Source organism: Solanum lycopersicum, chromosome 3 (genome assembly GCF_036512215.1).
Source record: "Solanum lycopersicum chromosome 3, SLM_r2.1".
In the NCBI taxonomy this organism is placed as follows: Eukaryota; Viridiplantae; Streptophyta; class Magnoliopsida; order Solanales; family Solanaceae; genus Solanum; species Solanum lycopersicum.
In genome coordinates this window covers 53,075,221-53,147,309 of record NC_090802.1, presented here as the reverse complement: position 1 = coordinate 53,147,309, position 72,089 = coordinate 53,075,221, and the positions used below count along the sequence as shown (strand labels likewise).

Here is a 72,089-nt window from a genome sequence, read left to right as displayed (position 1 = left end):
TCATCGTCGGAATCATATATCCTTCTATTAATTAACGGATCCATTACTATGATGTAATAGAAAAATTAACCAAAACAAAAAAAGGAAGAAAAGAAGAACTGATGATGGAGTAATAAGAAAAAGAAGAAACCAATAACAAATGCTGGGTTAAGAAGAAGAAAGACGATGATGAAGCAAGAAGAACTGAAGACGTGATGGAGTAAGAAGAACAATGAGAACGGGAGAGAAATTGTCCAGTTTTTTTAAATTTCAAATTTTTTGAATTTTGAAATTCAAAATTTCAAAATTGGGTGTTTTAATTAAAATTAATAATTCAAAATCCAAAAACTAATTTAGAAGATTGAGTGTTTTAGTGGAGAAAAATAGGCATTATATTGAGGAATTGTGTATTATAGGAGAGAGAATGTTATGTATCTATACACTTCTACTAAAATTAAAAAAAAAAAGAAATTATGTAATATTTAAAAAAAGAAGGGAAAATTAGAGAATATAAAACTCATAGTTGTATATTTAAGTTATTTTTCCAAAATATTAACACCAATTAATTCAGATGATTTTGTAAAAATAAAAAAGTTCAATACATCAATTTTCTTAAATTATGCAATATCAAATGTAGAGCTGTCAATATGGGTTAACCCACCCCATTCGGCCTAACCCATATAGGCTTTGACATTTTATGGATCAGGCCGGGCTAGCCCATTTTTTGTATGGGCCAGAAAATGGTTGGCCCAACCCACAAGTACGAGCTACAGGCTTGCCGGGCCAACCCACTTTTTAAAAATTATATTTTTATATAATTATAAATTTAAATTATAAATTATAATTGAAAAATATCATCATAAATATAGACAAAACAATATTACACGATGTTAATGTTACTACTTGTTAATCAAATTCACAAATAAAATTGTTTTTATAAAATATTTATTAAGTTAAGTTACCATTTTCAAAAAATAAAAAAAATTATTAAGCTTTTTTTTTAAGTAAAGTATAAATATCTAAATAGAAATATTAACATAATTGTTTTGAGTTTGGACTCTCTTTAATTTTAAATTTTTTAATTAAATTTATTGGCCCACGGGCCGGCCCTACCGATATTTCTCAAGCACCTCAAATCGTCGGGCTTATTCAGGCTAGGCTAAAAAGCCCTTTTCTTAAATGGGCTCTAAAATCGTAACTCAACCATATTAAATCCCGAGTTAGGATAGGCCGGCCCAATGGACCTAGCCCATATTGACGACTCTAATCGAATACATCATTTGAAAAGTATAATCCATGTTATAAGTATTGTGAGTGGGTATCATTCTACCACTAGATCGTTAATATTTATTGGTATCACACTTTTGTTTTTTATTTCATACACTTTTATTGATAAAGATGATAAAAAAAATAATTTCTCAAGTCTTTGTGCTTTCTTTTGTTTGTGTGTCTATTGATTTGTGTTTGATAAACTGCATAGACTAAGTCGACCTATTTGATTTTGTCTATCAATATGTACATATATACTAGTAATTTCACATACGTACACAGATCAACTATATAAAGATAACATCGACTTACAAACTTAGACTTCTCAAAGTTACGAAATATTTCATGAATTTCTATTAAATTTTTTCATCAATATGAAATTGAAGTAAAAAATAAAAGAAATGAATCAACCAAGATTTCAAATATATTATGATGAAGTATTATAGTTATGGGTATTGATGTTTTTTTTCAAAAAAATTGATTTACTAATCAATTGAACTAATTATTCAAGTTTTTAATAAAATCAAAAGTTTAATTTTATATAAATTTATAATTGTACTGAACAATTTTTAAATTTATAAAAATAAGTAAACAAAATGACAGAATCATACTGCATGTGTTTAAATATTTTTTTAAAAAAATACAGTTTAATTAAAATATAATCTACATTTGAATAAATTGTGAGTAGTAAATTTCATGTATTTGTGTATGAGTATAAATAATCATATAATATATAATTTCTGTAAAATTTAAATTTAAAAGAAGTGAATAGAGTAAAAATAAAATAAAAATGAGAGACAAGAAAAAGTTGGTCAGATGGTAAGTACTCTTCACTTCCAAACTCAAGGTTATGAGTTCGATTCTCCAAGTAAGTACAGCGTGCAAGCTCTTGGGCAGAGATTTAAAAAATAGAGATGTGAGATACATGGATACATGAATATCGTAGGAAAATAATCATTTTTATAATGATAAATTTATCCCTCGTTAAGAATAAAATAGTTTTTTGTATATAAAATATAGTCATTAGTGACGAAATTAGATTTTGTTCAACTACGAAACACATATAACTTTAGAGACAATTGATTTCGTCACTGATTGAAGTAAACTAATTAGCGACGATATAATTTTATTGGTAGTTATAATATTTTTAGTGACAAAGCATACTATTAACTACAAAATGAAATACTTTTTTCGATAAATAAATTTGTCACAAATGTTTAATCATTTAGAGACGATTTTTTTTGTAGTTAAAATAATACTTTTAGTGGCGAAGTACTAAATCGTCTTTGTATACTTTTAGAGGCACACATTTAGTGACGGTTGAGTGACAAATTAATTTTCGTCTTACAAGATTTTTAGTAACGAAATATGTTTTATAAATGACGAAATAATTTGTCCCTGATAATCAAATTTGTTGTAGTGTCTTGAAGTTGATGAGATGTGATCTTCAGTATAAGAATCCTTAGAACTCCACAATAATTAACATTATCACAACATCATTACATTGAAAAGTTACTCTTGATGGAGAAGTAGGCTCTTGAATTTTTCAAACGGACATGCATCACTTGCTCCACAATAGAATACGAATTTATCGCACTAGATAAGAGCGATAAAGAAGTTGAATGACTTCAAAATTTCTTGAAAGATATTTCTTTTGGCTCAAACCTATGAGATCAGTATGTATACAGTACTATGATAGCCAAGTTGCAATAGATACGACAAGAATCATCATATATAACGAAAAGTCTTGTCGTATAGATATAATACTGTGAGATAACTACTCTATAGTGGTATTTATCACTATTGACTATGTAAAATTTAGAGATGATATGTTGAATCAACTTACAAAAGTCTTAGCCAGAGAGTCAATTGAATGATACTCTAAGGGATTGAAGTTAAGGCTTAAGACAAGTCATCATGACAGTGAGGATTCCAAGAGTCAGTTCAAAGAGATTAAATAAAGTCGTGAATGAAGATGTAATATTGTCAAATAACTCAATTCATTCTCGTGATAAAGATAATGTTCAGGAATAAGGATAAAATATTAAGACGTTTTAACGAATTGATAAAGTTTGATTTTTTTTATGATTTCTATGTTTGGCAAATTTGTCCAAATAATGTATCTAAGCGATAACACGATAAGAAATCACCTTAAATCTAATTCTCTTTAAAAAGGATGATTGCAAAAACTCATTCTCTATACACTTATGAAATCATGACGTGTTCATGGTTGAAACAGATACAATTGTGAAAATCATAGATGATAAATGATTGATTGTGGTATGTGGTTGTCTATATATACACAAAAGGTCGACGATTTAATAATATCAAATCTACTTATTGATTGAGTATATCCGACATATATTCACTCCGAAAAGTTCATAATTATATAAATTCTATTATAAATATGCAATTAATCTTTGCTTGTAAAGTACATACTTGTCCATTTTTTTCTTAAAGTCATTCACCATTTATGCGGGGGTTGTTTGCTTTTAAAGTTTGAATAGAAAAATGAAGAGTTGTGACTTTCCGAATAGATGTGATTTTTCAAAGGATTGCAACTTTTTTTTTGAATAATTGTGTATTTTTCAAAAGGTTATGATTTTTTCGGAGATTGTGACTTTTATCTGTAACGACCTGTCTAGTCGTTTTTTAGCAGCAGATTTTATTTCTGGAAAAACAGGCTGAGGCGACGGACCCCACGACGGACCGTCATGGGCATGACGGACCGTCGCAGGGTCTCGTTTCAAAACACTTAGAAAATCTAAAATTGGGTACTAAAAATTGACTCTCTGAACTTTGTGACGGAATGACAGGACGGACCGTCACAGGTGTGACGGACCGTCACAGACTCTTGGTGGAAATTTGGGCCTCTGAACTCTGCGACGACCCGTCACAGTTTGCATAATCCCAGTTGGAGTCGGATTTCTGGTTAAGTTTTAAGGGACGTTTTTGACTATTCTTGCGTTAATTATAAAGTTCGTGGGTTTATATTAATAACTCAAATTCTTGGGGGTTAAAAGAGGTAACCCTAAGTTAATTAGTGGGGTATTATTGCCATCTTTTATTCTTAATTATATACTAATTAGGGTAAAAGAAAGAGGGTTTGAATAAGAAAATAGAAAGAACAAGAAGGGAGAGAGAGAAACGATCGATAAAAGGAGGAAAACACCAAGCTTTGAGGATTAACTTGCTTGATTTCAATTCTTCGGTGGAGGTAGGTTATGATTTTCATGCTTTCATAAGTAAACTCTTAATAGTGAATGATATGTATTGATAGTATTGTAAACCCTACTATATGCTTAATGGTATGTTTGCATGAATATGATTATGTGATTGTGATAAGATAAGCATGATGAAAATATTGAATCCCAAATCTTGAAAAGAAACTTTAATATACATTATTAATGATGATGCCTTGGTATAGAAGAAGGCTTGATGAATAAAAGTAATGGGATTGATGATGCCTTGGTATAGAGAAGGCTTGATGATTTACAGAATGATATTAGTGGATCAGAGTGTCACATTCCGACACATAGTATTAGTGGATCGGAGTGTCACATTCCGACACATAGAATTAGGGGATCGGAGTGTCACGTACCGACACATATAGGGGATCGGAGTGTCACGTTCCGACACATATAGGGGATCGGAGTGTCACGTACCGACACATATAGGGGATCGGAGTGTCACGTTCCGACACATGTAGGGGATCGGAGTGTCACGTACCGACACATGTAGGGGATCGGAGTGTCACGTTTTGACACATGAAGGGGATCGGAGTGTCACGTTCCGACACATGTAGGGGATCGGAGTGTCACGTTCCAACACATAGAATTAGGGGATCGAAGTGTCACGTTCCGACACATAGAATTAGGGGATCAGAGTGTCACATACCGACACATAGTAGTAGGGGATCGGAGTGTCACGTACTGACACAAGAGGAGGAAAGATAATGAATCTTGAAAGATGATAATATACTCAACTTAATATACTTAATTCCCAAATGAGTATGGTGTTGAGGCTTGAGCCCTCATGGATGAACTTGATGGTACTTATTGATGATTATGTACTTGTTGTTGCTACATGTTGAGTTTTATAGTTGATTTACGATAATATTTGATATATACTGTTCCCTATTTTGAGTTGGTCGATGATATCTACTCAGTACCCGTGGTTTGTATTGACCCCTACTTTTATGTTTTTCTTCTAGTTATTTGTGGAGTGCAGCAAACGTGCCGTCATCTTCGACTCAACAGTAACTCAAGCCAGTCTTCGTCACACCGGATCTTCAGGGTGAGCTAACGCTTCTAGCTTGGACTGGATCTTCTCCTTCATGTCTTGATGCCTTGAACCTCCGGCATGGACTAGCTTCTTATGTATTTTTAGCTTTTAGGATACTCTTAGTTTAGTCATTTGATCGTAGATGTTCTTGTGATGATGACTTCCAGATTTTGGGGAATAATAGATGTTGAATTTTAGAAGTTAATGAATTGATTTTATTATGAGTTTAAGTCTTCCGCATTACTTTCTGTTGATATTATATTGAAATGTTAAGGTTAGATTGGTTGGTTCGCTCACATAGGAGGGAAAGTGTGGGTGCCAGTCGCAACCTGGTTTGGGTCGTGACAAACTTGGTATCAGAGCATTAGGTTCGTTGGTCTCATCACACAAGAACAGGTCTAGTGGAGTCTTAAGGAACGGTAGGGGGACACCTTTAATTTTCCTTGAGAGGCTATAAGACTTTAGGAAAATTTCACTCTTTCATTCTTTCTTTCGTGCCACTACTTGAGTCCAATTGGTATCTAGGCGATACGAATTGGTATCTGACCATCTTCACTCTATTTCGCGGATGGTTAGAACTAGAGCAACGACTGCGCCAACACCAACATCGGCAAGACAAGAAGCGTCTGAGCCAGCCACTGGTGCTGTAGCTCGAGGAAGAGTAGCGACAAGAGGCCGTGGGAGGACGTCCTCTAGAGGAAGAAGACGAGCACTTAGCCCGTCTGATACTAGGGCAGTGACTCCTCCACCGACTGAGGAAGTGGTAAGAGAGGGTGAGGAAGGGGAGAATGAACAAGTGCAAAATGAGGAATTTCCACCCCAACCTACCCCGGAGATGATCAATCAGGTTCTGGCTTATCTTAGCGGGTTATGTGATCAAGGTCAGGCACCTCCAGTGTTTTCTACACCAGTACCTCAGGCTCCGGAGGTACAACATGCGGCTACTATGGCTCCCCGCATGGATGTTCCATTGGAAATAGGCACGTTTCCACGTCTGACTACTGGGACTATAATGACAAATGATCAGCACGAACTTTTCAGTAAGTTCTTGAAATTGAAACCTCCAGTCTTCAAGGGTGCGGAATCTGAGGATGCTTACGATTTTCTGGTTGACTGTCATGAGCTACTACACAAGATGGGTATAGTAGAACGGTTTGGTGTTGAGTTCGTGAGTTATCAGTTTCAAGGGAATGCCAAAATTTGGAGGCGGTCACATGTTGAGTGTCAACCGACAGAGGCACCACCTATGACTTGGGCCTCATTCTCTAGCTTGTTTATGGAGAAGTATATCCCTCAGACTTTGAGGGATAGGAAAAGGGATGAGTTCTTGAGCCTAGAGCAAGGTAGGATGTCGGTCAATGCATATGAGGCTAAGTTTCGTGCACTATCCAGATATGCCACTCAACTTTGTTTCAGTCCACAAGAGTGGATTCGTCGTTTTGTGAAAAGGTATATAGGTCTTGTTTGGTGAAATTTGTGGGGAGCAACACTTATGTAGATTTGGTTATCTTAGAAATGGATGATTTTGATGTAATTTTGGGTATGACTTGGCTTTCTCCGCAATTTGCGATCTTGGATTGTAATGCTAAAACGGTGACGTTAGCCAAGCCTGGGACAGATCCGTTAGTGTGGGAGGGTGACTACACTTCCAATCCGGTGCGTATCATCTCCTTTCTTCGTGCTAAGAAAATGGTTAGTAAAGGGTTTTTAGCTTTCTTGGCACATCTCAAGGACGACACTACCCAAGTACCTTCGATTGAGTCGGTTTCGGTGGTTCATGAGTTTCTGGATGTGTTCCGTGCAGATCTTCCTGGTATGCCACCGGATAGGGATATTGACTTCTGTATTGATCTTGAACCGGGTACTCGCCCCATTTCTATACCCCCTTATAGAATGGCTCCCGCGGAGTTAAGAGAGTTAAAGGCACAACTTCAAGAGTTATTGAACAAAGGCTTTATTAGACCAAGTGCATCTCCTTGGGGTGCTCCAGTTTTGTTTGTAAAGAAGAAGGATGGGAGTTTTCGAATGTGTATAGACTACAGACAACTAAACAAGGTAACCATAAAAAACAAGTATCCTCTTCCCCGCATTGATGACTTGTTCGATCAGTTACAAGGTGCTTGTGTCTTCTCTAAGATTGACTTGAGATCCGGTTATCATCAATTGAAAATACGGACAACGGATGTGCCAAAGACTGCTTTTCGAACGAGGTATAGGCATTACGAATTTGTAGTGATATATTTTGGTCTTACAAATGCCCCTGCTGCGTTCATGAGCTTGATGAACGGAATTTTTAAGCCATATTTGGACCTCTTCGTGATCGTATTTATTGATGATATATTAGTATACTCAAAGAGCAAGAAGGAACATGAAGAGCATTTGAGAATGGTATTAGAAATGTTGAGGGAGAAAAAGCTTTATGCCAAGTTCTCTAAGTTTGAGTTTTGGCTAGATACAGTGTCCTTCTTGGGGCACGTGGTTTCTAAGGATGGAGTGATGGTGGATCCTTCTAAGATTGAGATAGTGAAGAATTGGGTAAGGCCTACTAATGTGTCAGAAATAAGGAGCTTTGTTGGGTTAGCTAGCTACTACCGTCGATTTGTCAAGGGATTCTTTTCTATTGCTTCCCAATTGACGAACTTGACTAAGCAAAATGTTCCATTTGTATGGTCGGACGAATGTGAGGAAAGCTTTCAGAAGCTCAAGACCTTGTTGACTACCGCACCTATCCTTACCTTGCCAGTAGAGGGTAAGAACTTCATTGTTTATTGTGATGCGTCCTATTCTGGTTTGGGTGCAGTACTAATGCAAGAGAAGAGTGTGATTGCATATGCTTCAAGGCAATTAAAGGCGCATGAGCGTAACTATCCGACCCACGATTTGGAATTGGCTGCAGTAGTGTTTGCATTAAAGCAATGGAGACACTACTTATATGGGGTTAAGTGTGAGGTCTACACGGATCATCGTAGCCTACAGTATGTCTTTACTCAGAAAGATTTTAACATGAGACAGAGGAGATGGATGGAACTACTGAAGGACTACGACATCACTATTTTGTATCATCCGGGGAAGGCGAATGTTGTAGCGAATGCTTTAAGTAGAAAGGTGGGAAGCATGGGAAGTCTAGCTCACTTGCAAGCTTCTAGACGCCCTTTGTCTAGAGAGGTTCAGACTCTAGCTAATGACTTGATGAGATTAGAAGTAAATGAGAAGGGAGGATTGTTGGCTAGTGTGGAGTCAAGATCTTCTTTTCTTGACAAAATTAAGGAAAAACAGTTTGATGATGAGAAACTAAGGCGAATCCAAGATAAAGTATTGCGAGGGGAGGCTAAGGAAGCACAAATCGATGAGGAAGGTGTTTTGAGAATCAAGGGAAGGGTATGTGTACCCTGCGTCGATGGTTTGATCAACACTATTCTGACAGAGAATGCCCATTCCGGAATGGAAGTGGGAAAGAATTGCAATGGATTTTGTGGTTGGTCTTCTAAGGACAATGGGTAAGTATGACTCCATTTGGGTGATTGTTGATAGGTTAACTAAATCTGCTCATTTCATTCCGGTAAAGGTGACTTACAATGCAGAGAAGTTAGCCAAGATCTATATCTCAGAAACCGTTCGATTACATGGGGTTCCACTATCCATCATATCAGATAGAGGTACGCAGTTTACTTCTAAGTTTTGGAAAACATTGCATGCGAAATTGGGTACTAGGTTGGACCTTAGTACTGCGTTCCATCCTCAGACCGATGGTCAGTCTGAGAGAACGATTCAAGTGTTGGAAGATATGCTTCGTGCATGTGTGATATAATTTGGTGGCCATTGGGATCGCTTCCTACCCTTAGCGGAGTTTTCATACAATAATAGCTATCACTCAAGCATTGATATGGCTCCATTTGAAGCATTGTATGGTAGGAGATGTAGGTCTCCCATTGGTTGGTTTGATGCATTTGAGGTTAGGCCTTGGGGTACTGACCTTTTGAGGGATTCGATAGAGAAAGTGAAGTCTATTCAAGAAAAGCTTCTAGCGGCGCAAAGTAGACAAAAAGAATATGCAGATCGAAAGGTTAGAGACTTAGAGTTCATGGAGGGTGAACAAGTCTTGTTGAAAGTTTCACCAATGAAAGGGGTGATGCGGTTTGGTAAAAGGGGTAAACTAAGTCCAAGGTACATTGGACCATTTGAAGTACTTAAGCGAGTAGGGGAGGTGGCTTATGAGTTAGTCTTGCCTCCAGGGCTGTCCGGAGTACATCCGGTATTTCATGTGTCGATGTTGAAAAGATACCATGGGGATGGAAACTACATTATCCGTTGGGATTCAGTTTTGCTTGATGAGAACTTGTCTTATGAGGAGGAGCCTGTTGCCATTCTAGATAAAGAAATTCGCAAGTTGAGATCAAGGGAGATTGCATGCATCAAAGTTCAATGGAAGAATCGACCCGTTGAAGAAGCCACTTGGGAGAAGGAGGCGGATATGCGAGAAAAATACCCAAATCTGTTTACAGATTCAGGTACTCCTTTTCGCCCTTGTTTTCCTTCTTGTGATCGTTCGGGGACGAACGATGGGTAAATTGGTATCTAATGTAACGACCTGTCTAGTCGTTTTTGAGTAGCAGATTTTATTTATGGAAAAACAGGCCGAGGCGACGGACCCCACGACGGACCGTCATGGGCACGACGGACCGTCGCAGGGTCTCGTTTCAAAACACTTAGAAAATCTGAAATTGGGTACTAAAAATCGACTCTCTGAACTTTGTGACGGAATGGCAGGACGGACCGTCACAGACCCTTGGTGGAAATTTGGGTCTCTGAACTCTGTGACGACCTGCAGGACGGACCCTCGCAGGCGCGACGACCCGTCACAGTTTGCATAATCCCAGTTGGAGTCGGATTTCTGGTTAAGTTTTAAGGGACGTTTTTGACTATTCTTGCCTTAATTTTAAAGTTCGTGGGTTTATATTAATAACTCAAATTCTTGGGGGTTAAAAGAGGTAACCCTAAGTTAATTAGTGGGTATTATTTCCATCTTTTATTCTTAATTATATACTAATTAGGGTAAAAGAAAGAGGGTTTGAATAAGAAAATAGAAAGAACAAGAAGGGAGAGAGAGAAACGATCGAGAAGAGGAGGAAAACACCAAGCTTTGAGGATTAACTTGCTTGATTTCAATTCTTCGGTGGAGGTAGGTTATGATTTTCATGCTTTCATAAGTAAACTCTTAATAGTGAATGATATGTATTGGTAGTATTGTAAACCCTACTATATGCTTAATGGTATGTTTGCATGAATATGATTATGTGATTGTGATAAGATAAGCATGATGAAAATATTGAATCCCAAATCTTGAAAAGAAACTTTAATATACATTATTAATGATGATGCCTTGGTATAGAAGAAGGCTTGATGAATTAAAGTAATGGGATTGATGATGCCTTGGTATAGAGAAGGCTTGATGATTTACAGAATGATATTAGTGGATCAGAGTGTCACATTCCGACACATAGTATTAGTGTATCGGAGTGTCACGTTCCGACACATAGAATTAGGGGATCGGAGTGTCACGTACCGACACATATAGGGGATCGGAGTGTCACGTTCCGACACATATAGGGGATCGGAGTGTCACGTACCGACACATATAGGGGATCGGAGTGTCACGTTCCGACACATGTAGGGGATCGGAGTGTCACGTACCGACACATGTAGGGGATCGGAGTGTCACGTTTCGACACATGTAGGGGATCGGAGTGTCACGTTCCGACACATGTAGGGGATCGGAGTGTCACATTCCGACACATAGAATTAGGGGATCGGAGTGTCACGTACCGACACATAGTAGTAGGGGATCGGAGTGTCACGTACTAACACAAGAGGAGGAAAGATAATGAATCTTGAAAGATGATAATATACTCAACTTAATATACTTAATTCCCAAATGAGTATGGTGTTGAGGCTTGAGCCCTCATGGATGAACTTGATGGTACTTATTGATGATTATAGTACTTGTTGTTGCTACATGTTGAGTTTTATAGTTGATTTACGATAATATTTGATATATACTGTTCCCTATTTTGAGTTGGTCGATGATATCTACTCAGTACCCGTGGTTTGTACTGACCCTACTTTTATGTTTTTCTTCTTGTTATTTGTGGAGTGCAGCAAACGTGCCGTCATCTTCGACTCAACAGTAACTTAAGTCAGTCTTCGTCACACCGGATCTTCAGGGTGAGCTAACGCTTCTAGCTTGGACTGGATCTTCTCCTTCATGTCTTGATGCCTTGAACCTCCGGCATGGACTAGCTTCTTATGTATTTTTAGCTTTTAGGATACTCTTAGTTTAGTCATTTGATCGTAGATGTTCTTATGATGATGACTTTCAGATTTTGGGGAATAATAGATGTTGAATTTTAGAAGTTAATGAATTGATTTTATTAATGAGTTTAAGTCTACCGCATTACTTTCTGTTGATATTATATTGAAATGTTAAGGTTAGATTGGTTGGTTCGCTCACATAGGAGGGAAAGTGTGAGTGCCAGTCGCAACCCGGTTTGGGTCGTGACATTATCAAGACTTGCAACATTTTCAAAAGGTTGTGACTTTTATAAAGAAGTGTGAATTCTTCGGAGGAGCGTGATTCTTTCAAAGGGTTGTGACATTTCTGATAAGATACAATAAGCACATGTTCATACTACCCTTTATTGTCTATAAATAGATGGTTTCCTCTCATTCTTCAACAATAATTTTTTTGAACTTCTAATTCTGCACAAACAAATTTTAGTATACTTTATTGCATTTGAGTGGTTCAATGGCACCATGACTTTAGGTACCAATATACCAGTGAGTAAAATCGTTCTATCCTGAAAGGATGTACTATATTAACCTCGTGTGCTTGAAGAGAATAAATTTTTTAAGGATACAATGTGCATTCAACGGGCTCAATTTATCCTTTTCAATATTGTTTTTGTTTTATCCCAAATTTTATTTCCATTCTATATTAGATGAGGTAACGTGATACCTCTCTATTAGGTAAGACAATGGAGCGGGTGGATGCAGGGTACAACATGTTTAAGGTTATGCAGGGAGGAGCGAGTGGGATGTGAGGCGGCCGGTTGGGTTTTTTAAAAGGAATTTTTTTGGATGAGTATATTTTGATAAACAATTACTTATTTTAGCGATATTATTTATTTATTACCATTTAAGACAATACTATGTTAAATGTGTAATATGTATTAAAAGTGAATTAAGTATGCAATATATATGTATTATAACTATTTTTAAAAATATATTTTGCTTGTTTGTTAAGAAGTTGTCACATTTTAGTATAAGTGTATTAAAATATGCGATTAATGTAATATTCCATCAGTAAAACGTGTATTATATGTGAGTAACAAATTGTTCTTTATAGTATGAATTAAAAGTGTATTACAAATGTATAAAAGTGATCAAGTGAAAAAAAATGTTATTGCAATAAATAGTAAATATTTTTTATTTATAGTATATTTATGTAAGTTTCACTTTTTAAAACTAACGCGGGGTGGGCAGGTTGCGGATATATGTGATTTTATATGGGTTCAAATTTAATTTTAAATTTTTACATGTTATAAGAGTGAAAAAACATTATTTATTAAGATAATTTCTTTAAAACTACTAAGGGAAAAGGCACAAGTACTCCCCTAAACTATGACCAAAACCCCAGAGACACGCCTTAACTAAACTAAGGTCCTATCATCCCCCTGAACTTATTTTTTTGTAATTTTATACACCTTTTGTCTTACGTGGCACACTCCGTGACTCCATACAATTGAGGCGCGTGAGAGATATTCGGATACCACGTAAGCCAAAAAGGTGCACAAAATTACAAAAAGAATAAGTTAAGGAGGGGTAATAGGACTTTAGAATAGTTAAGGTATGTTTTTCAGATTTCGATCATCGTCTAGGGGGATACTCGTGCATTTTCCTCAAACTACTAAAATATTCAAGACAGTAAATAAAAATGGTTCAATAAAAGATGATACAAGTTCTTACATGTTTTTCCAATTGACCTTAAAAAATGAAATTTTAAGTTAGAAAAAATCAATTTTTTTTTAAGTATCAAACTTAACTAAAAAATATTGGGATAATGCACAAGTACCCCCTCAACGTATGTCCGAAATCTCAGAAACACACTTATACTATACTAAGGTCCTATTACCCCCTGAACTTATTTTATTAATAATTTTGTATCCCTTTTCGGCCTACGTGACACTATCTTGTGGACCCAACGCTAGTTGACTTTTTTTTTCAAGTTAGTGCCACGTAGACCGAAAAGGGGTAGAAAATTACTTATAAAGTAAGTTCAGAGCGGTAATAGGACCTTAGTATAGTATAAGTGTGTCTCTGGAATTTGAGGCATAGATTGAGGGGGTGGGATACTTGTGCATTTTTTCAAAAATATTTAAAAAGATTATGCGGAGCGAGTCTATGCGGGGCAAGAAGAGTGGGTTGAAAATAATAAAAAAAAAATGTTATGCAAGGCGAATTAAAAATTTTACGAATTAAGCTCATCCAAAACCATCTCCACCCGGCACTGCTACATTGCCATTCCTATATATGACCTCCATTTATATTTATCTTTCTACTTTTAAAACCTTTTTTCCCTTTATTTGATTATTTATTTTATTTTTTAATATCTGATTTTTTTATCTTTATTATATATTTAATTACTCAATAATTTATTTAATAATTCAACTTTTCACCTCCCTCTACAATAATATGATCTTTATTGCATATAATTGTCATTTACATATTAATCGTCCTTAATTTAGTGGCCATTCATTATATAATAAGACGACATGAATTTATTTATGTAAAATTTGACATAAACAAAATAATGTAACATCTCCTTTTTACCACTAAAAGTATTAAAAAAATGTCTCACAAGTAGTACAAGAACAAAACTCACGTATAATAGTAGCAATTGAAATTGATGATAAACCGTCAGACTAATATTTAACTATTTTTCCACACACACAAAAAAAAAGTAAAAGAATATTTAATTATTTTAAACAAATATGATTTATACCCATTATCTCTTAAAGTTATTAAAGTTACTCATAAATTTATATTTTCAATTTTATAATGAATATTATGTTAAAATAACTTTATAGTATACTTGATAATAGTCAACTAAAATAAAATAACAATATAGGCAAGACAACATATTAATCACATATTTAAATTTGTACTAATTCGATTATAATTATAACTCATTAAACAAATATTGTTCTTTTTTTTCCAATTTTATCTCTCAAATTAGAATTCAAATTTTTCCGGAGGAGATAGTAACAAATATTAGTTGAAACTAATAAATAATGAATATTCTTTTTATAAAATATTAAAGTTTAGGATTATTCTTAATTTTTTTTAAAATTTTCAAATATTAGAACTTGACCCAAACACTAGCTTTTTCTACTATTTGGGAACTTGAGTTACTTAAGCAAATACAAGGTATACGACGAAACACCACTTTTCAAGTAATCTTGGAGCGGTACGAATTATATAAATTATTAATATTAGTTAAAGCTAAAGATTAAAGTATTACTATCTCTCCCCCCCCCCCCTTTTTCCCCTTCCCTCCCCGCCCCCTCCTAGTTTTTTAGCTTTTTTTAAAAAAAAATCTTTTATAACTCCGACATAACTCCAACCATCGTACATAATCCTTCGCCTCAATTTCTTTTCTCATTTTGTATTTCATATATATTGTATCTTTTTACTTGTTGCAAGACTTTTCTTATAATAAAAATTTTATTTATGTTATATTGGGTACATAGAAATTCTTTCTCCTAACTATATATGTATATATCTAACAGAAAAAGTGAGAAATATGTGAAAGAAAATAACATATATTATAAAATAACTAGCTAACAAACTAATATTAATAAATTAAACTAAAAATAAGAACAAAGAAAGAGGGAGTATAATAATATATTTCAAACTTTTCTTATATCTTTGTGAAGAACACAATGACTATTTATAGCCAATAGGAAAATATAAACTAAATAGTTGACTATTGATAATCTATCCATTTGGCCAAGTGATTACACCTCAAACATGGGTGACCCTACATGTCATTATATTAATAAAACAAACGATGACTCTTAAAGGATGACCCACATGACATCCATTTAGTTTTACAACACTCCCCCTTGGACGTCTATATAAATGAAAAGTTGAAACAAATCTACATAGACATTCACAATACGTTCTACTTGTTGCCTCATTAAAAACCTTTATAGAAAAACCCATAGGGACAAAACCTAGACTAAGGGGAAAAAAGTGCAACACGTATTTTACTCCCTCTGATAAAGACCACGATTCAGATGCTTAAGTCTTCGCATTCCAATCTTTTATACCATCTTTTCAAGAGTTGAGGTTGGTAAAGATTTGGTAAATAAATCTGTTGAATTATCACTTGAACGAATTTATTGTATATCAATATCACCGTTCTTCATGAGATCATGTATAAAGAATAATTTCGGTGAAATATACTTCGTTCTTTCTCTTTTTATGAAGTTTTCTCTTAATTGAGCTATGCATGCAACATTGTCTTCACAGAGCACTGTTGGTTCCTTGACATCACATTTCAAATCACATTTTTCTTTGATAAACTATTTCCTAATCTCAACTATACACATTCTCTACTTGCTTCATAATGTCTATTATCTTAGCATGATTTGAAGAAATAGAGACGATGGACTACTTCGTAGATCTCCATGATATAGCAGTACCTCTGTATGTAAACAAATAGCCTATTTGAGATCGAGCTTTATACGGGTCAGATAAATAACCTGCATCTGCATAATCAACATGATCTGCACTATCTTTGTTAGTATAAATAGACCCATAAACTAATCCCTTTTAGATATCGCAATATATGTTTAACTTCATTCCAATGTCTTCATGTAGGAGAAGAACTAAATCTTGCTAATAAATTAACAGAAAATATTATGTCAAGTCGTAGAATTAGCAAGATATATAAGTGTATCAATTTCACTAAGATAAGGTACTTCAGGACCAAGAGGTTCCTCATTCTCTTCTTGAGGTCGGAATGAATCTTTACTCACTTTAAATAATCGTACAAATGGATATGTTTTGTCCATGTAAAATCGTTTCAATATTTTTTCAGTATAGGTAGATTGATGGATGAAGACCCCACCTGCTAAATGTTCAATTTGCAGATCAAGACAAAGTTTTGTCTTTCCACTCAAATTCTTTCTTTAGATATTCAATTGTCTTTTGGACCTCTTCTGGAGTTCCAATGAAATTAATGTCATCAACTAAACTACAAGAATAACAAACCATGACGTTGTTTTCTTAATAAAAATGCAAGGACATATGACATCATTTATATAATATTGTTTTATTAAGTACTAACTGAGGCGATAATGACTTTGTAATCTTATTGAACACATTTCTCGAGATTTTGAACTATATGCTTCAGGCATCACTTCTATTAAATGTATTTCAAGATTTTCATGAACAACTAATTAACTGATGAGATATCGAAAATTTATTGCATTCATAACTGGTGAATATGTTTCTTCATAGTAGACACCAGGTCGTTAAGAGAATCCTTGCGCAACAAGGCGTGTCTTGTATCTTACAATTTCATTTTTCTCATTTTGCTTTCGCACAAAAATTCATTTATAGCCAACCGATTTTACACTTTTGGAGTTTGAACTACAAGTCCAAAAACTTCACGTTTAGCAAGTGAGTTCAATTCTGATTGAATTGCCTTTTGCCATTTTGGTCAATCACATCTTCGTCGACATTCTTCGACAAATAAGTGTTCAAGATCCTCACTGTCTTGCATAATGTTATGTGCAACATTATATGCGAAAAGATTATCAACTATAATTTTTGATCGATCTAAACGTATCTCATCACCCGTAGAACTTACTGAAAGTTCCTCATTCACTTGAGTCTCGAGTTCACTGATCTCTTCAGGAATATCAGGATTAATCAAATCTTGAATCACTTTGTGAGATTCTTTTGTATTATCATTTTCATACTTTTTTTCTAGAATTTTTATCCTTTGAACCCACTGGTCTTCCATGCTTCAAGAGTATTTATGATTTAGAAGCCACGACGTTTGTAGATGGTCCTTTTAGGATGTCAATCCGGATGGGCACATTTACTTCAAGAGTATGTGACTATGTTATCTTTTTCAAATCAGTATACATGTCTGACATTTGATTTTTTATATTTTGCAAATGGATGATCTTTTGGACCTCCTATTCACACATAGGAAAACGTGGATCGAAATGAGATAATGATGAAACTTTTCTTGCAATTTCACTTTTAAGTTTCGTTTTCTCTCCCCCTAATTGCGGAAGATTTGTTTCATCGAATTGACAATCTGCAAATCTTGTAGTAAATAAATCTCCCGTTAATGGATCAAGGTAATGAATTATGGAGGGTGAATCAAACCCAAACATATATACCTAAACTTCTTTGCAGGTCCATCTTAGTGCACTGCGGGGTGCTACTGGCACAATATAACAAATCCAAAATTTTTTAGATAAACAATATTTGGTTCATGACCAAATACTAATTGTGATGGAGAATATGTATTATAATTAGTCGATCTGAGACGAACAAGTGATGCGCAGGTAAGATAGCACGACCCCAACAGTAGTGGATAAGTAGAGGTCTTGCTATCAATTGTAAGCGCTTAATAAATGACTCAGTTAGGTCATTTTGAGTATGAACATGAGTTACATAATGTTCAACTTTTATCCCTATTGATAAGCAATAATCATTAAAAGCTTGGGATGTGAATTCTCTAGTATTATCAAGGCGAATTGCCTTAATGGGATAATCTGGAAATTGTGCATTTAATCGAATTGTTTGTGCCAATAATTTTGCAAATGGCAGGTTGGGAGATGATAAGAGACACATATGAGACCATATTAAAGATTCATTTATTAGGACCATAAAATATCTAAACAACTCACTACATGGGTGAATAGGTCCACAAATATCCCCATGTATACTTTTTAAAATTTGAGGGGATTCAATGTTAACCTTCATTGGTGATGACCTAGTAATCAATTTGCCTTGATAACAAGCAGCACATGAAAATTCATCATACATAAGAATCTTCAGGTTCTTTAATGAATGTCCATTTGAGTTTTCAATAATTCGTCTTATCATTATTGATTCAGGATGACCCATTTGGTCATGCCAAAACACAAAAGTTTTTAAGTCAGTAAACTTCTTGTTTACGATAAAATGTTCTTCAACTGGTTTGAGACAATTTTGGTAATGTCAAGATATTCAACATTCATTTCATTTATTGTCTCAACATGATATCCATTTCGGCGAATATCTTTAAAACTTAAACAAGTTTCTTGGGGATTTAGAAGAGAACAATGCATCTTCTATAACAAGTTTTGTCCCCTTAGGCGAGAATATGGTAACTCTTCTGGAGCCTTCTATTAAGTTCGGTTTACCATAAATTGTAGTAATATTTCATTTTCTTCTAAGCAAGTAAGAGAAGTATTTCTCATCTTTGAATAGGGCGTGCATTGTTCCACTATAAATTATACAAATATCTTTATGATTGATCATTGATCCACACGAAGTTTGGGCATGTCCATATTTTCTTCAAAACAGATATAAACAAAATAAAATATTACTATTAAATAGGGCTATTATATTTACAAGGTAGAAAAACACAAACATACCAACTAATACAAACAAACAGAAAAAGAAAATTATCTAGATCATTGCGGGATCGTCACTGATCGTTTTTCCTTCAAGGAATACAAAGAAATGAACTACATCCAGATGCATAGTTTAACATTTGCTTCTACATTATTATTTATCTTATGCATAGGCTCAACATTATCTTTAGAGATAAAGTTTGTTTCTGGATTATTATCACCCTTTTTCAAGGATGCCTAATAGAGATGAACCAGACGCTTAGATGATCGACAAGTACGCCACCAGTGCCCTATTCCTCCACATCTATGGCATACATTTTCTGAATTTTTCTTTCGTTTCACTTCTTGTCTTTCACTCTTCCTTTTATACTATTGGTCATTTGTAGATTCAAGATGATCATCATGATTATAAGTTATTTTATGACCATGACTATGACCGGAGTCACGACCACGATAGGAGTCATGACCTCTTTCTCGTTAGTGATAATTTGCCTGATTCACTTCAGGGAGTGACATAGTACCAACATGTCGACTTTCATAATTTTTGTCAAAAGATCATTATGTCGTTCAACAATAAGAAGATGTGAAAGTAATTCAGAATATTTTTTGAAATTCATTTCTCAATATTGATGCTACAGGAGCATACTCGAGGCAAGAAATGTGGAGTATGTTTTCTTAAGCTTATCATGTTCAGTGACCTCTTCTCCACATAAATTTAACTGTGATATAATGTTATACATGGAAGAATTATAGTCAGTTATACTTTTAAAGTCTGATAATCTCATACTAAACCAATCATGACGCGCTTGTGGAAGAATGACCAACTTCAAGTGGTCATATCTATCTTTCAAATTTTTTCACAATATAAGGGGGTCTTAGTAGTGAGGTATTACATTTTCAATCCCTCGTCAAGATGGTGACGGCGAAATATCATAGCTTTTGCACGTTCTTGACTGGATGCTTGATTATTATCTTTGATGGTTTCTACCAGACCCAACATCCAGGTGAATTTCAACATCTAATATTCAGGATGAGTATCCTTTACCCGATATATCCAAAGGCAACAAATTCAAGTTTAGAAATATCAGACATTTTTTAGAAAAATAAATTCTTACCCTTTTTACCTATTTAAAGTGGCTCAAGATGGCAGAGTCTCGTGCTGATAGCGTGTTATAAAATAACTAGCTAACAAACTAAATTAAAAATAAGAACAAACAAAAGAGAGAGTATAATTAATAATATGTTCAAGACTTTTCTTATATCTTTGTGAAGAATACAATGATTATTTATAGTCAATAAAAAATATAAACTAAACACTTGATCATTGATAAGCTATCCATTTGATCAAGTGATTACACCTCAAACATGGATGACCCCACATGTATCATATTAATAAAGCAAATGATGACTTTTAAAGAATGACCACATGACATTCATTTAGTTTTATAATAACAACAAGAAAGAGGTGTGTGCGTATTGGGTTTGGGTGGGGTGGGGTGGGGTTGGGGGTTGGGGGAGGTATGAATTTTGAAGAAATATTTTATAAAAGAAATTTTAAAAAGTAAAAAGGATGGGGCTTTGAGGGGGTGGAACTTGAAAGTCCGGATGAAAGTGGTAGGTTGGAACGAGAAAAATATTTTAACTTTTTTTAAAAAAAAGTAACAATTATTTTTTAAAAAATAATCATTTTTTAGAGTAGGAATAATTTAATATTTGGCTTTTAATTAATATTAATAGTTTATTTAATTTTTTTCAAGATGAAATATTTTATTCACGTGACAAGGTTTTTATAAATAAAAGATAGAATATATAAAATATATCACTGATTTGTTTTTTTTCAAACTAATAAATGATAGTTTAGATACGAATCTCACGCTCTCAATAATTTAGGTATGAAACTCAAAAAGGGAAAAAATTATTTAAACGTATTTTTGCCACTATGAGAAATTTGTGTAGAATATCTTGATGAGGTCAAACTAAATAATTGTCATGTCTCAAAAAAAAACAATTTCTCTCTTGTTGAGAACGAAACTAACTCATCAATTCTAGATTCAACTAAATAGCAATTCTATTTCGTATTTTCTTTATTTATATTTTTAAAAAATCTCATTTTGAATTTATAAGCTTTAAATATTAACCATTTGTTATGTGTGCGATTGGATATATGATATATAACAGAAATAGGGTCAATCGAATAAAGAAGATAAGAAGAAGAAATAAAAATGGTTCCATCATCTTTAATTTAGTTGACTGTACATTTCCACTTTGTTGTTATGTGTCTACCTACATGCATCGACATTATTATTTTCCTCTTTCGTTACGAATTTTGACATAAATTGCTTTTTCTCAAGTGGAAACACACATCATATATACCCAAACAATGGACCAAAATTTACATTCACATTCCCTCTTAATTTAGCACTACCTACTAACGCCAGCTGTTTGGACATGCGAATTTTAATTATAGTTCATAATTTAAAATTAAAAGATAACGCCAACTGTTTGGACATGCGAATTTTAATTATATTTCATAATTTAAAATTAAAAGATAAAATTAATATTCAGATAAGGGTGAAGCAATAGTCATATCAAATTATCAAAAAATTAAATTATATATATATATATATATATATATTTATATTTAAAGTCAAATATCCTTAACAAACTTTACGTCTTTGACATAGTGATAAATGATATGAAGTTTCAGGTTCACACCTCAAATAACATAATAATTTTTTTATTTTATTTTAACAGTCACATTATTATTTTTGAAAATCTTTAATTTTATAACATTTCTTGCTCTATCACTCCATTTGGACATTTTAGATGAAATCATAAATTTTTTTTAAAAATAATTTATTAATTTTATATTATGATTTTACATTTTTAAGTACAAAAATTATTTCACAAATTTATATTCGGTAAAAAAAGATTCTACCTTCTTCTTATATCTGCATCATTTATTGCGAGAATGTGAAATGGGTGGCGAAATATGCAAATAATACAAACATGATGATACATTATATTAATGATACTAACAATGCTCACTTTTATTAAAGAGTAGTACGTACACTATAACTCATTTTCAATTTTGCTTTTGTATTAGTATATTATATTTTCATTCCTTTTACTTAAAAAATTGAATAATGTTAATAGTTAAATATGCATCCAAACAAAACTTTAACTTCTATAGTTTCATATCACGATTTTATTTCATATAACATATTGCTAAATGAATTTAAATTTCAAGATTAAAAATATAATTTTAAATTTTAAATTATATATTCAAAATAAAATTACAATTTTATTTGAATATATAATTTCATATTAATAATTTTATTTCACGTGATTAAACGGACTCGAATTTCAAGTCCAAAAAAAGAGATTGAAACCTTTTTATATGTTGGAGAATTCTTTTGTTTGCCAATTGACTAACGGTCTCAATTTCCGTTTCAACTCGACAGTAGGAACCAAAAAATAAAATAACTAATCAATGATGTGATCAAACTGTCGGCATTTATTTTTTCTTATCCTATGCCACCAAAAAAATAAAATAAAAAAATAGTGTTTTATCAACTTTAGTTTTGGAGGATTCGATTGATATGCATTTTGATTTACTTTCTCCCTGTATTTTTATTTGTCATATAATATTTTTTGAAATTTAATTTGATTCATTTTTAAAAATTAAATTAGATTATATTAATTTGATATTTTAAATAAAAAATTTAAAACTATATGGAAAGTACTACAAATTACAATTATTTACATATCAATATGAAAAAATACATCTTAAAATATTAGTTAAAGTTTTTATAATTTGACTCTAAAAATAAAATTTATAACAAATAATAGTGGACAAAAGGAAATAATACTTTTATTAAGTTCTTAATTTAAAAATAATATATATCAAATACAAGTGATTAAGACATTTAACCCACACGCAAATACTAGCTACTTCATTCCAAACATCTAAAATTACAAGATTATAATAATTTATTGTGTTAAAAATATTCAAAATATATTATTTAATTATTTTATATGAATTTTACTTTTATATATACTTTTTTTGGACAAGAATGTCCCATTAAACCTTTGACATGTAACTACGCTACGCCAGTGGTGTTACTCAAAAGATATCCACTGTATATTTAACAGCATAATTAATAATTATTAATTTCAGTATCATTGGTTTTATTACTTTAATAATTATTTTAATATAATTGGTGCCATTATATATGGTCATATGAGGTGTCAAAGTCAGTTGATTCATGGTTGAGATTCGATCTTTTCACTTGATAATGGAAAATCTTTGGTAAAAAAGCAATTTATTCTTTTTATGATTTTATCTTGCGCAAATTCAGATATATTAAACATTAGGTTTTGAATATCTATTATTTTATCTGTCATAATTTATATGACTTATTTTTTTTTAGTAAATCTAAGAGAAAGATATACTTTTATACTTAATAGCAATTAAGTTTTAAAATGCTCATTTTATATTTAATTAAATAATTTATAATTACATAAACATCTATTATTTATTAGTGATATTTTGTGTTTCTTCTGAAATTTAAATTTGAGATAACCTTATAGCTATCGATCATTATATTAATCACTAGGTCAATTCCTTAAGTTCTGTGACTTCTATTAAATTCATAAATTCATTTGTTCTTTTTAATCTTTGTATCAAGTCAAACGAGATCACATAAATTTATACGGAGAGAGTACTTAAACTCATCCATTAAGTGTAATATTGTTTAAGCATCATTGTTTAACTATTAAATAAGCGGCGTCACACTTGAAGACGCTATATATGACGCTCCCGTACGTCCTGCCAAATACAAAACCTATTTGTTGCATTATAATACTAATACTAATACTAATAATAATAATAATAATACTAATAATAATAATAATATTATCATGGAACATATAATTCACCGTCTAATTGAAATAAAAAAGTGTTTCATTTTATATTTAGATTTTAGAATGATAAGTTTAAAATTAAAAAATCTAAAAGACGATCATATATAATTAACTCAAGATTATAGAATGTAAAATTTTCTCCTTATTTCTTAAACTTCGTATTTAATCAAACAAAAACATTTAGATTTGATCGGAGAAATATAATATAACATTAGTATAATACTCTCTTTGTCGACGTCTTTCAAATTTTTGAGCTTCACCCAAATTTAATCATCTATGATTATAATTTTCCATATATATTTTTAAATTGACAATTATTCTGAGTTATACTATTTTTTTTACGTAATTTTCAATTATGTTTCAAAAAATTACAAAGACATCATGCCCAAATTCATAATCAAAATTAGAAAATTTAACTCTTAAAAAACGAAAAATGTCAGATAAATTGAAATAGATGGTATAATAATAAGAATGAAAAATAATCCAAATATAGTGACAAAAAGGCTGTCAAAATCTTAAAGCACATTTAATATATATATCTATTTTTACATATATATATATACACACATAAGTCTCCCACAATACATTAGTGCAATCCGATTTATTAGGACCCTCAAAACACACACACTTGTTGTTTCTATATAGAGTGTATCCAAAATAGAAAACTTCAACAAAAGCCAAAAATGAAGAGCACTACTACACCTTTTCTAATAATCTCCCTTGTTATTCTTCTTGTTGTTTTTCCTATGAGATTTTTGTTCATCATTCTAATTATTGGGGTATTTTACATGTTGTTTAATACTCTATGGTTAAAGTCATCAGAGAGACTTAGATGGAAACTTAAAAAACAAGGCATATATGGTCCAAAACCATCATTTTTATATGGAAATGTTGCTGAAATGCAAAAGATTCAAGCTTCATCTCCCAACAATAATAATGTTTATGCTGAATGTGTAGCACATGATTATACTTCTTCACTCTTTCCCTACTTTGAACAATGGCGAAAAATATACGGTAATATTATATATCTATCGTCTTCTCCTTCTCATATTCTTATATATACTGCTTTCATTTTTGCTCTCTTAATGACTCGAACTATAACGTTGAAAGTCCATCCGAGCAACTCATCATTGTTCTCATATAGATTTATTGACATTCATTTTTGTTGTCTTGTGTTAGTAATTAAAGAGAAAATAGTATTATTGAAATAATTTGCTATAATGAATTAACGAAAGAAATTAGAAAGAAAGTGTTTATTTGATATGTACTTCAAAATTTCCAGGTTGTTACCAAAAATCATGTCGTTAATAGAAAGGGAAAAGAGTACTAAAATTTTGTCCCTTTTTGTTTTTTTTTTTGGTTTAAAAAGAATTCTTTAATATATATACTATTAATAAGCTAAAGGTAGCTAGGTAGTAATATTAGAGATATTTATGTATTTTTAGCTAAAATTGTTTGTAGTTTATTTTCTCTATAATATGTGAAGCAAACAAAGAAATTATGGTGATATATATAGTCTTGAATCAGAGTCTTTTTTAGAATGAAAAAATTAAGTTAGAAATCATTTTTCTTAGAAATATATTTTGTAATCCATAAACACTGGTAGAGCTGTCCTATATTTTGTTGTCATATAGGACGTCTTAATTAAGGGAATCCAGTAGTCTCTGATAAAAAACAAGCACTTAAAAAGTTATTTAAGAAATATGATTCTTTATGAAAATTTGAGTTATCTGAACTCACGTCCTATATCGGAGTTTAATATTACTCCAAAAAAACGTAATGTTCATATGTTTTTCTTTCTTGAATCTGAAAAATAAGAGATATGCGCTGGCATCTGTGTTACTATTTCTACTAGTAGTTTGAATAATTATTAGACTCTGAGTAATGTGCTATAAAGTAGGGCTACTACTTGCATATTAAAAAATAATAATAAGGAAAAAGGAATAGAAAAAAAAAAGTGAAGTAGGAAAGAGAGTATAAAATAAAATCCAAAGTTTTAAGAGATATTGATTTCATCATATACACCAAGATTTGTCTTGTTGCTATTATTGACATTTGGCCCTCTTGCTCAACAAAAACATTAATTTAAAAAATAAATATAGAATATGGTTTGTCATGACATACTTTTTTGGATTGTTCTCTCGATTTTTCTAAGATGCCCATATCAATATTTATTTATTTACATACGTTGATGACAATTAGTCATTTTCAGTTCATTAATAACTTTACCTCCTGTAAATATAACATGTCATATTTTATGGCGAAATCAGAATATTTAATAAATAAATTGATATATAAAATAGTTAAAAGAGTTTGATATCTATAATATATAGTTAAAATAATTAAATATAAATAATATAATTTTTCGTTAAATAGTTTGCTAAATTTGTCACTATTTTATATGTTGAGATGATGTATGATTTAATACGCAAACGACAATTATATATGACATTGAGATGATTCTTCAATGATAATTGTCCCTAATATAATTTTTTAAAATAATTGTGGATCCTTACAAGTACTTAATCACGTGATACCCTATAATCACGGACAGGTCTAGTTAGATTTGATTATTTGAGTAACAATTTCAAGATAAATTTTTTATTTATATTAAAATAGTAGAATTAGTTATTTATTTCATATACAAGTTTACATATGTAATCTTTCTCATCCCACGTGATAATGTTTTGAGAAATGTTTTTTTTTTAAATTTTCTTTTTTTGATTAGAGAAAAATTTTAAAAATTATTTTTTGCAGTATAATAAGTTTTTTTTAAAAAAGAGAAAATTGACTTTCCAAATAAAAATAGAAAAAAATAAATTTTTATAAATGACGTTTTAGGTTTATTGTATCCTCCCACCTTACCCCCTCAACCTCTACACGTCTTGACTATCTCACCTCCGAAACCTTGAACCGACGCCCTGTCACAGTGTCACCCCTATAGGTTTTTGATAGATTAATGCTTTTGAGATAATATTTTTTTTTATTTAACGAACACTAAAAAATAAGTCCTTTGAATATGAAATTATTTAACGATATGAAATCTTTCGTCGCGAATCTGAAAAAATAAATCACTCAAACGAATGATGAGTGAATTTTTTCAAATTTGATTCGAACTTGCATTGCATCCTTATCTAAATTTCACCCATTATTCAAGTAGTGTACTAATAATAGAGGGCTGAAATACAGCAGGATGATTTGACAAGTTAATAGTCATAGAGACAAGTTATCCCCATTGTACTTGCAATGAGTCTTTTGTTCCATAAAATCATACAAAGTACTCCTAGTAGATATTTTTCGTGTGTTGGTTACAATGGTGCATTATATGTATAATAAAATATGTTTAGGTATGTATCTTGTATGTATAGTATATGTAGAAGCAAATTCAAGATTTGAAGAATTTAGGTGCACCACATATGATCTCTCTAAGTTAAATTTAAAATAAACATAATGAAATTTAGCACTCTAACAAGATTCAAACCCTAATCTCGTGAATGATTCCTTTAACTTGTACCAACAATATATGAACCCTTATATACTCTTTATGGGTGCACCATCAATCAGATTTTAACTTATGGTGAAGTATGTAAATGTGAGGTCCTTTCCTTTTCTGGTGTTATACCGTTAAATCATTTTGTTTTTAAGAGGGCCATGAATAGACTAGATGAAGGTGGGTCACAATTAGACACATGTAACTGAGTTTAAGTACAATATAGGAGTTGGAGATGCAGGGAACACTTGGTCACTAACCATGTGATGCCATGCTCTTCCTGCTTTTACCTTTGACTTTTGAACTCCATCAACTTCTCATTTTAGCTTTATTTTGGGCGTTTAGTAGAGAATAAGATATTTTGAGATAAGTTATCTCATTATGTATATGAAATAGCTTATCTGATCACTAAGATATAAATGATAAGATAATAATTTTCATGACTATCCAAAATTATTATACCTTATACCAAATGATTCTTTGAAAATTTCAAATATTGCAACTCTAACTAATCTATAATTGCACAAATTTCACACTATTAGCAAAAAAAATTCTTGTATGAGCATTGTGCAATAGTAATACCTTATTTGATTACACTTTTTTATGTTATTGTTAGTTATATATTCTATTGTTTATTGAGATGTGTATTATTAATATCAGGGATTTCTATTTAGTAATGCAAGGGGATTTGATGCATGCATTAGCATGCTTAAAGACTCAATTACATCTCAAAACATTTTTTTTTTATATTTTTATAATCATAATTATGGAGAATATCTTTATAAATAAGTTTTTCTATACAATGCATTTTATTTTTAATATATCAAATCGTACAATGCATAAGAAATAATCTATGTATTAATAATGCAAATATAACTAATAGAAACATTGCTAATACACCTTAGATAGCATTGTGTTATTATTGTGACTCCGTTTGTCAGAACCATATTCAAAATTTCGAATAAATGAGTATAATATTATGAAAAAGTGCATCCAATATATACTAATACACCTTATGTAGCATTGTGTTATTATTGTGAGTCTGTCTGTTAGTGCTATACTCAAAATTTTGAGTGGATATATGTAATATTATGAAAAAAAAGCGTATCTAAAATATAAATTTGATTGATTTGATCTTTACGTTCTTATTACTAAACTATTTAACCTTGCTTGCTGTTTTGGTGGTTTAATTGCAGGTCCTGTATTTACATATTCAACTGGAAACAAACTACATTTGTATGTGAACCAACCAGAGCTAGTGAAGGAAATGAACCAAAGTAATAGCCTGGATTTAGGAAAACCTTCTTATGTCACTAAGAGACTTGCCCCTATGCTTGGAAATGGTATTTTGAGGTCTAATGGCCATATTTGGGCCATGCAAAGGAAAATTGTAGCACCTGAATTCTTCATGGACAAGGTCAAGGTATTTAATCAAAAATTATATATAACAAAAGAATCTTACACTCACATATTATAATTACACTATACAAATCACTGAATTAGCTATGAACTTCATCGCTAATATATAGCTAAATCACTCATATTAATAGAATTAGCAACAAAATTTGTTGTTTAGCTACATCCTTGGAAACAACCTCCTAAGATAAGGTTGCGTACAATAGGCGCTTGTGGTCAGAAACCTGCACATAGCAGGAGCTTTAGTGGACTAGACTACAAAGCTAAAAAAATAGTGGATTTCTAATTTTCACTGTTTTTTTTTCAAGTAGTTGTGAATGTTGAAGATGAATTTGTAGGGCATGGTGAGTTTGATGTTGCAGTCAGCAGAGTTATTAACCATGAAATGGGATGAAAGGATTGAAGGTGAAGGGGGTAAAATGGCAGAAATTAGTGTGGTAGAGGATCTGAGAAGCTTATCAGCAGATGTAATCTCAAGGGCTTGCTTTGGGAGCTGTTATTTCAAAGGCAAAAACATTTTCTCAAAGCTTCGAACTCTTCAAAAAGTCATATCAAACACAAGCATTCTTTTTGGTTCTCCTGCATTACGGTATATGTTAGTTGTCGCAAAAGATATTTCAATCCAAAATGTCTCCGATTATTGACACGAGGACTATGTATTAGGTTTCTTCCGAATAGACAGCAAAAGGAGATTGAGAAGTTAGAGAAGGAGATAGAGTCGTTGATATGGGAAGCGGTGAAAGAAAGAGAAAGGGATCAATGCTTAGAAACACAGGACTTACTGCATTCCATACTCGAGGGAGCTATCAATGATGGCAATGTAGGTGAGAATTCGTCGAGGAAATTCATAGTTGACAATTGCAAGAACATATACTTTGCAGGTCATGAGTCCACTGCTGTTGCTGCATCATGGTGCCTCATGCTTCTTGCTCTACATCCAGAATGGCAATCTCGTATCCGTGAGGAAATGACTCAGATTGGTGTCCTAGATGCAGACTCTGTCTCCAAGATGAAAATGGTAACTCAACTCATATATCACATTAATCTTACTCACAATGATTTGTATCTAACAACTATAATATAAATATAAACATGACATAAAGGTAACAATGGTCATTCAAGAAGTGATGCGTTTATATCCACCAGCAGCATTTGTGTCAAGAGAGGCATTACAAGACACACAAATTGGTCACATTGTTGTGCCAAAGGGTGTATGCTTGTGGACCTTGATCCCAACTCTTCATCGTGACCCTGACATATGGGGACGAGATGCCAATGAATTCAAGCCAGAGAGGTTTCAAAATGGAGTTTCGGGTGCTTGTAAATTGCCACAAGTTTATATCCCATTTGGACTAGGTCCTCGTCTCTGCCTAGGCAGGAATTTCGCGATGGTGCAGCTCAAGGTTGTTATTTCACTCATTATTTCAAAGTTTCGTTTTTCTCTCTCTCCCAAATACAAACACTCGCCGGCTTATAGGATGATTGTAGAGCCAGGCCAAGGAGTACACATTCTTGTTGAGAGATTGAAGCAATGTTGACACACTAACTACATATAATATGCTTCAACATTAGTAAACCTTTCCTCTTTACTTTGTTTTGTTCTTTTTAGCTTGTGTTGAAAATGTAAATGTCAATACATAAATAAATATGTTTTACTTAGTATGTGTAATACTAGTAGAGACTAGTGCATCAAACCCCATGACTTCCTTTGTTTTGGGACTTTAGCCCATCCCTTAACTAGTTGTGTTTTCCCCATTTTGGTAACGTCAAAATGGGGTTATTTGCACTTCTATTCCTATTTTGTGTTGGGCTTTTAAGTTTTGTTCCTCAAAGGTAAATAACTTTTTAGCAATACATAAGTTTATATTTTTGCATCATATAAGAATTTTGTGTTGAATTGGAGATGGTCTAAGAGACTTTGAACAAAAAGTAAAATATCAACCAATAATTAAATCATTAATGAAAAACTTAAAAGTACAATTTGATTGTTGACTTTGAATATTCATTCTCAAGAGGAAGTCACCATATATTTTTTTATAATTTGAATAAATCTCATGCTAATTTAGTTAAATTCAATCTCTCTCAAATCTTAAAAAATTCAATTAAATCAAAATTTAAATTTCTTCTCTCAAATCTCTTCCGAATCCGCTCAGATTCAATACAAAATTATTTTTTCTTCTATCAATTCTATTCCAAAACCGTCTAGTTTCAAAAATTTCAAATTTTCTTCTTCAATTCTCAAATCGTAATAGATTGAAAAAAGTCGAAAACAATAGCTGATTTTATTGGATGTGTATCTATAAATTTAGATAATTAATACATTGGTCAATGGATGAATCAATTAATTTTTGTTCATTGTTAATTGTGCTCTCGTGTTAAAGTGTCCGGGCTCCTCTTGAACGCTTGTACAAAGATATCAAATTTCTCATATATTAGTGGCACAATATTTGAAAGGAAAATATGAAAGAAATATTTTAAAATTTAAGCAAGGTGTGAATTTTGCAGTGGGAGAGGCAACATCACTTGATTCTGCCTACTTGTTGGATAATGGGTTGGTTAAAAAATATAAGATATCTTTCTTTTGCAAATTTCCTTCAGGTAATAGCCCTGAGCAGTCCGTATTGGCACTATGAAATTATTAATGTGTATCCGTTACATATTGAAACAACATATAAAAAGGTTGAAGAGATACATACCTTTGATGGATACATATTTGTGTGGTTATTGCTATGTATTAGATATATTTAGTATAAATTTAAAATTGATGTATCATGTCTGAAAAACTAGTGCATGATTTATTACTATTTATGTATCTTATTTTGTTTGAGAAATATTGTATTTTATAATTCATCCTTGAAGGACGATGCAGGACGAATGATTGATCCCTTCGATGAAGGATGAATTGTTGATCCCTTTGATGAAGGACGAATTATTGATCTCTTTGATGAAGGATGAATTGTTGATCTCTTCGAAGAAGGACGAATTATTGATCCCTTTGATGAACGATGAATTGTTGATCTCTTCGAAGAAGGACGAATTATTGATCTCTTCGAAGAAGGACGAATTATTGATTTCTTCAATGAAGGATGAATTATTGATCCCTTTCAGTGAAGATGAATTTTTTATTCCTTGATAAAGGATGAACTGTTAATCCATTTGATAAGGAAGAATTGTTGATCCCTCTGATAAGGATATTGTCTCATGTGTTTATATAATGGGATTGTGAAGTCGCAATCGATATTGCAAAGAATAAATCTTACAATTGTAAGACCAGACACATGAATTGAGGCATGATGTCGTTAAGCAGCTGCTGAAATATGGAACAATTGCAATTGATTATGTGAAGTCAGAATTGAATTTGGCCGATTCACTGACAAAACTCGTGGGAAGAAAATTAATTCTTCAAACCTCAATAGAAATGGGTTTAAGGCCAATTGTCAGCCAATAGAGATAGGAACCCAACCTATGTGATCAGAGATCCCATGAAGTAGATTCATATGGGTAATAACAAGTCGACATCGACTCTGCGCACTAACTGAGATTGTTTGAAACTGCTACTAAAAATGAGGGATGCATTATTAACTCTTAATGAATTCATAGTCTTTAATTAAGGAAGGTGTATTTAAAGCAGTGTACTCTTGATGAATTCACCTATATGAGAGTAGGAGTGTGGCCGCTCCTATAAGACTTTGACCTGCTCTCTAGAGCTATCATGAATATCAAGCACGCGCATGGCCTATAAGCGTAAAACCACGTTGAACAGCAAAATTACTGTGGTCAAAATGTGATTGTTAAAATTATCTCTATTTATTTAAGATAGTGAAGAGTTTGTTTAATCCTGGAAAAATATTTCACATCGTTGAAATAGTTTCTTAGAACAGTGTCTAGCACGACTCAAGTATTTATTATTTTATGTACTATTATTTATATATTATCGTATTATTTTTTTATCTTATTTTCAAAACTATTGTTTTGTTAAACATTGAAGTTATTTGTTATTAATATTGTTATTATTATTGTAAAATTTCTAATATTTCCCCAACAATGGATAAATTTATAACATAACCCTAAGCAACAATTTATTTGAGTTCCGCCTAGGAGTGGCAAACTGTCGGGTTGGATTGGTTTTGCATGGATTGAATATGGTTTGAGAAAAAATAGGTTGGATCATAATCCATTTATATATAATATGGTCAAATATGGATTTGATTAAATATGATTTGGTCAAAATGGTTCTAACCATTTTAACCAAATTGTTTTTCAAAAACATAAATGTAACCCTCTCCACATACCCCACCTCCCCCCCCCCACTCCCACCCCACCTTTCACCAACCTACCCCTAAAAAAATATTTTTTCAAAAAAATAATAATATGTTTTTCAAAAAAAATAAAAAATTATCCCACCCCCTGGCAATTCCTTGCTTACTCACCCCACCTTCCACCAACATACCCTATTTTTTAAAAATAAATAAATAAATATATTTTTTCCAAAAAAAAAAAAAAAATTTACCCTCTCCTCCCGGATATTCTCCACCCCAACTTCCACCAACCTACCTCTAAATTTTTTTTATTGAGTGAAAGTGAAAGTAAGTGATCTAATTTGAATCAAATGGATACACCATATTGAACCCATTTTGACCATATTTGAAGAGACTTTAAAATAACTTGAAAGCCCATATTTGACCAATTATAATATGAGCGATCTAAGTCATTATATATGGTCAAAATGGACTCATTTTATTAATATGGGTTGAAATTGTCACCCCTCGCCCCCATAATGAGTGTGTCATGCTTGATCACCGCTATCTACGTGTTGTCTCATGATACGTTAGGACATCAAAGAATTTTTAGCCAGGTTCAATCTTTGAATTTTAAAAGTACTATACCAAATTAGTTCTACATGATTTGATTTTTGTGAGTTTGTTTTTGGTAAAATGCAGTACGAAAAGTTGATAATCATAGTTGTTAAACATCGATTTACATAAAGTAGAATTCAACTCTGAAACATCTCAATTATATTATATCATATTTTTTTATTTTTTTTACATAATGGCATATTCAAGGAAAGCAAAAGTAATTCCCTTTGTGAATAAATAATCACATAAAGAACATTTTAATCAAGACAAGAATTAGTATAAAGTTTACATAATCTAATAAGTAAAAAAACCAAAATGCATTTAAAATTTGGCATTTTATCAGCTTAAAAAATTATTACCATCTATATAATAAGTGAATATGTATAGATGATATACTTAAGCAGGTATTTTTTGTACGAAGTAGCTCGCCTAAAAAGAACGAAATCTTAACCAATGTTTTGGATTTTTGAGTTTTCTCCCAAACCTAGGTTAGGGGGTCAGATCATAACTTCCATTGCTAGTCTAGCGCGGCTAGCTTTGCGCATGACCTTTTAAGAACGAGTAACAGTGGAGCCAAGAAGCCTGTCAAGAACATGAATCGATTTGTTGGGGCTAAGACTTCTCTTCCTTCCTTCTCTACATTCCGAATCGTTCACCAAAGATGTCGCTAGATGGAGGTATCAATTGAAGCCCAACTTTTGTTTTTCTACCTTGGTCTAGCATCCTAAAGTTCGGAACGATAGAAGCTTTCATGGCTCCTCCCAGAAAGGTATCATAATGTGAGCGAATTTGAAGACTTTCATCAAAGGAACTTTCGAACTAGAAAAACTCACAACCCGTTTCTTTATGGAAGGAAGGAAGATATGTCTAAGCTCGATCGAAACTCTACCCCCAATTTTCTTTACTATTGAAACAACAAGAAACAGGACTTGCAAGGTCTAGCACGAAGTGAGCCGTGCTAGCCTAACAATGTTTTCAGCAACAAATTACGGTTTAACGACCCTCTAGTCTAAGTTAGGGCAAAAACTTCAAAATATAAAACGTTTCCTTTAGGCGAGCTACTTTGTTTCAAACATTTCTCTGATAATAAGGATATATATATATATATATATACATACACTAACCAAAGTATATACACAGCTAGTCAGCTAGATTTCACACCTTTTAGATATATTTTTACAGTAAATTTTCTTTAGGGAGCAATATTATGATTGAGGCGTAAAATTGATGGATAAACTGGAAAAATAACATGTATACAAAAAAAGGAAACTATGTCCAAGCGACTATCCTTTACTTTCATATCTCTGTTTTTTAGCTACCCAACTCTATTTACCCCCCATTTTCTACCATACATAAAATAATAATTCAAATAAAAATAACAATACAATAGTCAATATATAACCAAAAAAAATTATCATGACAATTTTGCTTTCGATGTATATCCATTAATTTACGTATTATATAATTTGCTTGCAATTTATGTTATTTAGAAATTTAGAATGAAATTTAATTTTATATTAAATATAAATTTGAAAAAATAAAATTTTATGTTACATGATAATCATATAAAGTGATTAGTTGAAAAAAGAAAGAAAATTATATTATGAAATAAGAAAATAAAAGTGAAATGAAAATAATAATAATAATGATATTGAGGAGAGAAAAAGATCCTTTTTAGAGAAAAATAGAGAATTGAATTGGATTCAAGGGTGTATCTAGAGGGGTGAGTGAGTTCACGTGAACCCATGCTCCCCTCTCTAGATCATATATAGTAGTGTTATATTTTTAAACAATATTTAAATATAAATGTGTGAACACACATTTAAAGTATCATATAATAATACATAATACGATGATGATTGGATGCACCTCTCTAACTGAGGATAGAAATTAAAGTCTTATATATCTTGTCTTTTTAAGTAGCAACTCTCCAAGCAGTTATAGATAACACTTTTTAAGTGTTTTAACTAATTTTTCTTTTATTTTTTTCCTTAAATTTTTAAAAATATTTAAGTGTGTTACAGTGAAAATTTTCCTAAAAATTTAGCCCTGGAATTCTTTTATATAATTAAATTAATGTGTGCATTAAAATCTAAAACTAGTACTATTATATATTTTGCACCTATAATTTTTGAAGTTTAATAGTTCATATTAAGAACTTAAAAGTCAAATTGATCAAATTTATATTTAAGATGCTTTTTTTCGTAATCATGCACCCATCTTGTTGAAATTCTGAATACGCCTCTGGTTGGAATTATTGTCTGAAAAAATAAAGAACTCTATAATTAGAGAATAAAATAGAGAATACAAATTGGAGATGAAATGCCCTTATGGTATCAAAGAGGAAAAAGTCGTACTTCATTGAAAACACTAGTCTATTACTCGTTGATACCATTACAGTATATATATACTGTTATGGTATCAAGGAGGAATATATTGCTCAATAACTGTTTAATCCCATCAGTGTGTGTGTATATATATATATATATATATATATATATATATATATATATATATATATATATATATATATATGATGAAATCTAAGGATAAAGAAGCACTAGTTCAGTAAATAGAACAAGGGGCAGTCGAATAAATAGTTTAGACAACAAGTCCAATCAAGATAAATATATTTGATTGAATCCAATTTGAGTAAATATTTTATCTAATATGTCTATTTCTGTAGTTCTCCTAAAATACTTTCTCGTGAACCGTTGAGGTCATTTAAAGACAATGTCCTGTTGCAAACTTTTGACTATTGTTCTGATTCCTGTCCCCCTCTAATTGACCTGTGAGTCGTAATATGGGGAAAAAAGTACCTAGATATCTCTAAACAGAACTTCAATAATAGTATAAAGTAATTTCCTTTGCCTAAAAGTAAGGTAGTAGTCTTAATATGATGCAAAACAGCTTTATACCTTTCCATCGTCACTTTTATCAAGAAAAGAACCCTTTGAAGGGGCACAAATATTATCACCATTTGTATCAATCAAGCTGAAATCTATCTTTTTCTCTAAAATGGCTAAAATATGGATTGAAATCTGCATGATTTCCGCCAGGGGACTCCGGCGAACATCGGCTTTGTGGAAGCTTCAGTGGTATGCTGTTGGATGGATTGATCCAAACAACAAGTACTGTTCCAAGATTGATTCTTCAGGCAATGCAAATCCTGTTTGGAAAACCAAATTCTCAATGTTGGTTGACACTTCTCTCCAGGATTTGGCCCTAAATGTTGAAGTTTACAGTAGAGAACCCATTTTTCTTAGAGAAAAACTCATGGGAACAGCTACTGTGCTTCTGAAGGAGTTTCTAGACAAGTACAATAAGAACACTGAGGTTTCGAAGCCAATTGAAGAAGTTGGGAGCTTTCAATTGCGGAAAAAGAACTCGAATAAACCTCAGGGATTTATCGATGTCTCCATCAGAGTTTCGGAGGAGAGGGAAGAATCTAGTTCACAACCAGGTAGAAACTTAAGTTGCTGTTTGTTCCTTTAGACTTCATGATTTGTGTAATTATTCATCTTCTATGAAACAAATCCTTAAAAAAAAGACGCTAGTTTATATTGATTCAGATAGTAATACCTGGATGAAGAACCATACTCTTGCGATTCTTGACTGAGAATTTTCCTTTTTTGACAACATCTTGTTTGAAACTAGGTGAAAAGGAGGGATTTAAGCTTGGGGATAACAGCAGTGGCTTCAACTTGACTAATGGATATAAACCTGCATCAGCATACCTACAACCACAATCTTTAACCCCGTCTCAAATGCTGGAGAGACAACCACAGAAAAATCACCAATATGCACATCCAATGCCATATCCTACAAATTATTCACATCCACCTGTGGCGGGACCGAGCTACACACAAGCAGCAGGACCAAGCTATCAGCCGTCGCGTACTCCACCCCCACCTCCACCTCCACCTGCTAATGTTGGTTATATTCCAACTTTCCTCCCAAGAACAAATAACATGCCGCCTAGTTATTTAAACATGCCACAAAATGGAACTTCAGCAGCACGAAATGCTAGACCTGGTTTTGGAATGGGAGTAGGTGCAGGGGCATTAGCTGCTGGCGCTATGATATTTGGAGATGATTTCATGTCTGGTTTTGACCTGCCTCATGGTTTACAGGATCCCTCTCTCACCATATCGCTTGATCCTCTTGTCTGAAGATGAGAATACCATCTATTGAATTACAATGAGTACAATGAGGTTATCACAAGAATCTGCATAGATGTTTCAGTTTGTACCTGCAAATCTCAGGCTTCTTGTGTAACAACAGATTTCAGCAGCTTTGTAATAAGCTGAAGTATAAATTTACAACTCTCAAGATACATGGTGTATTATATTTGCATGTCTCAAGGGACAAGAAATCAATGTTTACTTAAACAACTATAAGCCACCTACGTTATATTATGGAATGCACTGATAGGTGTTTATAGAATTGAGTATAATTGACAAAGAGCTTAATGATTTCCTATATATGAACTTTAGTAGGCAGTTCAAGTGTCAAACTGAATGCTCACCAATTGATATCAATCCTAGAGGTCACGTTGAACTGGAAAAAGTATCAATCTCAAGTTGCTGGTTGCAGATGAGACTCTTTCTGCACCCCAAAAGCTCTTTCAAGGAATCTGTCAACAATGGATACAAATTCGTCAACCTTCTCTTCATGGGGCAAGTGGCCACAATTCTTGATTATTTCAAGACAAGATCCAGGAATGGACTGTGAAAGTCTTTCAGAGTTCCATGACGGAACAAGCCGGTCGCCGTCACCAGTGATAATCAGAACTGAGAGAAAAAAACAGCATTAGGAACTTTGTGTATTCACTGTGCAACAGTGTTATCAAAGGCGAAAAGCACAAAAAAGCTCTAAGGTCTGGGGGTCTTTAATGAATAAAGGCGCAAAGGGAGAAATAAAATACAGATATATATGATTAGTCCAAGACTAATAATTATACACATAAATGACAAATATATGATCAAAGAAATTGAAAAAAAAAATGATAAACTGAAATATCATTATTTAGTTTCACTTTTTCATAAGAGGCTCATTGGCAAGGAAAACATTTCCTCTAGAACCTTGATGACGACACTGAAGCGCATATAAAGCGAGACGAAGCTATCAACATGTTTTGAGCCTCGCTTCAAGGCTTAAGCGCGCTTAAAGTGCGGCTTTGATAACACTGGCAACTGGAGTCTATTGTTTATCATGCAACATTACGATAATATGTTCTTAGAACATAGCATCATCACAAATCCAAGAATGTAAAAGGATCATGACAGAACTTTCCCATACAAGGGAGTAGCCTAGAAAAGAATGGTGCAATCAAAGGTTATTTGGTAGTCAAGAGCTGTTGGTTATATAGCATAACTGTTTTTTCAGTACTTCATATTCACATGAGATTTGCTTGCTTTTCTATTAATGATTTTGAAATCAAATGTTTTCTTTTAGTTATCAATATCAATTCAATTTGATGCCACATAGATGATTTTCTAACCAGGACATGAGATTTCACTTAGTCTCTTCGACAGTGGTGGTTTTGATTCAGACGCAGAATCTGTAAGCATAGCCACGGTATACTCCACCAGAGCCCTATCCCAATCTTTTACTCTGAGAGGCTGCATATATTAAAAGAGTAAACATGACAACAATGCACAATGAAACCAGGTTGCACACCTGAAAAATCAAATACAAGCCCAAAAGAAGAAACCAAACACATCATTTAGTTGGAAACAACTAGCTGCCAAGGAATCACCTTTGTATAGCCTTGCAAGACATGATCATCAACTTGTTTAGGATCATACCAAGCATTTCTAACAGCAGCTAAGCCAAACTTATCAATTATCATCCTTACCTGAAAGAAAATGGTAGTCATTTTTGTACCCATTTAATCAAGTTTTATAGAGTGGTAATCAAGTATTTTTCTCATTTTGCATATGTTGCAAATGACTAATAAGAACATAAATATATCAAATCTATCCTCAAATAAATGTCAGAAAGGTCAAAGAAGTAATAGAGCTGCTAAGACAACAGCAGCTGACATGTTCCATGGACTTGCACTACACATATAACTCATCTCACCCTCTTGTTTAACTTCTTCAAGAATGTCCGGGAGGATATCTCACTCAAAAACCAATTTTCAAATATTGGAAATCATAAAGTATAGACGTAATTTCAATTTCACAAGGCTGCACAATGTAAATTTTCAGAAAGGAAAATTAGGTTCAATAAATAGATTAGAAGATCCAAAATAGAGTACATACCAACATAATACCAATGGTAGAACGCAAGAATGCAGATAAAGCTTTCCTATATAAAGAGTTTATCATGTCTCCGATCCCTTTCACCAAACGCATCATTGCCTGTCCAAGATATTGGGATACCTTTGACAAAATGCTAAAAACCGAGGTAAACCAATTCCCTTTAGAGTTCACTTCCAATTCCTTGCCTTCAGTCTGGTTACTTTTTCCACTTGAATTGTCTTTCGTTACATGCCCTAAATTCAGGGGTGCTACAATTGCAGGGGCAACAAGTATCAGGGCAGCAACTCGCTCAGGTGCTTCAAAATATGCTTCAACTGCTACAATGGAACCAGCTGAGTGTCTGGTATATCTCATTAGTTACTGATTAAAAGTGACATCTTTGATAAAGCAAATAGGAAGAGCAAAGGGAAGGAGGGCAATACTACAACAAAGAACAAGTTGAAGCACATTATCCTCTCATAGGGAATTACATATCTACTTCATCTTGACCAAATAAAGACACTTTCTACTGTTTGCAGTAAATAATTAGGAACAGAAATCTAATCAGTCAATCCAGAAACAGTACAATGCTGATAGGTTATTTTATTTAAGATATAGAAGAATAAGAGGTAACGTACATAACTGAATATGACCATTAAATTCTTATCGCCTAAAAGTTCATCCTAGAGTAGGTCAATCATTCATTTGGAAACACACATCTGATTTTCATCGAAAATTTATTTTCACCATTTCTGTTATTTCACATTTCTTTTATTATTGGGGTAGCGATAGATCGTTGTCTTCGCATAGTGAAACTAAAATATAACTATAACAATGATATTTTACTGCAATAATTTCAAAGCTAAATCAAGCCACTTCCTTTTTTAGATAAGTCAAAATATATAAATCTATAACTGTTCATAATGGAAATATTAGAATTCAGATCTTGTCATCCAAGAAAAATCATAGTAGACTTTGAATAGAACTTACCCCACTAGAATTGCCTTCTCAGCTGCTAAGAACTCAATGAAGTATAGAGTGGCCAACACAGAGAATATCATGGAGTATGGATTAAAAGGTCTTGTGTCTTCACTTCCCTGAGATGAATGGTTCGCATGATTTAGCCTTGCCGTCAACCCAAAGGCTGGTCTGTCAAAGGCCAGAACTTTTTTCCCAGTGATTTGAGCCAAGGGCTTCATAGCTCGATTCCATGAAAAAATAGAGGCACCAAAGCCATGTAATAAAATCATAGGAAAATTCACTCTTTTATTAGCATGAGGAGGTTGAGAACTAGTTCCTTCTTCTGACAGGTTTGTAGCAACTGATTCTGCATCATATACCTTATGGTGTATTTGTACTCCTTTAAACTCACAAAAACAACTATCAGGGTCTGCTAGAATAGCTGGATCTTGTAATTCTTCCTGATCTATCCCTGCTATCTGCCTTTTCCGTTTTGGCCTTGTCCCAGGTGATGTTTCTGGATTAGCTTGGAAAAATTAATGAAATAGGAGATGAAAACAAAAGAAGAATCCCAAGCTTCATCAAGTTCTCTCAGCTGCTTCTAAATACCAAAAGAATCTGATTGAGCTCAAATATGTTCCCTTTGGCGTTAGCACTTATTCAACTTTGCTTAGCCTCAAATAACTGACTAGACTTTTAACTATTTCTGGTTCTTTGTTCCGTTGGCTTCACAAGAGGAATAAATTAGTAAACAAACATCCAATTGCTGAAAAGTTATATGCACGACTGAGCATTTATTTCATATATATTATGTCAGCTCCAAAAGGACTGTCCCTAATACTATTTCAGAACTACCATAGTTTTGCTTTGACTTAAGTTTTTCCAAATTATTTTTAACCAAACAAAATTACAAATTATGCTTCTATGTTCAAATACCAGAATCATTTTTATTTTGAGAAGGTAAGAATTAGATATTTTATAATGAATCAGCACCTAAGAATGTGCAATGGTAATTGTACAAAAGAATATAATAGTAATAATACATCCAACAGAAGTATACCCCTGACTGGGCCTGTAGTGATTCTAACAAATCAAGACTAAATTCAGCCTCCTCTACATGTTCCATTCTGCACTAACAACAAAACAAAACCATACAATTTGATTTGCACTTCTGAGTGTTGTTTAGTGAGTACTTGAAATATATTCTGTTCTTTCAACTCAAACCATCGACTAGATGCAGCAAGTACCCTATTCCACTGATTCTTCTTTCTTGGAAGCCCTATTCTGTTCCAAAACTTCAACAGTTCAGTGGTATCCTTGCCATAAGCCCATAACCCACGGCATGCCAATTGCATTAAAAAGATATTTCAATTTTGAACAATGATTAGAACACTGCAAAAATAAATGGCCGACAAACTCAACTTGTTTTCACCATAAGAAACATCTGCTGCAAGTATTGCTCCTCTCTTTGGAAAGTTATGCTGCTTTTGATTTCCATGATTGTTTCCATGGCCAAGGTTCAAGCTGGCATTCCATCCTTGTAAGAGATCTATAACATGACTTAACAGTAAATTATCCTTCGCTATTTAGCTTCCTTTTCAAATTATCTTCTGAATCTGCGACTTATTGAAAGGAATCTAGTAACCTAAGAAATTGAGCAGCTCTAGACAGTTCCCAATAATTGAAATCTGAAATCTGCCAATATTGATGTAGACCTAGTAGCCAAAGTAAGTAAACCTGGAAATAAGCCTCCAAGGGGCCATGCCCAAACCAATTTCCCCAAAAAGAGGTGTTCCTTCCATTTTCCACTGCTGTCTTGCTCAAGAAACCAAGCTGTAAATATATGATACATTTCCATATGGATACTCCATGACTACTTCTGACTTCGTAGTGCACCATGTCCCTCAATTCCATATTTATTACTGCTTACCCAACCCTCTGAGCTTCCACCTCTGTGTTAATATCCATAGTCATTTCATGAGCAACCCTTCTATTTTGTTAACCTCCCCATTCCTCCATCCTTCTTGTTTATAATTAGTGTGTTCCATCTTACCAGATTAAATGATTTCTTCTCCTTACTTCCTTGCACAAAAAAGTTTCTTATGCAAATTCTCTTCTCAATCTTAAATGGCATGGAAAAATAAAGACATAATATAAGTTGGGAAAGAATCTAAAACACTATCGATCAGCACCATTCTACCTCCAAAACACAAAAATATTGCTTCTTCCAAATTGCTAGTCTTTTCTCGCATTTTTTCAAGACCCTTTATAATATGCTATCAGGTCTATATACTGCTCCCACTGCTAAACCAAGCAAATGGTAGGCAGCCTACATGCCTGGTTACCTAAAGCTCAAGCTAAATCATAGCAGTTGGAACCATATTGACTGGAAATAAGTGATTTTTTCTCCAGTTAGTGGTTATCCAGAAAATCCCTGAAAAATCACTAATACTCAAACTCAAGTTATTGATTTGTTTTTCCTCAGCATCGCACAAAACAAGAGTGTTGGCAGCTATCAGAAAGTATGGGACTTCTAAGATATTCTGGTTGTGAACCTTGAATTCCCTTACCCAGCCATTTTTTTTATGACGTGGTGTCCGGGCTAGCTTTCACGCAGCTCAACCAATTTCATGGGATACCTGCCACCTTCCACCAGCAGCAACAGGTAGTAGGTAACTTTGTCCGTCAAGGCTAGGATAAAATGAGAAGAATCACCTAGTGTTTTTGTCTTTACTAGGAATTGAACCTAAGACCTCATGGTTTTCAATCACTTTATTGACCACTAGGCCACACCCTTGGGTGCCCAATCATTTGTGGAGGCAGTCTTGAGAATTTTGGAAAAATATTCCGTGCCTTGAGATGAATAGGAAATTAAAGATGGTATATCCTCACCATAATCCTTTTGAGCTGCAAAAAGAATCACGGGCGTGCTATTAACAGGGATTGAAAACCAAACAGATAGTACACATAATGATATCCAGTTAACTCACATTCTCCCAAATCCCATATCTTTGAGAATGTTAACTAAATGTCCCCCCCCCCCCCAACATGATTATATACCTTCTCAATAACAACCTTACATAAAACACCAGGAATATCAGCTTCCAATCTGGTATCAAGATATTCATTTGCAATTAATGATGCATCCATAATTTGTCTTCTTCTAATAAAAGTCATTGTGAATTATCCAGTAACTTGTGAATCACCCTCTTGAGTCTCTGTAAGAAGCTTCACAATGATCTTACAGAAACTACTAATCAGGCTTATGGGTCTACAATCTCTCAATTCCACAACATCGTTCTTTTAGAAACTAAAGCAATAAAGGTGGTATTGAAGCATTTCTCAAACTTTTCCAAGTGGTGGAAGAGATCCAGACCCTTCATGTTATCCTCTTTGATAATCAACCAAAAGAGTACATTTTTATGAACCCATAAAGAAGCCTCCATTACTGATTGCACTCTTTGAAGCTCTTCTAAATCTTCAATAACAAATTCCCCATGAAAAAATCCGCTCAAAATTCTATCCTAGAATTGGTTCTTCCACTGTAATTGCAATTTTGTTTCCTTGATTCATTGGACATATGATTGTCATTGCATCCTTTTCATGAGCTAGGGAATAAATTAGTACATATTATCTTCTTGCATCACCAAAAGCACCGACTCATATTTACTGACACTGTTGTTTGTTGCGACTTCAATGGTAATGGGGCCTAAATCCATAAGCATTTTAGTAAAATCTTCTGAAATGACTTCAGTGTTATTGCCCTAAATGATTGAATTTAAGTCCATATTAGAGGAATCAAGTCAGGCCTTCTCTTTCTTCTTACTGAAGTTTCTCGCTTTCTCTTTTCAACTACCTAACCTTATTTGCTCCAAAAGTCATTCTCTTTCACACCAAGATATTTTTAGCTTCTTCAGATAAAAGGGTCAAAGTTAATTACAGCTAAATCACCCTACATATAAACTTACAAAGAAATCCACCAGTCAAAAAAAGTCTATTCAACAATCTAACATGAAGCATATAATAAATGCACAGTACAAACATAAAAAGATAAAAATAAATGTTTCACCTTAGTATAGGGGTTGAGCGACTTCAAAGCAACATAAACAAAAATCAACATTCAGAATCGATACTATAGCTATTTACCTGGATATTCAGCAGGTGAGAAAGAAGTAGACGAAGAAGAAGAGGCAGAGGGTACAATCTGTAGAGATCTAAAGAAGGGTTTTTGACGGATAGAATGAAGGTTTAATAGCTTCCTCCTGGTTTGTAATTGCAATTGAGGAGAGGCGAGACAAGCAGGCAACACATGAAGTACACAAGTACTCATGTCTTAATATACCTTTCCTTCTCCGATAGACACTCCGGCAAATCACTGTGCCGATTCTGCTGCTTTTCTGGAATTCAGAGTTCCTGCTGCTGCCCACTGCACTGCCTAAATGACACCAATTTTGGTGCAGTTGGATTATAGTTGTGTTCTTGTCATTTTTAGTATTTTAGAATTACCAAGTTTGACTTTGAAACAGGTGCTTAAAAAAAATTAATTTTTTAATATATAATTTTAAATTAAAGTTATATTACAGGTTTTAAAATATCTTTTAATTTTATAGTCTTAAACATGTCATTTAGCAAAAATCAAAGTATTCTTAAATAGAAAAATTCATTCTTTTTAAAATAAACTAAAAAAAAATTGGGTCATTCTTTTTAAGGAAATAACATTTTTTTATTATGCATTTTTTAATTTTTTTCTTTTTTGATGATGTTTAGTGATTTCAAAGATATTCATAAAAAACACATTTAAACTATGCATTTTTTTTTATTTGAAAAAATCTTAATACATGACATTTGACATGAATAAAATATTTCAGCTTGATAAAAATTTAATAATAAAATATTAAAAATTAAAGATTAAAGTATTACTATAAAAAAAAAAGTTAAGAAAATAATTTTGAAAAATTCATATTTCACCCCCCCTCCCCCCACCAAACCACCCACTCATTCTCCCAAAAAAATTGATATTATTTAATTTTAAAAAGTGCTATCTTATTCTATTTAACCCTCCGCTACTAATTTATTTAATTTCTTTTAAGATTTTTCTAGTTTTGTGTTACATATGTACATATATATTTAGGAAAATATTTTCTACTTATATACCTGTAACGACCTGTTTAGTCGTTTTGAGCAGCAGATTTTATTTCTGGAAAAACTGGCTGAGACGACGGAACCCACGACGGACCGTCATGGGCACGACGGACCGTCGAGGGTGTCTCGTTCCAAAATACTTAGAATTCTAAAAATTGGGTACTGAAATAGACTCTCTGAACTTCGTAACGGAATGGCAGGACGGACCGTCGTGGGCAGGACGGACCGTCGTGGGCACGACGGACCGTCACAGACCCTTTAATGGAATGAGTCTCTGAACTCTGTGACGGAGCAGCAGGACGGACCATCGCAGGCACGACGGCCCGTCACAGGCTGCATAATCCCAGGCGGGATCAGATTTCTTTAAATGTTTTAAGGGACGTTTTGGACTATTCCTGCTATAATTATAAATTTAGTGGGTTAATATTAATAATTTAACTACTTGAGGGTTAAAAGAGATAACCTTGAATTAATTAATGGGTTAATTCACCATCTTTTATACTTAATTATATGCTAATTAGGGTAAAAGAAAGAGGATTTGAATAAGAAAAAAGAAAAGAACAGAAAGAGAGGGAGAAACGATCGAGAGAGAGGAGAAACGAAGAAGAAAGCAAAGATTTTGAGGATTAGCTTGCTTGATCACAATTCTTCGGTGGAGGTAGGTTATGGTTTTTATACTATTCGTAGTTAACTCTTAATAGCGAATGATATGTGTTGGGTTGTATTGTAAAGTCTTCTATATGCTTAATTGTATGTTTGCATGAATACGATTATGTAATTGTGATGAAATAAGCATGATGAAGCTATTGAATCCCAAATCTTGAAAACTCCAATCCTGAAAACCCCTTGTTAATGATTATGCCTTGGTATAAAAGAAGGCTTGATGAACTAAAGTAATGAGATTGATGATGCCTTGGTATAAAAGAAGGATGGATGAACTAAAGTAATGAGATTGATGATGCCTTGGTATAAAAGAAGGCTTGATGAATTAATAGAATGAGATTAGTGGAGCGGGTGTCACGAACCGACACGTAGAATTAGGGGATCGGGTGTCACGAACCGACACGTAGAATTAGGGGATCGGGTGTCACGAACCGACACGTAGAATTAGGGGATCGGGTGTCACGAACCGACACGTAGAATTAGGGGATCGGGTGTCACGAACCGACATGTAGAATTAGGGGATCGGAGTGTCACGTTCCGACACATAGTAGTAGGGGAGCGGAGTGTCACGTGCCGACACAAGAGGAATAAAGATAATGAATCTTGGAATTATGTTAATAAATTCGAATGAAAAGAACCTAATTCCCAAATGAGCATGATATGGAGGCTTGAGTCCTCATGAGTGTACTTGACGTTATTTATCAAAGATTCTTGTACATGTTGTTGCTACAGATTGAGTATTGTAGTTGATTTATGATATGATCTGATATATATTGTTTTCTATTTTGAGTTGGCCGATGATATCTACTCAGTACCCGTGTTTTGTACTGATCCCTACTTGTATGTTTCTTTCCTTGTTATTTGTGGAGTGCAGCAAACGTACCGTCGTCTTCAACTCAACCGCAACTCTAGCCAGTCTTCATTACTCCGGATTTCAGGGTGAGCTAATGCTTCCAGCTTGGACTGGATCTTCCTCTTCATGTCTTGATGCCTTGAAGTTCCGGCATGGACTAGATTTTTATGTATTTTAGCTTCTTAGATACTCTTAGATTAGTAATTTGAGGATAGATGTTCTTGTGATGATGACTTCCAGATTTTAGGGATAATAATAGTTGTCGAGTTTTTAGAAGTTATTTAATTGATTTTCATTAATGATTTTAAGTCTTCCGCATTATATTGTGTTATTATATTCGAAATGTTGGGTTTTGTATTGATTGGTTCGCTCACATAGGAGGGTAAGTGTGGGTGTCAGTCGCGGCTCGATTTGGGTCGTGACAATACCGAATATAACATAAACAAAAAATTTATATAAAAAAAAATCTTGCGGCGAAAAATAAAATATTTTCGATACAAAGCGAGAAAAAAATTGAAAGTAGAGGGTTAAGTAAAGTGGGTAGAACAATTTTCTAAAAAATAAATAAAATAATATCTAAATTAGTATTTGAGGAGGGAGGGGGGTGTACGGTAAGAGGAAGTGATGGAGTGGGGAAAGAAAAATATTTCTTGGTATAATAATTTTAAATATTAATTTTAACTTATAATTTATTTAATTTTGTCAAGATGAAATATTATGTCAATGTGAAGTTTGATGTGGCAATTCTTTTCAAATAAAAGAGAGTGTATTACACACACGTATGAGAGTTATAAAAGTGAGAGATATGTTTCTCAAACTAATAAGTGATAGTTTAGGCATAACACTCAATAGTTTAGGTATAAAACTCACTCTCAATATTTTAGGTATGAAACTCTAAAAAAAAAAGATAGTTTAAGTAAGTTTTTGACACTTACCTCGAATTTTTAATGTGCCTTTGTTTTTTGTTATAGTGGTTGTATTTTATTATTTATAGTATGATTTTTACGGGGTTTTTGTATTTTCATTACTTAATTTTGCTCATTCTTTTATGATTTTTGCTCCTCTTTTATTGATGAGTGTATATTTTTCTATTGTTTGTTAGTATTAGGGTCTGTGTATACTATGTATGGTGATTTTTTTAAAGAGAAAGCATGAATCATAAACAAGGTTTATGCATACTTAAAAATCATAAGGAAGTTTTCATAATATCTTTGGAGAAAACATATAACTCAGACACCTAATTCAGATAAACTAGGAACTGAGACTCGCGTCTTTGATGTATGAAGATGCCCTTATCTACGATGCCATAACAATTATTTTTGCCTCAACTCCCTATATAGAAATAGGGGTAGTTTCCGAATTCGGGTAAGAAATGTGCAGCTCACTGTGATAGACCTCTTTTCATTTGTGAAATATTTACTATTAACCAACAATAAGACTATGTGAGTTATAACATGAAATTTATCATGACCTTCACGACAAGGGGATTTACTTGCCAAGGTAGAACTCTGTATCATTCATATTGCTAAGGTGGATTCACTAGATAAGTCATTTAAGAGAATCCTACTTGCACACGTAGTTTGGGGAAAGAGAATTGCTACTAGAGAAACCTCTACTAACAGTAAGGTCTCCACTCCAAAGTCCTCTCGGTGCTCAAATAAATTCCTACAGAAAAAATATAATCATAATCATAGTAAAAGTTTTTGGAAAGACACAATTAAGATTAGCAATCCAATTATAAATCATAATACAGTCGCTTCTTCAAAATCACAATTTCATTTTCATAATAGACACTTACCTTTCTAAGCATCAAAATCTCAATTTCAATGTGAGAAAACCTTCACAATTCCTGGATGATTATCTCAAGATCATCCTTTGTTAAAAAAAAATTCTTTTCATAAACCATGCATAGATTTCATAAATATAATTCACAATACATGGGTTCATATGAAATCAATTGAAAAATCATTTAATTTAATCAAATCATGCATAATAAGATTAAATATAAATCATTGAAGCATAATATATTGGACCCATGAAACCCTAATAGAATTTGGTGAAATCAATTTACGAGATTTAGATTCTTTTGAAACCCAAAGAATGAAAAGGATCCATTGGTGAATTTCAAGATAATCAAGTCCCTAAGAATACAAAAAGAATGAGACCTTGAAGCTTGAAACTATAATTTCCACCTTGAGAGCCATTGAAAGAATTTGGAGAAGATTCCTGAAGATTTGGGGGAAAGTTATGTGAATAAGAGGAATAAGGCTAAGTTCTAGGAGTAAAACGGTAATAGGGGTAGTTTTAGGGACAAAACAATATGATTTAGGGGATAATTGGATAGGAAAAGACTAAAACATCCTTAATAAAAAATATGCCAAAATACTATACAATTTAAACCTATGGTTCGTAGGACTCTGTATGAACTGTACTGGTTGATAACACTCACTTTACTCATATAACAATTCAACAAATAGACGATCGTTAATGTAACACTCCGAAAGTCCATGACCTAAGCTAGATCCTCACATGATGAAATAAACCTTAAAACACTATTTATAAGCCTAAAATAATGTGTATAAACCATCTAGGAAGTTTCAGAGTCAAGACTACAAGAAACGTTCAAGACGTCCGAAAGCTAGTCTAACTTAACTAATGAAACGTCCTTAGGTTTCAGGTAGGTTTAGAGGTGTTGTATGAGGTATAAAACTTGTAAAATAACTTTAAATAGGGTAAACCATGTACATAGGGTGGAAACGTCTAGGTACGACCCCCTAAGGATTGCCCTAAGGGTCCGCAAAAGGACCCCAAACTTGGCCAAGCAAGTTGCCAAAACAACAGCCAAAATGCACATGGATGAAGTGTGTCCGCGTCGCGGACTTGGTTGGACTTGGTAAAAAATCAAGTCTATGTCGCGGGCAGTTCGCAGACTCCACTGTCTGGAAAATTACTTTAGAAAATCATGCGGGAGCAGCTCCGCATCGCAGACTTATTCCCCGATGAAAATATGAAATTTGGAATTCATGTTTGACTTCATTAAAGGGAAAACTTAAGTGAGGGGTATTTTGGGTATTTCATGGGAGGTCTATATATTGAATTTAGATCAGTTTCCCACATAGTTTACTCACTCAAATCAAATCCCAAATCAAAACCCAAAAGCTCTCACCTCTCTCTACTTTCTCTCTCTATTCAACCTCCATTAAAGGATGAAGAAATCATAAAGAAGAAGGTCAATTTGTCTAGGATTTCACTTGAATTTCATGGATTAATATTCATTAAGGTATGAGTTCTTCACTGTTGCGATTCCTTTCCCCAAGAGGTCCTTTCAATGTTGATTTCTAAATTCAAAGGGTTTTTTTTTTCTACAAATGAGTTTTCTTCTAAACTTGAAATTGATAATTGATTATGATTAATTGTGATTGCTTATTGACTAATTAAGTAAATATTGTTGAGTAATTGATGTTAATTGATGAATATTCATGTAGATCATTTCCTTTCTCCAATTTCCACAAATCTTGGATCTTGCTTATAAATTGATGGGAATTGAAGAATGTATTAATTGTTAGACTTGTTTTATCCATTCTAATTCATTCATGGACTGACTAGGGTGATGTATTGTTGGGATTGGATCTATTTCTTGAAGAATTCATGATGAACCATTTTCCCCTTAACGCTACGTTATAAATTGAACTTAATTGGAATAGTGATGATGCAATTGAAGTAGCTATTGTGTTAATTACTATTGTTTGATCATATTATACCCATTGTTGGGTTGAATTGGATGATTGATGGTTAAACCTTGGATGATGGCTTGTCAAGGAGATGGGGTAAGTCTTGTGTCTCAATCCTTTACTTTAGTTATGATTACTTGTGTTTAGTGATGAAGTTATATTAAAGTATACCTAATGATAAGATTGATTAGGGTTGGTATTATGTTGAATTGGAATTTCTTGAATTATGGCTTGTGAGTTGTTGGCTAAGATGTAATGATATAAGGATGATGACGACTTACGTATGTGCCTTATCATAATGTGATTATGTAAATGTACTAACCTCATATGTGTGAATTGTAATGAAAGGACAATACTCATGCAATTCCTATTGGGCTATGATGATGACTATATAACCCTATGACCTAAACTAAGTTATGATTATTAATCAAAGACATTTCAAAAAGGACTCTAGCTTAGCACCGAGTGAACTAAAAGTGAGTAGTGTCCCTTCCCACAAAGGGAATGTAGGATCACTAATGTACTCATGAGATTTGATACTATAATGCATGTAGCATAAAGAGGGTTCCAACTACGTCTCCTAGTTCTTGAACTATGTCGCCCCCATAGGAATACTAGCTAGTGGATCCACATAGATGCTATGTTCATGTTATGGTACTACCTTGGAAAGTAGACCGCCTTCTTTCGGTGTAAGGTTTCATGACACTGGATTCCACATTAGCTCATGTGGTTTATGTCAGTTAAGGCAATATGTTCTCAAAAGGTAAAATGAAGTAATGAAGTGAACTCTAACTCAGATGACCTAAGGGTTTCAACTTAGTCTAGGTAGGGGTATGGGACTCTACCTATACATTGCACTAGTTAGCCTTGAGGGAAGTCTTAGAAAGATGTTCTTATGTGCTTATATGCTTACAAATTTAAATGATATGTATATGATGATCTGACATGTTAATGACACTATGTGATGTTATTTTCACTTATGAACATGTGGTTGGTCTCTATTGGTAAAGTATGATGATGTTTACTCTTAATGATATATTATGCAAAGTTGGGCATTGCTTATAGTTCTTATTGAGTTTACTTGGTTTAGTTAGGTTATGGAGCCTTACTTACTCATTGCATTAGTGGATGTGTATGAGTGATGATCTTGCTTAGATTATGATGTGATGAACTCTTATACATGCTTGTTGACATTATAAATTGATGATAGAGTTGTCTTGATTATGTGCTCAATTATGTTGATATGCATGTTGACTTGACTAGACTTGGTATTGTTGGTCTTGTGATGTACATTGTTTTGACTTAAGGAATATGTGTTTATTGACTTGTATTGGTTCTTGAACGTGCATAAGACTTTTCAAAGTAAATTAGCATGCCTTAATGAAATTTCCCTATTTAGCATGATTTCTATGTTGTGTGTGCATATGATCCTATACTTAGTACAAGTGATGTGCTAACCCCATTTCTCCCTTGTTCCCCAACATTCAAGGTTTCAATCGTTGAAGGATTCTTGACGACTTTTGAAGGAAGGCTTGGAATCATTCTCCAAGTGGGTATGTCCTCATGTTACGAGGATGATTGATATATCGTGGTTTCACAGTATTTTTAGTGCTTTTTCCTTAAATTTAGTGTGTGTCCAAAAGCCATTTTGTATTGATTTTTATGTAAGTTTCTCTTTATCTGCAGGAAATCTGTCCAAAGATGAACGCGGAAGTTTTTGAGCAAGAAATGAAGAAAAGTTACCACCTACGGAGCTTATGACGATTCGTCGAGCTTGTGATGGTCCGTAGGTGGAAACGTAGTGAAAGTTCTGAAGAAAGATGGGAAGTTTGACTTAGTGTGGGATTACGAAAGTCCACGACGGACCGTCATAGCCACAACGGTCCGTCCTGTTGGTTCGTCGCAATGATCAGAAAGTAGTCCTAGTACCCAATTTCCAAGAAGATTAAGTATTATGGAACGAAGACCCTTGACGGATCGTCGTGCTTGGAACGGTCTGTCATACCTGCCGTTGAGGGAATGAAGAAAACAGCAGAAGAATTTGTGTAGTATGGGACTACGGAGTCCATGATGGCCCATCGTGACCACGACGGTCCGTTACGAGGTCCGTTGACCCAGCCGTGTTTTGACAGATTTTCAGTAATTAGAATCCTTATTTTATTAGTTTTTTTTAATTATAAATAGTTCGAAAAATCTCATTTTTGGGGTTAGACTTTTTGGTGTTAGACTTTTGGTTGTGAGACTCTTTGATATTAGATTTTTTTATTGTTACACTTTTTCTAAAATTGATTGTTGGTGATTTTGTTGATTAATCAAGTGAATTTATGGATTTTATTCTTTCTCATCAAAGTAAGTGCATGAATTCTTATATTAAATATATGAATATTGTGATCATGACTATGAGTAACTAAACTCCATAACTAGGGTTGTGGGAACCATGGGTGAATAATGAGGTAAAATCTAACTAAAATAACAATTCTAGATTAGTGTCTTGCATGTATTGATAATTCTTTTGTTAGAAATCTTTTTAACGGATGATCAATGTTAGAATTCGCCTTAATGCTACTTTCCGGACCAAGGAGGTAGATAATAGGAAAAGAATTATCAACATAGATTTAGTGTATACTATATAATAGGCTAGTGTTAATTGGTACGAGGTAATAACTTAGTCAAATATCGAAACAATGCTTAATATGAGGTAAAGGTATGAGTTAGTATAGCAACACACATAGCCGGATCAAGGTGCGGAGTGAAATTTTATAGATGCCGAACCAAGGATTTAGAAATACATAACATATGACTTGCATGCAAGATACTAGGAAAGAATTGTTACAGTTAGAATTATCAAGTTAGGAATCTGTGGGGAACACTTAAATCCTAGTTGCTTTTATTAATTGATTAAACTCCAAGATTTGAATTTGTTAGTTGTTTACTTTAATTTAGTTAGTTATTTTCATTAATTTTGAAATAAACCCCCCCCCTTTATTGTCTTTTGTTTTCTAAGGAAATAATTGACTAAATAATAGTAATAATAGATTAAAGTTAAGTCTGAATAATTTTCCTCGTGGGAACGATCATAACCTCATTAGTTGGGTTCTTTACTTGATACGACCGCTTTACTTCTTATTTGAGAAGTAAATTTGAGTGTATCAATGATGCCTTTCTATCACTCTACCTATGTTACATTGTTATAGTCTAAATACAATCATTTCATTCAAGTTGTTACAAGATATTGTTGTAAGCCCTAAGTGACATTCCTACATTTGTGTAAGGGCTTTGCCCATATTGATCTATTCTGTTTAGATGGTTTGATATGATACTTCCTTTTTAAGATTATGTTATGTATCTTATATATATGTGCCATAAAAGTAGAAGACTTTGTAATCTTCTATATGAAGGGTCTATGTATACTCGATATGAATATATTATGTGTAGGCGAGAGGTCTATGTGAAACTCATGAGGTAGATGTAGATGAAAAGTTTTAAATTTTCCGCATTTTTAACCTATGAATGTTTTGATGAATGCTAAGAGGCTAGTCTTAGTCCTCTTCGAGGACGATGACGCTGGTTATATCTAAGGGGTACTTTTCGAATGTGACAAACTTGGTATCAGAGCATGAGGTTGAATATTCCTAGAAATGATGTCATATTAAACCACGTCTATGTAGATTCTTATTCATAATTGTGAAGCGCGCCACACTTATGAATGAGAAGCTATGTGATACTTAGTAAACTCTCATCTTTTTGCATTCCTATGTCGTTCCTCTAGAGTCTTATTATGTGCTTTCACCTAAACCTTGTATCGTGGTTATAGGTATGAATACTCGAAGGGCAGCGACAAGAAGGGCTGAAGAGGGCATTGCTAATGTGAGAGCTAATGACAACCAAGCTCCTCCACAAGACAACCAAGTGCCTCCACTTCAAGAAGTTCCTATGGGTGATCAAGTTCCGATTGTTCCTCCATCAATGACGGATGGAGAGATAAGGGCGACTTTTCTTAATTTGGACCAAGCCATGACCTCTCAAGATAATTCCATCACTTCAAAAGTCCAAGCCATGACGGCCCAAGTGAATAGGGATGTTGAACCTCGAGTGCCTCAACATGCCAACACTATGGCCCTTTCGTTTGAGAGACTTGACTAGGATAAGTCCACCCATATTCTTTGGTTTGAAATCGGATGAAGACCCTAAAGATTTACTCGATGAGGTCTATAAGATTCTTTATGCTATGGGTGTGACCTCAATTGAAAAGGTCGAGTTGGCGTCCTATCAACTCAAAGATGTGGCCCAAACTTGGTATGTACAATGGAGGGATAATAGGGCACTAAGAGATGGTGGGGTGACTTGGGAGATCTTCAAGAGGTCTTTCCTTGATATGTTCTTTCCTATGGAGTTGAGTGAAACTAAGGTGGAAGAATTCATCAACCATCGTCAAGGAGGTATGAGTGTACTTGACTATTTTTTAAAGTTCACTAAATTGTCAAAGTATGCTTCATCCTTGGTGTCAAACCCAAGGGATGAGATGAGTTGTTTTCTTATGGAGGTGTTTGAAGACTTGGTTGAAGAATTTCGTTCGGCTATGCTTTATGATAATATAAGTATCTCTCATCTCATGGTTCATGCTCAACAAGTGGAAGAGAGTAGACTAAGGAGAAAGAGTAGGGAGGCCAAGAAGGCCAAGTCTTATAAAGGTGGTTCTTTTAAGGATTGACTTGACATTCAAGACAAACCTTGATTCAAGAAGAGGTTTTCTAATCAAGTTCCCTCTAAATTTTTCAAAGCTCGTGATGATAGGTGAACCCTAAGTCTCAAAAGGGAAGAGGTACTAGATCACCAAGCAAGAAGCCAACTTGTGGGAAGTGTGGCAAGAAATATTATGGTGATTGCCTTGTTCACTTTAATGCACTTCGCTCTAGGGGTGAACAAGAGAGTTCTCCCGATGTGGTGACGGGTATGTTACAAGTCTTCTCTATTTATGTGTATGCTTTACTTGATCGGGGTGATAAATTATCTTTTGTTACTCCCTTGATAGCTAAAAGTTTGATATTTTGCCCGATATTCTAAATGAACATTTTAGGGTAACTACCCCAGTAGGTGAGTTGGTGGTTGCAAATAGCGTATATAGAAATTGTCCTATAATGTTGCCCAATAGAGTTACTCATGTTGAATTAGTAAAACTTGATATGGTCAATTTTGATATCATTTTGGGGATGGATTGGTTGCATAATTGTTTTGCTTCCATTGAATATAGAATAAGAATTGTCAAGTTCAATTTTCCAAACGAACCTGTCATAGAGTGGAAGAGGAGAAGTTCTATTCCTAGAGGTCGTATTATCTCTTATGTTAAGGCTTCTAAAATGATTTCAAAAGGGTTTCTATACCACATTGTGAGAGTCAAAGATTTAGACTCCGAAAATCCTCCCATTCAGTTAGTCCATGTAGTAAGGAAATTTATGGAGGTCTTTCTTAATGATCTTCCCCGAATCCCTCCTGAATGGGAAATTAATTTTGGTATTGATTTTCTACCGGATACCAACCCTATTTCAATTCCTCCGGCCGAATTGAAAGAGTTGAAGGCTCAACTCAAGGACTTACTAGACAAAGGCCTCATTAGACCTAGTATTTCCTCATGGGGTGCTTAGATATTGTTTGTAAAGAAGAAGAATGGGTCCATTAGAATATGCATTGATTATCGCCAACTCAATAAATTCACTATTAAGAAGAATTATCCTCTCCCTCACATTGACGACTTGTTTGATCAACTCCAAGGGGCAAGCTACTTTTCTAATATTGACTTGAGGTCGGGGTATCACCAACTTAGGGTGATAAGTGAGAATGTACCAAAAAAGGCATTTCAAACAAGATATGGTCACTATGAGTTCTTAGTAATGTCCTTTGGTCTCACTAATGCCTTTGTATCATGAATAGGGTGTTTCAAAGTTACCTAGATTCATTTGTCATAGTCTTCAATGAAGACATCTCGGTATATTCGAAAAATGAGGGTGAACACATGGACCATTTGAGTGTGGTGTTATAAGTGCTTAAGAAAAACAAACCATTTGTCGAGTATAGCAAATGTGAATTTAGGTTGAGGTCGGTGGAATTTCTTGGTTATATCATCTTTAGTTAGGGAGTTGAGGTTGATCTAAGGAAAACCGAGGCGGTCAAGAATTGGCCTAGACCATTGACTCCAATCGACATTAGGAGTTTCTTGGGTCTAGCGGGATACTATAGGAAGTTTGTGGATGGTTTTGCGTCCATTGTTTATCCTTTGGCTACATTGACCCAAAAGAGTGAAATTTGAGTGGTCGGAGGCATGTGAAAGAAGCTTTAAAATCTTGAAAGAGATTCTTATATCCGCTCTAGTATTGACTCTACCGGAGGGTACTAAGGGCTTCGTCGTATATTGCGATGCATCCCAAGTAGGGTTAGGGTGTATACTTATGGAACATCGGAAAGTAGTAGCCTATTATTTTAGACAACTAAGGTCTATGAGAAGAATTATCCAACTCATGATCTTGAATTAGCAGACGTGGTATTTGCCTTAAAAATATGGAGGCATTATGTGTATGGTGTCCATGTTGATGTATATACCAACAACAAAAGTATTCAATATGTGTTTACTCAAAAGGAGTTGAATCTCCGACAAAGAAGGTGGTTGGAATTGTTGAAAGATTATGACATGAATGTTCTCTACCACCCCTGTAAATCCAATGTAGTTGCGGATGCTCTAAGTCATATGACCATAGGTAGTGTGTCTCATGTAGAAGAATCTAAGAAAGACTTCATGAAAGCTGTTCATAGGTTGGATTGTTTGGGTGTTAGACTGAAAGATTCTCAAGATAGTGGTTTTATGGTCCATCATAACTCCGAATCATCTTTGGAGGTTGAGGTGAAATCTAATCAACACATTGATCAATCATTCTCCTTAGAGGGGATAGTGTTTTGAGGTATGAAGAAAGATGTGTTCCCAATGTAGATGATTTGAGAAATCAGATTCTTGAGAAAGCTCATGGTTCCCGTTATTCGATTCATCCGGGATCTACTAAGATTTATCATGACCTTAAATAAGTGTTTTGGTGAGACGTCTTAAAAAGGACATAGCAGAATTTTTTGCAAAATATCCAAATTGCCAACAAGTAAAAGTCGAGCACCAAAAACCAAGTGGTTTACTTCAAGAAATACAAGTTCCAACTTAGGAGTGGGGAGACATAAATATGGACTTCGTAGTAGGTTTGCGTCGGACAAAAAGGCAACATGACTCTATATGGGTGGTTATGGATATGTTGACCAAATCCGCTCATTTTATACCCGTCAAGTCTACATACTCGGTGGAGGATTATGCAAGGATCTTCAAAAATGAGATTGTGTGTCTCCATGGTATTCCGTTATACATCATATCGGATAGAGGTGAACAAGTCACATCTAGGTTTTGGAGGTCATTCCAAAAAGGGTTGGGTACGAAGGAGAAGCTAAGCACCACTTTTCATCCTCAAACGGATGGTTAAGCAGAGCGTAATATTCAAACCCTTAAGGATATGATTAGAGATTGTATAATTGATTTCAAGGGAAATTGAGATAAACACTTGCCTTTGGTTGAGTTTTCTTATAACAATAGTTACCATTCAACTATATATATATGGATCCTTTTAAGGCCTTGTATGGTACGATATGTAGATCTCCAATTGGATGGTTTGAAGTGGGCGAGTCTTAACTCTTTGGTCCCGAATTGATTTATAAGACTTTGGAGAAATTTCATATGATAAGGAACCGATTGAAAATAGCCTATTGTCGGCAAAAGTCTTATGTCGATTATAGGAGAAGGGACTTAGAGTTTGAAGAAGGGGATAAGGTGTATCAAAAAATTTCACCCATGAAAGGAGTAGTGAGATTTTGCAAGAAAGTGAAGTTGATTCCTCGTTATGTTGGTCCGTATGACATTTTGCAAAGGGTTGTCAAGGTTTCGTAGGAGTTGAGATTACCAAGTAAATTGTCTTCGGTTCATCTGGTGTTCCATCTCTCCATGCTTAAGAAGTGCATCGGTAATCCCGAGTCCATTCTTCACATTAAGGGTATAGGTATGGATGATAACCTTTCCTATGAAGTGGTTCCGGTGTAAATCCTTGATCGTCATGTGAAGAAATTGAGGAACAAAGAAGTGCCCTCCGTAAAAGTCCTATGGAGGAACCACCTAGTTGAGGGAGCAACATGGGAGGCCGAGGCCGACATGAAGTCCCGTTATCCTCATCTCTTTGCTAATTAAGGTTTGTTATTCCTATTAATGCAAAAAATAGTGAATTATATGAATTTTTCTTGTTTTCCTAGTATGTCCATATTTTGGTAAAGTTAAGTGTCAAAATGAGTTATCATAAAAGAGCCTTTTTTGTGTTAACTTGCAGTTATGTGTAATATATGTGTTGTCTTCTTTATATTTTGGTCTATTGATGTTGTCTTGGGAATAATAGCATGGTAACTCTTTCATGTAATTTTGAGCTCATGTTGATGTTGAGAAGGTAGTTCCTTATAATGTATTATGAAATGTTGAGCTCTTATGTGTTGTGACTTGAGTTGCTATCATAATTTTGTTGATATATGTTGAATATAGTTGTGAAGTGATCAAATGAGTTGTTACTTGATATACCATGGTTTCACAGTATAATTAATACCTTTTCCTTAAGTTTATTGTGTCCGAAAGCCTTTTTGTGCTAATTTTGATATAAGTTTTTCTTTGTTTTGCAGGAAACCTGTCTAAAGCTGAATGCGGAGATTTTGAGTGAAAAATGAAGAAGAGACCACCTACGGAGCTTATGACGGTCCGTCGTGCTTGTGACGGTCTGTAGGTGGCAGCGTAAAGAAGCTGCTGAAGGAAGATGGGGAAGTCTGACCAAGTGTGGGATTACAAAGCTTGTGACGGTCCGTCATGGATATGATGGCCCGTCCTGCAGGTTCGTTGCGAAGATCAGAGAAGTGATCCCAGTACCCAGATTCCAAGAGTTGAAGTATTTGGTAACGAGGACCCTCGACGGACCGTCGTGACTGTGACGGTCCGTCACACTTGCCGTCGAGGGGAATGAAGAAAGCCGCAGAAGAATTGCACCAAGTATGGGGCGACGGAGCCCACGACGGTCCGTCATGACCACGACGTTCCGTCGCGTGGTCCATCGACCCAGCCGCGTTTTGACAGATTTTCAGTAATTAGAATCCTTGTTTAATTAGTTTTTTTTTTGTTTTTTTATAAATAGTTCGAAAAACCTCATTTTTGAGGTTAGACTCTTGGAGATTAAAACATCATATTATTAGACTTTGTTTTTCTGAGTTTTTGATTGTTGGAGATTCTTACAAGTAACTCTTGTTGATTAATCAAGCAAATTTTCAGACTTTATTCTTTCTCATTAAAGTAAGTACATGACTTCTTGTTTAATATATTTGAATATTGTGTTTATGAATATGAGGAACTAAACTTTATAACTAGGGTTGTGGGAACCATAGGCAAATAATGAGATAAACCCTAGCTAAAATAACAATTCTAGAATAGTGTCTTGCATGTATTAATAATTCTTTCGCTTAGAAATCTTTTTAACGGATGATCAACGTTAGAACTCGCCTTAATGCTACTTGCCGGACCAAGGAGGTAGATAATAGGAAAAGAATTATTAACATAGATTTAGTGTATACTATCTAATAGGCTAGTATTGATTGGTACGAGGTAATAACTGAGTCAAATATCGAATATGATGCTTAATATGAGGTAAGGATAAGGGTTAGGAAAGCAACACACGTAGCCGGACCAAGGTGCGGAGTGAGATTTTCTAGATGCCGGACCAAGGATTTAGAAATACATAGCTTATCACTTTGCATGCAAGATACTAAGAAAGAATTGTTATAGCTAGAATTATCAAGTTACGAACCTGTGGGGAACACGTAAACCCTAGTTACTTTGATTACTTGATTAAAACTCAACATTAAAAGTTGTTAAGTGTCTCTGTCAAGTTCGTTAGTTATATTTTTTAATTTTATTAGGAAGTACAAAAACCCCCCTTTTATGCTTTTACTTTTTAAGGAAGTCATCAACCGAACAATAGTAATAACAAGTTGGAGTTAAGTCTAGACTATTTTCCTCGTGGGAACGATCCCAACCTCACTAGTTGGGTTATTTACTTGACGAGACCGCTTTACTTCTCATTTGAGAAGTAAGTTTGAGCGTATCAAATTTTGGCGCCGTTGCCGGGGAATTTAGCTTTTAGATTAACTTGAACTTCTTACTATAGTTTAGTTGATATTTTCTTGATTTTACTTTGTTTTATTGTTTTTGATTCCTTTTCAGAATTATCCTCCTTGTATGACAAATACACGGAGAGGAAGAGAACCGTTGTTCCCCTACGATCACGAGCTAGAACGTACACTGCGAAACATGAATCGTAACTTGGGAATCAATGATGAGGATCCAAACCAGAACATCCCAGCTCCGGCTGTTGTTCATGGTCAGATGTTACCCGATGCTCCGGGTGAACATCAACAGAGGGGACAGAATCCCGCTCCACGGCCCCAAGCCTACTACAGAGGCTATGATAACATAGCAGATTCGGACGGGCCACTGGTTTTGCCTCCTCTACCTACAGGCCACACTTTTGTGGTAACTAGTAGTCTGATGCAAATGCTCACTGCCAGAGGTTTGTTTTCAGGGCTACCTTCTGAGGATCCACATGCCCATATAGCTAAGGTAAGGGCAGTGTGTAAGAGTTGTCTGGGGAGGCCTGATCTGGATCTAGATGTAATAGGTCTCAGAGTGTTTCCTCTCTCACTGACGGGAGAGGCTGCTATGTGGTTTACTGAGCTCCCATACAACTCTATTTTTACTTGGAACCAACTACGGGATGTCTTCTTAGCACACTACTATCCAGTCTCCAAGAAATTAAACCACAAAGACAGGGTGAATAACTTTGTGGCACTACCAGGAGAGTCAGTTAGTAGTTCTTGGGATAGATTCACCTCATTCTTGAGAAGTGTCCCAAATCACCGTATTGATGATGAGTCACTAAAGGAATACTTCTATAGGGGACAGGATGATAACAATAAAGCGGTGTTGGACACTATAGCAGGTGGATCTTATGGAGAATGCCCTTATGCTGAGATTGCTGAGAAATTAGAGAAAATCTCCCGTAACAACAAAGCTTGGAGTACTAGGAAGTCCGATACAGGGAGAAACACCTTCGTAGTGCAGTCCACTCACAACCCAGCCACAAATGATATTCGGGAAGAAATGGCTCAGATGAGAACTGAGCTTGGGTTGGTACTAAAACATGTCACTGGGGGTGTAGAAAAGGTTAATGCAGTCAACTACTTGGCTAAACCACCACCTCCAATTGATGAGTGTTATTATGAGGAGGATTCCTATGCAGTAAATGAACAGATGGGGGGTTTCCGACAAAGCGCCCAAGGCTCAAATTAGGATAATTGGCGCCAAGGTCAAGGTAACCAAGGTCGAAACTATGGTAACTACAACCGTGAGGGTCATTATGTCCGAGATGGTAACTACAACCGCGACAACAACTTCAACAGGAGTAACTATGGTAATAGAAATGACAGGAGTGGACCCTATGTTCCTCCTCAAAATCGTGAAGTTACTCCTAGGGATGGTGGAGATAGTATGGCGCGAGTTGAGGATATGTTGCACAAAATGATGAGGAGGTTCGATGCTAGTGATGAGCACATTAAAGAATTAAGGGGTGATTTAGCTAGTATTGGTCAAAAAGTGGACACACACGCAATTTAGATTAAACAAATCGAATTGCAAGTGGCCCAATTATCTGCGACAGTGAACACACGGCAACCGGGCACTCTTCCTAGCAACACTGTCCAAAATCCAAAGAATGATGCACACTGTATGACAATTACTACTCGGGGTGGTAGGCAAACCATTGACCCACCCATGCCATCTGCTGAGAAAAATGTAAGAAAGGATAATGATAAGGTGGTAAAGGGTAGTGGTGAAACAGATGAAAGTAATGGAACAGATGCAGAAGTACCCATCAAGGTAATCCCCATGCCTAGGCCACCACCACCCTTCCCTCAGAGATTAGTGAAAAAGACTGAGGATGGTAAATACCGGCGCTTCATAACAATGTTGAAGCAGCTCTCTATCAATATCCCTTTGGTAGAAGCTAGAACAAATGCCTGGTTATGCCAAATTTATGAAAGATCTGGTCACCAAGAAAAGATCGGTCACGTTTGAGGATGATGATAGACTGCAGCATTGTAGTGCTATCGCTACAAGATCCCTAGTACAAAAGAAAGAAGATCCGGGTGCGTTCACTATTCCTTGCACAGTTGGGTCATTACATTTTGCGAAAGCATTATGTGATCTGGGGGCAAGCATAAATCTAATGCCCCTCTCAATTTACAAGAAGTTGGGTTTGGGGGATCCAAAACCCACTGCGATGTGGCTACTGATGGCCGATCGGACTGTGAAAAAGCCCATAGGGATACTCCATGATGTGCTAGTAAAAGTTGAGTCATTCATCTTTCCAGCAGATTTTGTTATTCTTTATTGCGAAGTCGATTTCGAGGTGCCCATTATTCTTGGGAGGCCATTTCTTGCTACAGGTAGAGCCTTAGTTGACATGGAGAAGGGACAGATGACATTTCGATTGAATAATGAAGAAGCAACCTTCAACATTTGTAGGACCATGAGGCAGAGTGGTGAGCTCCAATCGGTATCTGTCATATCCCACAAAGAAAAGATGAAGAAGGAGACTGAACAAAAATTTGCAAAACAAGAGTTTGTGGTTGGGGATTTGGTACTTGTAGACAGTTCTGGGGTGCCTTGTCTTCCAGGTAGGCTCAAGTCCAAATGGACTGGCCCTTACTTGATTACCCAAGTATTCCCTCATAGGGCAGTTGAGTTAAAAGCCAAGGAGGGAGTGCGGTTTCAGAAGAATAGAGATAGAATAAAACTCTATTTTGGGCATAAAGCATCGGGGAATAAAGTGATCGAGGCATACCATCTTGATGAAGTCTGAGTAATCAAGTGGCCCTAGTCGTGCCGCGACGTTAAATCTGGCGCTTGTTGGGAGGCAACCCAATACTTATCGTCTTTTTAATAATGGTAGCATTTTTCTATAATTGGGTTTTAAATTTGCAGGCACATCACCAGGAAATTCTACAGAAAACTACTCCGCAGTAGCCACTGACGGATACAACGACGGATCGGCGCGACTAAAACGGACCGTCGTATGCACCGTCACACCAGGTACGTAATTCTGTCATTTTTGAAATTAGGGCACACACGACGGACACCACGATGGGGCGTCGCATGTGAGACGGACCGTCGTCGTGGAATCGTCGTGCGATTAATGAAATTAACCCGACCCGACCCGACTGGACCCTTTTAAACATTTGACAGTTTATACTCCCTACCCCTCCATATTCCACCCCATTACTTCCAACTTCCTCTCATCTCCCCTCTCTTTTCCACTTCCACATTTCCCCCCACTGATCATTACTCCCACAATCTCCCCAAATCTTATTACTATCAGTTACTTATCGGTGCTGCTGCTTTTGGGTATCTACCTTGCCACCTGAATCATTCCCCACTTGTGTTTTCTCCATCTCCAAGGTATGTGTCTCTAAATTTGTACTCATTTTTCTTATATTTTTGTGTATTAGTTAGTATTAGATTCGTTCCTAGTCGTATCTTGTTTCCTTGATATGATTATGTCTAGACCTAGGCTCTAAATATTTGACTTTGCCATGTTAATAACCCCAGACATAGGTGATTTCACATTAATAGTTTCCTAGGTAGTTGGGATAGACACATAGAGGTCCACAACACTACAAGACCATGTGTGTTCATTGGGGTTGCTTAAAGTACCTACAGTTCTGTCTCTGATATTCAGAACGAGACCCCGATGATGGTCCGTCGCATAAGCCCTAGCACCCTCCCAACCGATGCCTGTGACGGACCGTTGTATTCACGACGGTCCGTCCTGCACGATCGTCATGATGGTCAGAGACCCCTCTGACAAGGGTCTCTAAAAATTTCCCAAGTGTCCAATGACGGACACTTACGACGGACCGTGACACCCACGACGGTCCGTCCTGCACGATCGTCATGATGGTCAGAGACCCCTCTGACAAGGGTCTCCAAAAATTTCCCAAGTGTCCAACGACGGACACTTACGACAGACCGTCACACCCACAACGGTCCGTCCTGCACGACCGTCATGATGGTCAGAGACCCCTATGATAAGGGTCTCCAAAAATTTTCCAAGTGTCTAACGACGGACACATACGATGGACCGTCACACCCACGACGGTTCCTCCTACTTAACCGTCATGATGGTCAGCGACCCCTCCTTCAGGGTTCCTAATATATACATATACCAAGTATAACACGACGGACCTCATGACGGTCCGTCATAGTCACGACGAGCCGTCATAGGTCCCGTCGTGTGGTACAGTTTCAATATTACTAACACATTTTTTTAAAGTTTCATGTCATATGATCTTGCCTGATTTGATTGCCACTACTCATACTAATATTGCCTCTTTACAGGTACTATCGACTATGGCACCCAAGCAAGACCGCACTTATGCACGCGGGCGATCTAAGTCTGTTGCCCCGTCTGCACGCTTGATCATCAGGTCTGATGATGAGCGGGACCCTGAATACATGCCCCCAGGCACCTCCGCTCCTTCCCGTGCTACACGTGCCCCCAGAGCCACACCCAAGACGGTGGCGTCCGGCGTAGTCACTGCCTCCCAGTCTGATGAGGAGCGCACACTGACCGGCACACCCTCTGGGTCGGCCACAAACGAGGAAGGAGCGTCTGGCTCCTTGGGAGCAGCCTGGTCCGAGGAAGCTTCAGGATATGCTGAGGTTCCCGCACCCACCACTGCTGCAGCGTCGGCCTCGTCTTATGAGGCTGACAGTTCAGACTCCACATTCGGCACCAGCCCCGGTCCCCACCCCAGCCTCTGACCAGCCAAACCGGTGGTGCGTTGAAGGCCAGTTTCAGGTTTACTCCGACGCGAAGTTCTTGACCGATAAAGGAGTAATGACTCGAACACTCACCCTGGAGCGGCGGGTACTTACAGGGAGTCTCCCCTCGATGCCGGAGATCCACAACATATTCACCAGGCATCGCCTAGAGTGGACAGCCCGTCCCTTGGGACGATATAGTGAGGAGATGGTCCGAGAGTTCTACGCGTCCTACGTAGCGACTCTCCGATCACAGATCGACAGGCGGGCTGCTCCCGCGAAACAGGCCCCATTGGAGCAGGTTCTAGTCCGGGGCGTGCAGGTTGACATTTCCCTGCCCGCCATCCGCCGGTTCCTACACGGTGAGAATGCAGATGCTACTCGGACCCCCATCACTGCCGAGTTTGACTACCGCTGGCAGGTAGTGAAGGATGGACAGTTCCTGCGAGAGCCAGCACTGAGGGAGACCACCAAGCGGTGGATGGCCCTACACTTATCAGTCGACGGAGAGGGTGCAGATTGGGTCACCGAGCCGAAGGGGGCCATCAAGAAGGCCAACCTCACGTTCGTCGCCAAGTTCTTGTGGCTGCTCGTGCGTCACTGCCTTTCCCCCGTCACTGCCTTTCCCCCACAGCTGCTGATAACATAGTCACCTGGGATCGAGCAGTGCTGATGGCGGCGATGATAGCCGGCTTCAAGGTGGACTATGCATGGCTTCTCCAGGCAGTCATGCACGAGAGGGCATTCAAGGTCACCACCACCTACCCCTTTCCGTGCATGATCTTTGCCCTTTGCAGGTGTACAGGTGTGCCCATATGGCACATAGATCAGTTGAGGACCCCGCCGGGTACCGTTGACGTCGGCCTCATCAGAGACGAGGCTAATGAGTTGGCCCCATGTCGAGGGCCCCATCCAGAGCTGCCACCACTATCTGATAACCTTGCGGATACGGTGGCCCAGGCTCGCACAGCTACACAGGCATCCACGGACACTACCTCGGTCGAGTCTATCCCGGGTAGCAGCACAGCCCCTCTACCGACACCGGCCCCGCTTGCTCGAGTCCAAAAACTGGAGGCACAAATGGCCACTCTTCTGCATCATATCCAGCCGTGGATGCAGAAGTCTATTGCTGAGTCTGAGATGCGTATGGAGAGGCAGATGCAGCGGAAGATTGCTGAGGTTAACCAGCGCCTCGATGCCTTTGAATTGAGAGTATTAGCTCGACCAGCCCCTCCGGTAGATGTGTCGACTCTCCAAGCTGCAGTCGCCAGTCTTCGTGCAGACATCGACACGATCCTAGCGACAAGAGTGTCAGAGTCTGTTGAGCCTGCTGAGGATATTGTATTGGCGGCCATGTTTCCTACTCCAGACATTCCCCCATCTTCCCCTCGAGAGAGTGCCAAGAGACATAGGGGTCGATCAGAGGATGAGGCGCGAGCAAGAAAGAAGGAGCGCCGAGAGATGGAGGCCGCGAGGAGAGCCTCACTTGATGAGGCGGAGGCACACCAGATCAGAGCATCACAGATAGCGGCTGGGGCGTCTAGCTCCCGCACTGTAGAGACAGCAGGAAGCACTACTGAGGGTGCAGTTGTTGCTGAGGACATCACTGAGGGTGTCTAGATTGCAGAGGATGTGGGTTCTGGGAAACCACACCCACTAGCTTGTTGATCGACGGCGCTATGCGCCACAGGTTTGCTTCACCTACCCCTCTAATCTTTAGATTTTTGTTATGCATTGGGGACAATTGCATGCTTTTTTGTTGGGGGTGGGGTAAATGGAAAGTGAGTGTTAGGGTGAAGTCTGAGTAGCCCAACTCACTATCCTCTTTTGGGGTTTTCTTGCCTGTGTTCTTTTTTACCAAAAGACTGATTACTTTTTCTGTTGAACCGGCACGTTATATCTTTTGTACATAGTTTAACTCTGAAGCATGATGGCTGAAATGATATCCCGATAAAACTGGAAAAGGTTGCATGAAAAGGCGTAGTAACTGATAATTGTGTAGATCTAAACATGAAATAGAGTTACACCATTGCACTACCCTAAACCTTCAAGTCGAACTAGGTGTCTGATAATCTGGTATAGTGATGAGATATCAAGTGAGTGTGAGGAAAGTTGAATAGTCCACTACTGATACTGAGCTAGAACTTGCCTGGTTAGTCCTGCTAAAAGTAAGCTGTAACATACAATTAGGAAAGGATCATAGGCCCTTATTCAATATAGCCCATTTCTATCCTAAATAAAAGAAACCAAATGAAAGTTATCCTTCGTTGATCCAAATAACTTGAGCTTAAAATTAGACCTTTCTTTTTCACCCCAACTGATCTTTTCTGGGAACAATATGTTGGCCCTGGTCCCTCCTTGGACATGTGCACCTCAGCTTATGCCAAAAGCATAAGTTGAGGGTGGCTAATGTATAAACAACCTTCGTTATGGCCCTGACCCGATTTTGGGTATTGTGTACCTTGACTCATGGCAAAGCCATGAGTTGAGGGTGGCTGTTTTGAGGAATGCTCTGGAAAGTGGGGTTGAAAGAACAAAGAGAGAGAAAGAACAAAAGTAAAGTGACTCAAGAACTCGTTAAAAAAAAGAAATATTCAAGAATTACAAACAAGAAAAGAAAAGAGTCACTTACACAAATGAAGAAAGAAGGGAAACAGCAAGGTGAAAGAATAGGAGAAACTGGCGAGATAAAGTGATATAGAGCGGAAGGTTTAGCCGATATGTCAAGGAGGGCAAAAAGTCACTAAATTATACGTAAATATACCCTACCTGAATCTGAGCCTACGTTACAAGCTAAAAAGTCCTATCGTGATCCTAAGAGTTGTATAGCGAACTTAAGGCAGTGAAAATAAGGGCAAGCTTATGGCAATAGGTATGAATGAGTGTGACTTTGTTCTGAGAGCGAGTGTTGAAATGTAATCCTTATACTCAAACTGAAATCATTGTGTGAAAAATGAGGATTTTGTTCTAAAGTGAGGACACTAATTGCAATACCGGAATTATTAGCACCTCGGTGAGAAATTGAAGAGGATAGGTGTTAGTGAATGGTAAGTCTGCGTCATGTTCGAATCCCACAAAAGTCAAGCCTAATAGCGATAGCATGCATAGATTTGATGGGATTAGTCAGGATTGATAGCCAAATGATTGCAAAGGATAAAACATGAATACTATTGTACAAAGATTGTGTAGTGAGTCATAGTGCGTCGCTTGAGGACAAACAACGAATTTAAGTTGAGGGTGTTGATATACCGTGGTTTCACGGTATAATTAATACCTTTTCCTTAAGTTTATTGTGTCCGAAAGCCTTTTTGTGCTAATTTTGATATAAGTTTTTCTTTGTTTTGCAGGAAATCTGTCTAAAGCTGAATGCGGAGATTTTGAGCGAAAAATGAAGAAGAGACCACCTACGGAGCTTATGACGGTCCGTCGTGCTTGTGACGGTCCGTAGGTGGCAGCGTAGACAAGCTGCTGAAGGAAGATGGGGAAGTCTGACCAAGTGTGGGATTACGAAGCTTGTGACGGTCCATCATGGATATGACGGCCCGTCCTGCAGGTTCGTTGCGAAGATTAGAGAAGTGATCCCAGTACCCAGATTCCAAGAGTTGAAGTATTTGGTAACGAGGACCCTCGACGGACCGTCGTGACTGTGACGGTCCGTCACACTTGCTGTCGAGGGGAATGAAGAAAGCAGCAGAAGAATTGCACCAAGTATGGGGCGACGAATCCCACGACGGTCCGTCATGACCACGACGTTCCGTCGCGTGGTCCGTCGACCCAGCCGCGTTTTGACAGATTTCCAGTAATTAGAAACCTTGTTTAATTAGGTTTTTTTTATTTTTTTATAAATAGTTCGAAAAACCTCGTTTTTGAGGTTAGACTCTTGGAGATTAAAACATCATATTATTAGACTTTGTTTTTTTGAGTTTTTGATTGTTGGAGATTCTTACAAGTAACTCTTGTTGATTAATCAAGCAAATTTTCAGACTTTATTCTTTCTCATTAAAGTAAGTACATGACTTCTTGTTTAATATATTTGAATATTGTGTTTATGAATATGAGGAACTAAACTTTATAACTAGGGTTGTGGGAACCATAGGCAAATAATGAGATAAACCCTAGCTAAAATAACAATTCTAGAATAGTGTCTTGCATGTATTAATAATTCTTTCGCTTAGAAATCTTTTTAACGGATGATCAACGTTAGAACTCGCCTTAATGCTACTTGCCGGACCAAGGAGGTAGATAATAGGAAAATAATTATTAACATAGATTTAGTGTATACTATCTAATAGGCTACTATTGATTGGTACGAGGTAATAACTGAGTCAAATATCGAATATGATGCTTAATATGAGGTAAGGATAAGGGTTAGGAAAGCAACACACGTAGCCGGATCAAGGTGCAGAGTGAGATTTTCTAGATGCCGGACCAAGGATTTAGAAATACATAGCTTATCACTTTGCATGCAAGATACTAGGAAAGAATTGTTATAGCTAGAATTATCAAGTTATGAACCTGTGGGGAACACGTAAACCCTAGTTACTTTGATTACTTGATTAAAACTCAACATTAAAAGTTGTTAAGTGTCTCTGTCAAGTTCGTTAGTTATATTTTTTTATTTTATTAGGAAGTACAAAAACCCCCCTTTTATGCTTTTACTTTTTAAGGAAGTCATCAACCGAACAATAGTAATAACAAGTTGGAGTTAAGTCTAGACTATTTTCCTCGTGGGAACGATCCCAACCTCACTAGTTGGGTTATTTACTTGACGCGACCGCTTTACTTCTCATTTGAGAAGTAAGTTTGAGCGTATCATTACTCATAGTATATATGTTGTTGGTTGGGCTGCTAGTACTGAGTCATATTCTCCCTTCAAAAGATTTCAATATCATTCAGGGACAAATGTTCTTAAAGGGGGGGATAATGTAACACTTTGAAATACCATGACCTAAGCTAGACCCTCACATGATTAAATAAACCTTAAAAAACTGTTTCTAATCCTCAAATAATGTTTATAAATCATCTAGGAAGTTTTAGAGTCAAGACGTCAAGAAACGTCAAAGACGTTCGGAATCTAGTCTAACTTAACTAGTGAAACGTCCTTAGGTTTCGAGTAGGTTTAGAGGTTTTGTACGAGGTCTAAAACTTGTAAAATGACTTTAAATAGGTAAAACCATGTATATAAAGTGGAAACGTCTAGGTGCAACCCCCTAGGGTCTCCCTAGGCGTCCATAAATAGAGCCAAAACTTGGCCAAGCAAGTTGTCAAAACAGCAACCAAAATGCACATGGATGAATAGTGTCCGCGTCGTGGACTTGGTTGTCCCTTGGTCAAAAATCATGTATGCATCGTGGTCAGGTCGCGGACTCCACTTTCTCAAAAATTAATTTAGAAAATCATACGGGAGCAACTCCTTTCCCCAAGAGGTCCTTTCAAAGTTGATTTCTAAATTCGAAGGTTTTTTTTTTCTAAAAATGGGTTTTATTCTAAACTTGAAATTGATGATTGATTATGATTAATTGTGATTGCTTGTGACTAAATAAGTATATATTGTTGAGTAATTGATGAAAATTGATGAAAATTCATGTA

At 35.3% G+C, this 72,089-nt stretch overlaps 3 protein-coding genes across 5 annotated transcripts; 2 read left to right on the top strand and 1 right to left on the bottom strand.

Moving 5' to 3' along the window:
• The first annotated feature begins 24,678 nt into the window (after positions 1-24,678).
• LOC101249999 (cytochrome P450 714A1-like) lies at positions 24,679-30,726 on the top strand. Of its 2 annotated transcripts, none has more exons than XM_004235164.5 (5): positions 24,679-25,175; positions 28,848-29,074; positions 29,406-29,656; positions 29,731-30,085; positions 30,171-30,726. In XM_004235164.5, the coding sequence occupies exons 1-5, from the start codon at positions 24,845-24,847 to the stop codon at positions 30,603-30,605; spliced, it is 1,599 nt and encodes a 532-aa protein (XP_004235212.1). In that variant the 5' UTR covers positions 24,679-24,844; the 3' UTR covers positions 30,606-30,726. The 2 variants fall into 2 exon arrangements, with proteins under 2 accessions (XP_004235212.1, XP_069151241.1); XM_069295140.1 differs by having other exon boundaries at positions 24,741-25,175; positions 29,406-29,696; positions 29,759-30,085.
• A 5,772-nt stretch (positions 30,727-36,498) lies between these two features.
• Positions 36,499-38,317, top strand: LOC101249714 (uncharacterized). The gene is made up of 2 exons (XM_004235163.5): positions 36,499-37,386; positions 37,581-38,317. The coding sequence occupies exons 1-2, from the start codon at positions 36,942-36,944 to the stop codon at positions 38,093-38,095; spliced, it is 960 nt and encodes a 319-aa protein (XP_004235211.1). The 5' UTR covers positions 36,499-36,941; the 3' UTR covers positions 38,096-38,317.
• On the bottom strand, positions 37,546-45,602 carry LOC101249441 (uncharacterized). 2 transcript variants are annotated; one of them, XR_002027362.3, is made up of 7 exons: positions 45,278-45,602; positions 41,162-41,648; positions 40,193-40,532; positions 39,685-39,783; positions 39,427-39,547; positions 38,452-38,716; positions 37,546-38,091 (listed from the first exon to the last, which is right to left on the bottom strand). XR_002027362.3 is itself a non-coding variant. In XM_004235162.4 (6 exons), exons 1-6 carry the CDS (start codon positions 45,459-45,461, stop codon positions 38,502-38,504), a joined length of 1,446 nt encoding a protein of 481 aa, XP_004235210.1. In that variant the 5' UTR covers positions 45,462-45,602; the 3' UTR covers positions 38,242-38,501. The 2 variants fall into 2 exon arrangements, 1 of the variants encoding a protein (XP_004235210.1); XM_004235162.4 differs by lacking the exon at positions 37,546-38,091 and having other exon boundaries at positions 38,242-38,716.
• Between the last annotated feature and the right edge of the window lie 26,487 nt (positions 45,603-72,089).

Coding starts and splice junctions, on each gene's coding strand:
- LOC101249999 (XM_069295140.1), top strand. CDS start 24,845: ATGAAGAGCACTACTACACCTTTTCTAATAATCTCCCTTGTTATTCTT. Junction 29,697..29,758: donor AAGATATTTCAATCCAAAAT/GTCTCCGATTAT, acceptor CAGCAAAAGGAG/ATTGAGAAGTTAGAGAAGGA. Junction 30,086..30,170: donor CTGTCTCCAAGATGAAAATG/GTAACTCAACTC, acceptor CATGACATAAAG/GTAACAATGGTCATTCAAGA.
- LOC101249714 (XM_004235163.5), top strand. CDS start 36,942: ATGGCTAAAATATGGATTGAAATCTGCATGATTTCCGCCAGGGGACTC. Junction 37,387..37,580: donor AGAATCTAGTTCACAACCAG/GTAGAAACTTAA, acceptor GTTTGAAACTAG/GTGAAAAGGAGGGATTTAAG.
- LOC101249441 (XM_004235162.4), bottom strand. CDS start 45,461: ATGAGTACTTGTGTACTTCATGTGTTGCCTGCTTGTCTCGCCTCTCCT. Junction 39,784..40,192: donor CTACCATTGGTATTATGTTG/GTATGTACTCTA, acceptor ATTTTCTTTCAG/GTAAGGATGATAATTGATAA. Junction 38,717..39,426: donor AAGTGAAATCTCATGTCCTG/GTTAGAAAATCA, acceptor TTTTTCTCTCAG/TTCTGATTATCACTGGTGAC.